The sequence below is a fragment of the Arvicanthis niloticus genome, chromosome X (genome assembly GCF_011762505.2).
Source record: "Arvicanthis niloticus isolate mArvNil1 chromosome X, mArvNil1.pat.X, whole genome shotgun sequence".
Lineage (NCBI taxonomy): Eukaryota > Metazoa > Chordata > Mammalia > Rodentia > Muridae > Arvicanthis > Arvicanthis niloticus.
Window position 1 is genome coordinate 123171732 of NC_047679.1, and position 72089 is coordinate 123243820.

Sequence of the window (72089 nt, forward strand, 5' to 3'; positions counted from 1 at the left end):
TCTGCCTCTGAATATGTCAGACTCTGGCAGACATCTAAGGAGACAGCTATATTAGGCTCTTGTCAGCATGCACTTTCTGACATCCACATCACCTTTGGTGACTACACATGGGATGGATACCCAGATGGAATGGTCTCCAGACGACCCTCCTTCAGTTTCTGTCCCACACTTTATCTCCATACTTGCTCCCTTGAGTATTTTGTTACTCCTTCTAAGTAGGACCGAGGCATCTACACTTGGTCTTCTTGCTTCATGAGCTTCATGTGGTCTGTGAGTTGAATCTTAGCTATTTAAAGCTCTTGGGCTAATATCCACTTATCACTGAGTAAATACCATGTGTGTTCTTTTGTGATTGGGTTACCTCACTCAGGATGATTTTCCCCTTTGTCTTTGGTTTTTCCTTTTTGTGCTTTTTAATGATCTTTCAATATTCAATGTATATTCCTGGCCCATGGGGACTCACAGAGACTGAACCACCAACCAAAGAACATACAGGGGCTGACTGAGCCTGCCTACACATTTGTAACAGATATGTTACTTGGTCTTCATGTGGGTCCCCTAACAATTGTAGCTGGGATGTCTCTAACTCTGTTGCCTGTCATTGGATCCCTTTCCTCTAGCTGGACTGCCTGGTTGGGCCACAGTGGGAGAGGATGTGCTTAGTCCTGCTGTTACTGGATGCCCATGGAGAGGTAATACCCAAGTGAGGCCTTCTATTCTCTGAGAGAAAGAAAGGAGGTAATGGTGGGGAGATGGATTCATAAGAGTAGGACAGAGAGGAAAGGAGGGGGCTGTAATCATGATGCAAAGTGAATAAATAAATAAATTATTGAAAAATTTATGGTCTTCTATAGCTTAAGGTCTTGAACACACCCTGCTTTTTTTTTTACTAAAATGGTAATTATTCTTCTGTATATTAAGACTCACTAGTAGCTTTATCCAGACCTCTTCTCTGAATTCTATAGGCATAAAAATTGACTATACACCTTTATTTTGCTATTTCATAAGCGTATTGGAGTCTCCTGCTGTAAAATTATTTAATATTATATTTCACAGTTTTTGTATGCATTGTCAGGCTGCCACATCAAAACAACAAAACATTCTGTTGGTCAGTTAAGATGATAATATAAATGAAATATTTCCTGACATTCAGAATTTTTACTGTGCCATTAATATGATATATATATACACACACACACACACACACACACACACACACACACACACACATATATATATATATATATATATATATATATATATATATATATATATTAAGACCTCACTGCATTACAATTGGCTAAAGTTTTGAGCATATGCTGTACATTTTGTCTGCCTGGACCAGAAAAGGCTAAGTGCAATATAGGCTATATCATGATGGTTTTTGTGAGTATCCTTGATATTAACACAACATCACCATAATGAATGGAATTACCAAGGGATGTGAAGATAAAATAATAATTACATTTTCTTGAAGTTTACTTCAAAGAAACTGGAAAATTATAAGATTTATGAAAATATAAGCCACCCAAGAAAGAGGTGGGGAAAGGACAAATTCAGTAGAATTGTAATAAAATTTGGGAAACTTATTATTTGAATTAATATGTGTAACAAGACTTAAGTAATCAAAGCACCCCTGTTTATTTGTAAAATAACCAATTTATAGTGTCACATATAAAAGTTGTTATTCTGCAAAAGTGCAGTAAAATATGCCAAATTTCCACTCCAAAATTCAATGATATATCATTGGAGATGTTTTGTGAGCTAGTCCTCATTTAATATACCCACATAACTACTAGGAATGAACCCATACTATTTTAGAATACTTGTCAGTAATGGCTAGTATTAGAATTAAGACAAGACAGTAATTTTGGGTTTTTGGATGACACATTTTTTCTACATGTGTTTCATCTATCTTCAAGCAATTCCCTGAGGCCTCTCAGGTTCCACCCACCCCGTGTATGTGTGTGTGTGTGTGTGTGTGTGTGTGTGTGTGTGTGTGTGTTCTTATGCATTTATAGCTTTAAAAACAACCAGGGATGCTCAATATTTTTTTTAAATGCTGACCCTGCAGATAAATTGCTTATCTGGTCTCTAAAGAGACTTAATCTTAGGGGATCAGAGGATACAGATTCAGATGCATTATGTTGTGATAATATCTTTGGATGTGAATTCTTTCATTTGGAATTTGTAATTGCAATGTCCCTATACTTGGGTTTATTCTCAGCATTCAACCCTTTGATAAATTTGTCTACACAAAACGGCAGCTGGTCCACAGGCAATTGAACTGCTTCTGGTGACATAATTTCAGGGTGTTTTTAGTTTCTGAAAGAGAGCAGCTGTCCAGAGCTCCATAAACATCATGCATGAGAAATTTTGTTCCCATTTTCTCTAGGGACAAATAGGCTATATGGGGTGAAAATATGTGAGCATTTTCAGGTAAATAACAATCTTATGTGCATACAGGAGTGGGACCGGTGTCTAAATCTCAAACTTTAGTAAAATTATAAAAAATATTAGTCAGTGAAAACCAGATTTAACCAAAGTAATTTTTATTTTAATCCCCAAATGAGACCATTGTGAGGAAAAATAAAAATACAAAACACACAGAGAAATCCAGGCAATGTGAAGGCAGACACTATTACTCTAAATCAAATATTTCTGTTAGCACACTCCAGGTAAGACCTTATGAAAATCTATTTCTCTTACACAGTGAGAGCACAATTTTCATCTGATTTGTTGTAGAAAAAGACCCTGCTGAGTTTATGGAAGTAAAAATGGAGTATGACTATTGAACTTTTATTCCAACCTCTGCTATTTTGAACATCTTGCAAATGATTTAGACCCCATTCATCTAACTCAAGGGTATAGCCTGTTTGCAAACTCTTGAAAAAGATCGTGTAGTATTAGAAGAAGTTAAGTATGAGATCGATGATCACACTCTTCTTAAGAAGTCTTTTGTGGGACAGAAAAAGTTATGCCCTGACCTCCCCATAAATCATTACAACAAATAACTGCAAGGAAAGAAAGACACTGGGGGAAATATATATCTGCTTTTCCAGAGATTATTTTGTTTTTTTTGGTTTTTTTGGGGGGGTTTGGCAAAGAATATGATCCTTTATATGATTAGTGACAGAGTTATTCAAACCTGCATACATGACAATGATACAGGAATAGAAGAAACCACCATATTATTGTCAATTGCCTAGTTTTAATATTGTGCTATAGTTGCTCACATAATAGTCTTTGATGAAAACTGCACGATGGGCATACAGAACATCTGTGTTCTATCATAGCAAATTCCTGTGAATGTACACATATTTAAAATAAAAATTTATATATGGAAAATAAATGCAATTAAAAGTAAAAGCATCCTTCCTACCACATTCATATGTCTGGCTCATTATGCATTTGGTTTCAAATGATGATATAAGTAGAGACACTTATACCTCTTTACCTAGAGATGTTTTCTTATATACTTCCAGAAATTTTTAAAACTTTGAACTACTAAAGTCTCATTCATAGCACATGCTTATAAGCATAGACTCATTGAGATCATTATATGTTATTCTTTATCCAACAACTGAATCTAGAAAACCTACTGCACATCAAAGTTTGTTTTAAATATTATTACTACAGGGAAAATATTACAAACTAATCAATTCAAAAGGAGACAATCCCTTCTCCCACGAATCTCACATATTAGTGTTAACAGATGAAAACAAAATAGGAAGTAGATTAGAAATTTAATCTTGGTTACTGTTAAATCAGGTACATAGTAGATATGAGGCATGGAATTAAGTCTCCACAGATACACAGAAACACAGACACACAACATGCACGAGAGAGAGAGAGAGACAGAGAGAGAGAGAGAGAGAGAGAGAGAGAGAGAGAGAGCATGCTACAGATTTATCATCTATCATAGAATGGAATGAAAATGTCTCTACTATACATATTAAGATAAGACATATAAAGCCTAGTGTCAGGAACGGGATAGCTCATTATTGGCCAATGAGATGCCACAGAACTCTAACACTTCAGTTCATTTCCAGTGTTCTAAGTTGCTGTTCAGAAATTGATGGTGAGACATTATTGCTGAAGACATCACATACTGGAGTCACAGAACATAGAAAAATAAAGTTGATACAGATCTGGAAGCTTCATTAATCCCTATTGACTATCTTCTTAGGAATGGACTGTGTTGTAACTAATGGAGGAGAAATGTAATCACAAATCTTACCCCTATGTAATTCCTAAGAACTACAATAATGACTGGCCTGACACAACATGCCTACTGATATATTCTGTGAGTAGAAGAAATGTCAAAGGAGTAACCATCCACTTTCTGATTGGATGTAAGTCTTGATCCAGAAAACAAAATCCATAACTAGTACCTTTATTGATCAAGAACCTATTGCCAGAAAGACAATAGGACCCAGGGAGAACATGCTACTGTTATATTGATAAATGGCCACAGTATTAAATAGACTCCCAATAACACTCATGGACAGTTTATTTCTCAATACTCATTAAAAAGCTGTCTATTTTCAGTAAATGGTTATTAAATCAGAAACTCAAACTTGGGACAGGTGCAAATAATAAAAAAAAAACTGAAATTCCACAAGATATGTGCAAGCACAAACTAAACCAAATTCCAGTATGGACAAAGGAGGTGGGCATGAAATCACAATGTTAATTGAGGAACAGCTAATAGCTTCTAAAAAGGAGAAAGTAAGTTTTTTCTATGAATGAAGATCTTAGTCAGCAAACCATGTAGTAAGGGAAGGCTACACATCCCAAATTATATAGGCATCACAATTTGGACTTGACAGATATTTTTAAAACCTATGAAATTTGAAAGTGTGGAAGGGGGTGTGGATCTGGGAGGAGATGAGGAATAGATAATTATGATCAAAACCTGTACAAAATTCTCAAGGAAATTTATATTGCAAAACAAACATATAGGTCTTTAAATACCAGAAGAGAAGGCATGTTTTGCAGTGACACTTTAAACTTAAGCTTTTACTGATTTTACTTTCCATAATAATAACTTTTGGTAATGGAGTACCTGATAATAAACCATACATGATTTTGATATAGCATTAATTTAATCAACAGCTGTGTTTCTTGTGAGACAAAAACTCTATATGAGCTAACAGTTTCTTTTAAAATTTCTATGAACATTGGCATTTTTCAAAAAATGCAACAAATTCTCTTCCAGGCTTCCAATTCAGCTCTAATTTTTAAAATTAAAATGCCTATAAAATCATATGAAAAAAACTGGGGAATATTTATGTTTACATTTATATTCTCATAAATGTTTCCTTTGAAATGTTGAAACAAGTATTGAAATACCACTTGATTAACAAACTGTAAAACTTTTTCTGCTGTTTATGTACAGAGATATAAGAAGCCTGTCTGGGTTCATATGATCAAGCCCCTGTAGCTGTTTGTCTTGGGAGTGCCTTGAATATCTGAATTATCTTTTCATTCTAAAAATTTACTTAAGCATATTGAGGTATAATGTTAGCTTGAATTTACTTATGTTAAAATACCACATATATCACTGGGTAGCATTTATAATAAACATAAGGTAATTATTATTTTAAAAATTATGACTGTTAGAAAGCAAAATGTTCCAGCAAGATCACACTGGGAGTAAAGGGGCCTTATGCTAAGGCTGTCAATTTGACTTTGATCCCTGGTACTGACATAGTACAAAACTGAAACCAGTTCCCATACACTGTTTTACAACCTCTACAGGAGTACTGTAGCATGTGTGTGCTCACAAAAATATACACAGCTGTGCATATACACAAAATAAAATTTAAAAATGTAACAAAGTGTTTTAATGCAAAATGAAAATTCTGATATAAACATGTGAAATCTAAATTTTTAAATTTCATTTTACATTTATGTATGGATGTTTTGCTTTCATGTATGTCTGAGTATCACATGTATGCAGAATCCATGGAGGTCTGAAGAAAGATTGAGATCCAATGATAGAAACAGAACTAAAAGTCAAAGAAAGAGAGGGCTAGCTGGAAGTGTTGTTGGTATAAATTTTTAGTAGAATTCCTGCCAACTGATCAAGGTACAGATTCAATGGCCTGCATTGACAAAATATAAAAGTAAATTAATAAGCAAAAATTAGTTTGAAAAATCAACTAAAGTAATATTTTTGGCAAACACACAAAAGCACAGAGTTGCTATGTGCCTGTGTCCTGGTGAAGCCCTTGTGCTGATTCGTGCATGTTAGGGGAAAAGAGAGCAAAAAGCATGGACAGAGAAGGGTCTTCTGTGGGACAGGACAGAAATGACATGCAAGGTAGGAAATGACATGCAAGTTTGAAGACATGTATTCTCATAGCCAACCTAGGCTATTTACTTTGGGAGAACAGATTTGAGAGGATGGTTTTCAGCTGACATTCATTCTGAAGCCAGGACATAAGCCAGCATAATCCAGATTCAGAACTAAGTCTGTTAGTTAGGAGAGATGACAGAGGTTCTGTTTAGTTAACAAAAATGATGGACTGGGTATTAGGTCTATCTTGTACCCCACTGATACAAATTGGTATAGTTATGCTCTAAATATATTTTTAGAGAAAGTTTTAAAAAAAAAAAAAAACAGGAAGAGTGATATGTAGTGAGAAATTTTCCCCACAAGGTGGGAGGAGTAAGGAGAGGAAGAGGAGGAGGAGGGAGAGAAAGAGAAGGAAGAAGAGGAGCTAGGGAAGAGAGAATGAGAGAGAGGGGAACATGAAAGTGGATGTGTGTGTGTCTCTAGCAGTCAAAGGTAGTTGATATAGCTAGGTTGAGTATTGGGTTACACTTCTAATTAATTGTGTGGTCATCTTGTTCTTTGAGCATTACCAAATATATAAAGCTATTGGATTATCTTTAAATATTAGCGTCTCACTCCTACCAGATCCTGCATGGTTGGCTGGATGGTCTGGGCTCAGCCCAGCCTTGTAGAGAGAGCATGGAAGATTGGCAGAGCCATCTCCCACGCTGGCATCTCATGGGTGCCAGGGCCGGTGTTTCTGGCTGGCAATTTCTAGCTGTGGTGCTCCTGTGGCCTCTGGCCTTTTCCAGCTGTGGAGCACTTGGTTTCTGGCAATGGAGCATAGTGGCCTGAGCTAGGCAGAGTTGCTGCAACTTAGATGGTTGGCCCACACAGCACCTTTTCTTAAATATCAACAACAACAGGGGTACATTCCTGGAAGACTACCAGATGACCACAAGGAATGAACACTGTAGAAGCCTCTCTGTCCATACACACTTTGCAATTTTGTTCTTGTAATCTTTACAACTGTTCTTCCAAAGACAAGCCTGAAATATCTTCTGTTGAAATATACTTCATATTCTTTTCCACAAATAAGTTTTCATATAATGTGGAGTCAATTTTCTTCAGAGAGTTTTTGAAGATGTTGGTTGCAGCATTTCCCTTGACTAAAATGGCGTCAATAAGCTCTCTTGCATGTAAGGGTATCTGTGTTTTCTGTTTGATAATATCATGTTCCTGTTTTGTAATTATATTGGCCTCCAAATCATCCAGGACAGGAAGGACATGTATCATCTGTTGATAGTGGGACATTTTTAAAATATAGCTTATAAAGTCTATCCTGATAATTTAAGTAACAAGTATCCTTAAACCATCTATTCTTAGGCCATAAGTCTGTGAGATGAAATAAGTTATGCAATTCCAAACTACAACATAAGAAGAAAATGCCAGATGTATACTTCCATTTTTAAAAGAATAAATGGAAAAGAAGTAATGAATGGGAAATCTGGGAAAACTGTAAATCCAATGTTGTCAATTCAGTTACAATTTAATGTTGAAGAGAAACATATCATTGCTAAATATACTTCCTGGGTTCATGGACACACAAAAAAACTACCATAGGGATTACTGGGTTCATGGACACAGAAACCCACCATAGGGATATACTGAGAAGAAAGTAAGAAAGTTTGTAGGACCAATGTCAGGCCTTTTTTGCCTTCTTGGAGTTTCCCACACTCATTCCTTTGGCTATCAGCTTTCGGAATGATTATAGGTATAGGCTTCCAGGGTTTTCCTTGGTTGACAGCCTAAGTCCATGCTCTTCTGGAATTTTATTTTTTAGAAATCTAGGCGATATTTCTAAGGCTTCATGAAATGTAGCCCATAATATATTTGAGGATTAAAGCTTGGGTATTTGTAGCCTAATTACCAGAGATGGAAAGCAGAACCATCAAGTTTTCTGCAAATTCTATTTTAATTAAGAGAAAATTTATGGTGGGAGATCAGTATGATAAGTGAAATAACCCAAACTCAGAAAGAAAGAATGTTTCATCGGTACAGGGCATTGACTCTGGGACTTCATTGCTAGGCAAGCATTTTACCACAGGTCTACATCCCTAACAACCAGAGGTCTCTTTATTCATTTATTTTTAATTCCTTTATATGATTGATTATATGTTGGGAAAATAATCCTTTTACAAAATTTATAATATATAAATTCTATTTTAATAAACATTATAAAATAAAATATAACAAACAAAATAAAAATATCAAAAGTGATTTATTGGTTGGATCTTTCCATGACTGGAGGCTAGGTATTCAACTTGGCATTGTATTAGAGAGCTTGAGAACCTGGATGCTTTCTTTTGTTAAACTCTTTCTTTCAGTTTTGAAGATTATAATATTATTAGAGAATTTCCCCTTTCCTTTTGCTCCCTCCAAACCCTCCAATAAGCCCTTCTGTGCTGTAATTCAACTTTACAGCACCTTTTTATATTAATTGTTGTTGCATGCATAAATGCTTATGTATATACATATATTCCTAAATTCACAAATGAAACCCAATAAGTCTATATGATGTTATTTGTACATATGTTCTCAGGGCTGTCCATTTGCTAAATATGAACTGAACAATAATAATAATTATAGAGATGCCAATATGGGCAGGGAATGCTCATGAAGCCTCAATCCTAAATAAAGAATTACAGTCAACTAAGGAATGCTGAGAATGGGAGAAATAGTATTTCCAAGTATAGAACACTCCAACTGATGATGCAATACCAAATTATCAGTCCCGATAGATTCCAATCCAAAAGGCTGGGGGCCTTTGGAAAACAGGAACCCATGACATATTCCATTCAAAGAAGAGAGCTTGAAAGTTCCTTTTAAGAGTACTGGTGTGAGTCTGTGTTACAGGAGTAGAAAGTATTGAATATTGTTGGGTGATATAATGTCATTGGGTGATAATAATTGCAATAAATACATTTTTGATATGATTGTTAGGTTGTACAAACTAGCTGGCTTCCACTTTTCCCCTGTTCATGTTACCTGGCACTCAGCCTATAAGAAAGTACCACAAACATTCAACCTAGCTGGGTCCTCCAAATTTGTTATCTCATATGCCAGATTTCCCAAGAATTATCTTTCCACCACACACAGAAGTATGATTTAGTGACATATCAGATGTCTCTCAATCTAATCAAGTTGACAAGATTATCAATTACCACATCCTTTACTCTGGTTATTTTAGAATCAATATATGTAACCCTCTTTTGTCCCATATACATACTAAATTGTTCACACTACATGAGATGGTTTCTGCACACTTTTCTGAGCCCAATTTAATGTCTTACTTTTCAATCATCTTTCTATATTCTAAAAAGTACTTTGATTTTCTTCATACCCCATATATATATATATATATATATATATATATATATATTTCATTAAATTTTATTCTATGCTGAAACTCCCTTTTGCTTTGTCATCCCACTAAATTGTGAACTATAGAGACAGAATTTGTATTGAATCCATAATGATCTTCAGCTTTACAAATACATTTAACCTATACTTTGGGCATTGTTTTTTTTGTTTTCCATGTTATTAACAGTTATCAAAATCCCTTAAATAAGCCATTGTCAGTGACATTTGGTATATATATATTTCTTCAGATGTTTATATACTTGGTAGATATTTTCTAGGAATTTTAAGAGTAGATAAAAAGCAATTGAAACCATGAAGCTCTGTTGGTAAACAGGACCTCTCTCCATAGATGTGCTTTAAAACAGAAAGACTTACCTCACCCAGGAACCGACTAATTCATAAACAAATCAGTGAAGTAAAAGAGCTAGCTATCAAAGCTACTTCAGATACTACATCTTTATTTTTTCCTCTTTGACACAGAGATGATATTAAAACTTTTCTTGAAGATTAAATGAAAGTATTAATAAAATTGACTATTTGGTATAGCTTTAGTACACAATAAGGGCCAATACAAGGTAACTACAGATGTTCTCAACAATCTCGTTTTAATGACATAGGAAATGAATTTATATTGAAAATTCTAATAGTTATGTAACAGATGCTTTTAAACTAAACCATAATTTACTATTAGTGGAATGACACCAAATTGCTGAAAAATATTTTCGAGGAAGTCAGTACTTAGAAAAAAAGTTCATTTTTTTGATTTAGCTGCAATGAGCATCTACAATGCTGGATTTTTTTGTTTGTTTGTTTGTTTTCATGTTTGCAGATCAAATACAACATTTTATGCACGAGAGCCTGGCACTATGACACAAATTTATATCCAGAGACCAGAGTATACTTTCACTTGCAATAGTTTGGACCCTAACTTCCCAGAAATGAAGAATGACTTTAACACTCAGTAAAGCACAGTGTCCAAAAATAGGAAATGAAATATAATATAATATAATATATGTTCAGATTTTACATGTTTATACCAAAATTTTAATTTTGATTTAAAATATTTCATTAAATTTTTATATAACATGTTATAGAGAATAAATGAGTTCTTCTGGGAATTCGTTCATTCCTTCCACAAAGTCAGCTCCAGGATTAAATTCAAGGTGTCTTGAGGGCTGGTACCTTACACCCCTTTACACTTAATAATCTTTCTGGAACATTTCATTATACTTGCTACAAATTCTTCACAGTGCAGTATAATTTTAAAAGAGCTAAGTAAAGACTCTGAAAAGATGTTTCAGATATAAAATAACACTCTGTAACAAACTACTACAGGAATCTGATCGAAGGGACTGAACAAAAACTTTTATGAGAACATAAGATTTTGTCAAAATTCTTCCCCAGTTTTTTTATTTGACTTTATATACTCTACTTTTTAAAAAATTACAATTAACTTGGGTGTCTGTGTAAGAATTGGTCACTATTAACAGTTTTGGAGGCATAAGAAGGCTCACAGAAAGTTCAAAAGAAACTGTTTGCCAATGAAGAGTCTTCATATCAACAAGAGCATGGGACATTAATGAAAATAACACTGTATCAAAATAGGGCATGCCATATCAGGCCAAAGTGTGCCTGTTTTTGACATTAAATTGTAACTGAATTGGCTTATTTGGATTTTACAATTATTCCATATCTGTCATACTTTATGGATTTCCTATTTGTTGTTTTAGGAATACAAGTAAAAATATGGTGCTTTATGCATCATTTGCGGAGAGGGTAGATTTTTCTGATATATGATACTGGCTGTGTATTTTGTAATATATATTACTATATATATATATATATATATATATATATATATATATTACAAATATATATTACTATATATATATTTTATAATATATTATATACATATTACAAAATGTATATATAATATATATATGAATTAATTTGGTTTGTCCACAATAAACATACAGCACATTGCTCAAAAAGCACTGTCTTTCTTTTTCTTTCCCCCAAAATTTCTTACAATATATTTTGATCATGTTTTCCACTACCCATATTTCTTTCAGATACTCTTCATCTCCCTACTGAGCCATTTTTGTTTCAGAAAATTGTTTCTCTCTCACACTTTCAAAACATACAACCACACATACATAAGAACAAAAAAAAGCAACCTTCACATACCCCAACATTAAAATAAACAAAAAAAGACAAATAAGACAAATATTGAGAGACAGCTATGCTAGGGTCCTGTCTGCAAGTACCATAGTGTCCAGTGTTGACTCTTTTAAATGGGATGGGTCTAAAGTTAAACCAGTCATTGGATAGCTATTCCCTAAGTCTCTGCTCCATCTTTACCCTGTATTTCTTGTCAGCAGGACAAAATTTTTGTTGAGAGCTTTGTTGCAGGTTGATGTTACTCACTCTCCCTCCAGTGAAAGTCCCACCTGGTTGCAGGAGATTGCTACTTCACTGTCCATATCCCCCCTGCTATGAGACTAGGGTAAAGTCACCCCCAAAACTCCCTGGAACTTACCCCATCCCAGGTCTCCATCTAATTTTGGAGATGCTCCTCATCAATTTTCATTTATCCAGCAGCAGATAGAAACAAATGCAGAGACCCAGAGTTTGGGGAGTCTCCTGGAAGAATGGGAGATAGAAGCGAGCTAGCCCAAGGGTTCAAGGACACAACAAGAAGATCTACAGAGTCAACTAACCTGGGCCCATGGGGGCTCACATAGACTGAGCCAACAACCAAACAACTACATAGGTTGTAATTAGGACCTCTGGACACATTTGTAGCAGATGTACAGTTTGGTTTTCATGTGGGTCCTTTAACGACTGGAGCAGACACTGTCTTGGAATCTGTTGCTTACCTTCCCCTAAATGAACTCACTGATTGGAGCTCAGTGGGAGAAGGTGTACTGTGACTGCATGTCCCAGGGCTGGGTGTACCCAAGGAGGCTTCTCTGAGAAGGAGAAGAAGTAATAGGGGACAGATTTGTACAGATGATACCTGGAGGAGAGTGAGTGACAGGGCTCTGTGATCGGGATGTAAAGTGAATAGATAAATGAAGAAAATAACAAATACACAAACACACAAATATGGGACAAATGCCAAAAACAAAGAAACAAAGCAAATTATATATTTGTGTGTGTGTGTGTGTGTGTGTGTGTGTGTGTGTGTGTTTATATTTAAGTAGAAGTAAAATAGAAAACTGTGATACTTTTTTTCTGGTTTGTATTTTGCACCTACAAATTCACCCCAAACTTTGAAATCTAGCCACATCCCAAATGATAGTTGAAAAAACTAGACCTGAGTTAGTTCACTGGTAGATGTGAGATACATGCTATAAGAAAGTAGCAATCTATGACAAACTCTCCTTTAGATTTTTATCCCATCAACCATGCTTGCTGCTAAGTTTTTAGAAAAGCTCCTCAGAATCCTCAAGATTACTGGGGTTCTTATCTTTCTAACTCCACCAGTTCCAAGAATTCTCTTCTACCTTAAGTCTTAAGAGTCTTAAGTTTTAAGAGTTAGTTTGCTGAAATTGATGAACAAAAGAGACAAGCACACTGATCTTTTCCAAATCTTTTCTCGCATTCTATTTTGGTTTCCTGTTCCAATGAGACCAATGCTAAAGCCCTAGCATGTTTACATTTATGGTGAATATAGCTGATTTGTCTGTCAAGACCTCAAATATAAAATTCAATAAATGCAAGCTTTCGGGGCTGTGCAACTGAGCTCACTGTCTTCTGCATCTATATATTCAGAAGACATCATCAGTGCATGAGTGCACTTGGCACTTAGAAGGAGCTCAGCATATCTTGGCTGAATAGATAGATTCTCTAGAAAGGAATCTTAACCTGAAATTCTACTAGTTATAAATTCTTTCTTTAACTTGGGCAGAGATATGATAGCAATGCTACATAAAAGAGTGCCTATCAATTTTAATAGTATAATTATATTTATTATACTACTTCAAGACAGAAAAATAGCGAAATCCACATCACACTCAGCTGTTTTTTGTTTCCATTGATTTCTACTAAAAATTATTAAAATTATATGCATTCTGTTCATGTTCTGGCCCCAAATGCAGGCCAGACCCACTATGAGTTGGCTTTGCCCCAAACCACACACCAAGCTTGTGCTTTTTAAAGTGACTCAACAATTCTAAATGTTAAATAATGAAGACTTTCAATCTTTACCTTTTCAGGTAGTTACAGAATTAGAACAAACTTAGAAAATTTATGTCTAGCCCTAAATAGTACTATATTGTCTTCTTTTGTTTAATTCCTAATAGGACTGTTTTTATTAAAGATCTTTTTATAGTTCTTTCTCACACTCTGCATATTGATGTTTCTGTTACAGAATCTTTTCTCTTTACAAATAGCCTCATGGTATGTATATGACAACTATTAACCCTCCTATATAGTTCTGTCTTGGGAGGGAAATATAACTTTATGGTCAAAAAGTTACTAGGAAATATTTCCTAACTAATATACTACTCAGAGTTGCCCAAATAGGCCACGCTTTAGGTTTTAATAATTTACACATGCTGTTGAGATGCCCAACTCAGAAACACTTCTATCTTCTGCCTCCCTGGTTTCCTACCTAATAATGAGCCAGCTCTGAAATTTAATGATAACACTTCTCCCTTGTTCTGAGAAACTTTAAGTATACCATGTACACCCAGAATCTCCCCAAACTTTAGTAATACATATGATGCATAGTATATTTAACATGAGTTATATTAATATTTAACAGAAAAATATAACTTGTGTTAAGTTTCTCTAATTCAAATAAAAATCTTCTTTAAAACTATTCATCAGTGAGGAGAGCAATTAAAGTATGCAATTATCTAGACCTCATTCTAATGATATGCAGACTTAAACTATCACACATGCATATATATATATATGAAATCAAGTATAGCCTATATATTATAAGCACACACCCCAAAAACACAATGTTAAATCCTCAGAACCTACACGCTGGAAGGAGAGAACCAACTACCATAATGTGTCCTCTGACCTTCACAAGAACATTATTGTATGTGTTCATACACCCTCCCCCATATAAAAATATTTTTTAAAAGAAAGCCAAATAAAGGATGTATATACTCCCAAAACCTGAAAGTCTGGAGCTCTCTGGGTGCAACACTAGTGTGTGTCTGAATTGACAGTTTGAAGAAGCTGTAATCTGATATCTACCAATGATGGTCTCAGCAATAGATGTACCAGTCCAGGAAAAATGAATCTTTCATATACTAGTTTTCTTTCTCTTTTTATTCTTTAATCACATGCAGACTAGGATCTTGAAAAGGTACTACATGTTACTGCTAAAGTGGCTTAAGGTTGTGATTCAAAATAATTATTATATTTATGAGCTACATATTACATCACAACTATTTTTTTTTTCATTTCCACAGAAATATACTCTCTTTGGAGCAAAGATTAAGTAAAGCAAAATTTGAAATCTGATTGCTTAAATTGTTCATATTTACTTTCCCTGGCAAACTTGTTTGTATATCTCACTCAGTTGGAAATATTTCAGTTTCATTTTCTAACTCTTTGCTGCTTGTACATAGAAATGAAAAAGTATATTAACTTTTGACTGTGCCATATGTTTATGATGAGCTTTTTTTCCTCTTCTAGATAGATTTAGTTCATTCTACCAGAATTTGAATGAATTATTTTTGATACTGCATTTTATCAACTTTGATAACCTTTTAGACATTTCTACTTAAGTTGGTATACTAGTTGAACTATAATTATAAATGCCCATTTTTACTTTATAATATTTTAAACTAAACATCAATTCAAGGACAGTATCACAAACTTGTCTTTCCAGTCTAGGCTATCTCACTCAGGATGCTTGTTTTTAGCTCAATCCAGCTGAATACTATCCTGTTGTGTAAATGTAGCACATTTTCATTATCCATTGATCAATAGATATACAGACTGTTTTCTTTTCCTACTTATTGTGAATAGAGCAACAGTGAACATAGAAATGCAAATATCTCTGTAGTAAGATCTAGTGTTTGGAGGGGTATATGCCCAAGTTCTATATGACTTTTATAGATAGCTCATAAGATACTTTCAGAGTTTTGAGGAACCTCCACACTGATTTAGTAACTTCACCACTTACACTCTCTCCAGTAATCAGCTAACATCACTCTTTTCCTGTATCTTGCCAACATCTCTTGCCACTTTTGTTTATATTGGCCATCCTTACTATGATAAGAAATCTAACGCGCACCCCCGAGCCTTGCATCCGTGGAAGATAAAGCACGAGACGCAGAGATCGGGTAGTTATTGCAAAACGAGGCTTTAATCTGTATCACACACGTGGAAAATGCGGAAGGGCTGAGCTGTGGAAGGGGCCTGGCTTAAATACAGTCTAGAGTGATGTATTCACTTCTGATTGGCTGTTCGCTCACCACCCAACATTCAGTGACTTTTGGCGGGCTCTCTGCCTTTGCATCTGCACAGATAATTGTTTACTTCTGGGAAAACACAAGGCTAGCGCCAACTTGGGGTGGCAGATTATATTGCGGCTCCTTACAAAGAAAGGATTTCAAGTTTGTCTTAATTGTCATTTTCCTGAATACTAGAAATGGTGAACCTTTCAAAAATATATCTTAGCCATTTGTGTTTCATATTTTGAAAACACTGTTTAGTTCTATGCCCCATGTTAAACTGAAGTGTTTATTTTCTTGATGTTTGTTTTTTGAGTTCTTCATATAGTCTAGGCATTAATTTTCTATCAGATAGTAGGTAAAGATTTTTTACCTCCATTTTTTAAACTGACTGTTCATTTGAATGATGATACCCTTTATTGTGCTTTTGAGGTTCATGTGGAACTATTTTTCAGTTGTTCTTAATGCCTATGAATTTCTATCAACAAATAAACCATACCACATGAAAAAATTTTAGTGTAGAGAAAGTTTGCAGTTGAATTTCTAAGTAATTCGTAAAAAATGATAATTTTCAAGAATCTATTATTTCCCATTTTACATTCTTTTGAGACAATACACAGATGTCCAGTCCCAGAGTAAACAAAATCCCCATTCTATTAGTAAGATCCATTTCCTGGCTAGATTAGAAAATCTTCAGTGAACATCAGGGATATGGCTGCTGCTCCCCACTGCTCTCTTTTTTCTAGCCTAGGAAAAATAAGCCCAGTCTAGGATTCTAGAGGTCCCAGATCATAGGACTAAACTCTTACTTTATCTTTTACCTCCAGCATGAAATTTGTAGAGCACATGTTCATCACTAATATAAAAGAAATTAAAAAATAATTCTCAGTGAAAGACATTGGAGGTCAAAATATTATCAGAAAGAAGAAATAGAAAACTGTAGTATAGCAGACTAAGTTTTGTTTCAAAGTACTGGCGGCTCAGCCATATTCTAATTCACATATTCTTAAACTAGATGTTTCTCTGTGTTGCAGAGCTATATTAATTTACTACATAATCTGAAATGACTTCATTTTAGTGAAAGATTTATGAAAAAAATTAAATATATATAACAATACAAAGTCCCAGTCCCAGTTGCAAAACTTAAAGCTAGGCCAAAGGGAGAAACAACATATAAGGTAAGAATTACTTATAAAAGGATAAAGATTTCCTTAATTTATAAGAATCTCTTGAAAAAGTTAACTGTTTATGTTTGACTAGATGCTCATTTTTCTCTCAGCCCTTCCTTGGAGTAGATTTTGAACTATATAAATGCGGATCAAGGAGATTTTGAATTACATATACAAGGAGTGGGGCCCTTAGAACAATTTTAGATATGTCAAGAGTCATTCTCTTCCTATGTCCCGGCTTGGGAATGACAATAGTCAAGTTCAAATGGGTTTATGAAAAAATTCTTTTGTTATCTCCCTTGGCTATTCTCTCCAAATATATCTTTCTTAAATTATTTGTAAGGATGGCTGCTTCCTTACTTAAAAGAGTCAAGATTGCAAATGAGACTAGGAAAGCACTTCTAGTTATGAGTGCAGTGGAAGGAAACACTATCAAACTTTCTGCAAACACTTGAAAGGAATGAACCTTCACTGCAATAGAGCTTTAATATAAGCATAACTTCAAATTGAATGATGGCTTCCTGACCCTCATTTGTGGTGGAACTTGTACATGATGTTGACAGCTCAGCTAACAAGAAAATTCTAGAGATGAGTTAACAACAATGCCTCCTGTCACCATAAACCTGTGTGCATTTTAGATTGCAACCAAAAGGCAATGAACTGCAAAATAGTTTGTTTCTTGACATTTTTATCTGAGGTACATGTGACCTTAAGGTAATTCATTTTCATTAAAGTTTGAAGTCTTTATATCTTCTAATGTAACATAATAGTGCCAGCAACTCATACAGAGCTCAAGATTTCTAAGACAGTGGTGCTGCTTGAACTGGTTTATGACCTCATTTTAAATGTTTCAGTGGAAAGTATTTCTAAAGAAGTTAAAAGAATTGACAACAATGCCCCTGTCACCATAAACCTGTGTGTATTTTAGATTGCAGTAAAAAGGCAGTGATCTGAAAACACAGTTTGTTTCTTGACATTTTTTTTTTATATCTGCAGTACATGTGAGCTACTGGGAATTTCCACTAGAAAATATTTTCAAAGAAATTTCCAATGAAAATTTCATAGCTTGAAAAAAAATGATTCTATAAATGTGTACATCTGAAATTAGAAGCTTCTGTGATTATCAACTGCATTTGCTGTAAACAGGTAATTATTAGACCTTCTATTTAGAGTTAGGCATAAAAATCATTATAATCCTATATGCTACAGAAGAAGATGGAAAATAATTGCTAGAGAAAAATAAAGTTAAAATTATGTTGGAAAATCAGTTGTGATTAAAATTTCAGAGATGATCAGATATTCAAGGTCCTCAGAACTGCATAGTGATTTTGAGACTAACTTTTGATACATGAGGTACTGTCTCAAATAAAAGTGCACATTTTCTTAGATAGTTCCAAAACTTGTAACTTTAAACATGTACTTTGAAATGAATGTTTAACTAACTAAATGTTTTCAACAACCACAAGTGAATAACTGTATTTTTTATGTGTACTACAAGTTGCAATTTATAAATTGAAGACTTAAGATATTTATTTAAAATTTTTAATCTCTGAGGTCTACATTATCCCTCTGTGTTCAGTGAAAATATATATAAATTACATTAACAGGTTTACGCCTAAATGTAGAAAAATATTTTAACTCCATTGTGAATGCAAAAGAAGTGAAAAATTAGCATAAAATATAAACACTATTTAAATTGGAAATTGTAATTTCCAATTTAATTCTCTTTGAAAATATAAAATCAATATTCTAAATGTTATTTTTCCTGATTCTTATTTAGTGCTATGGATAAAGGATTTATCCTGGGAACACAAATGCAAATATAGATGAGTTTGAAATTTCATGTTGATATAAAGATGAATGAAATCTAGAGGGAAAGTTTTAAAAATGTGCTAATACATTTCGATTCTAACATGCTGAGATCAAGAAGCAGTGATCTGAGTAAACTTCGCATTACATTTTTGAGCCCTTGGCAAGATGTAGCAGTTCCACTTGTTTCTCACATTCCAGTTACAATCATCTCATTACTTTCTGACCTGGTATGATGGTTTGTATATGCTTGGTCCAGAAAGCTGTATTATTAGGAGGTGTGGCCTTGTTGTCACTGTGGTCATGGGCTTTAAGACCCTCTTCCTAGATGCATGGAAGAAAGTCTTCTCCTAGAAGCCTTCAGATGAAGATGTAGAACTCTCAGTTCTGCCTGCCCCATGCCTACCTGGATGCTGCCATGCTTCCTGCCAAGGTGATAATGGACTGAGCCTCTGAACCTGTAAGCCAGCTCCATTTAAATGTTGTCCTTATAAGAGTTGCCCTGGTCATGGTGTCTGTTCACAGCAGTAAAAGCCTAAGATATGTGGGAAGACATTCCACCTAGCTCTGTGGACAGAAGCATCCTTTCAACGCTTAAAGGCTTTGTCAGATTTTTATAAATTAACCCCATTTCTCCTATTCAGTTATTTCTTCTTGGTTGCCACGAACCTCAGAAATTATTATTTGAAACATAATTTGTAACAAAAAATAATAAAAGACCAACAAGTTTCGTGCATGTGTAGTTTACATCTACATGGTAAACAACCAAGAAATAAATTGCATCCAAGGATGGGAATGTAAGTTCTAATTTATATACCATTTTCCATAGAAAACAGTACGTGCCTTTCATATGTGAGCTAAATGAAAAATTATTAATTTTAATATTATTTAAAATAACTCCCATTTGTAGGTGGGCTTTATAAACTGGGAATAAAAGTCAGCATTTACTGAAAATTATGTATGATCTTTAGAAAAACCTTGCCATGTAGGTATACTAGAAACTACTTTATGGTGTGGTAGGTGAAGAAATAAAGCTCAAAGAGGATTATGTTTGCCCCAAATTTGTGTTAATAAATACATACATAAGACTCAGTTCTATTACTTCAGTCATAATTTTCTAACAGGCCGAAAGGCTTGGGGGACAATGCAGCCCCAATTTAATAAGGCCGAATTTGCTAGTTCCCTTTAAAATAAAAGTTGATGTGAACACAAAGTCAAAAGCAAAATGATGAAAAACAGAAGAAAGATAATTTCAGGCATTAGGTCTGGAGCGACAGCTCAGCAAGTGATACTACTAAGTGCTAACAGTCTTCCAGAGGATCCAACTACAGTGTTCAACACCTCATGGTGCCTCACAACTGTAACTCCATATCCTAGAATTTTCCAGATTGGCCATGCTTTGTCTTTTAATAATTTACACATGCTACTTCAAGTGCTCTACTCAGAAACACTTCCATCTTCTGCCTCCCTGGCTTTCTACCAGATAATAAGCCCACTCTTAAATTTAACCAGATGACTCTCCTCTCTGGCTCTGAGAAACTTTAAGTATACTATATACATCCAGGATGTCCTCACACCTTAGTAATAGATATGATGCATAGTATACATAACACGAATTATACAAATGTTTTAGGAAAATGTAAGTGAGTTTTTCTGCAATTCAAATAAAATCTTTAAAACTATTTCCCTGTGAAAAGAATAATTAAAGTATGCCATTATCTGAAACTCACTTGAATGATATGCATAGTTAAACTATCTCACATATGTGTGTACATAAATATATATATGTATGTTTGTAAGTATGTATAAATCAATATTAAATAAATCATGTATAGCCTATATGTTATATAACACCCCACACACGCACCCACAAAAATGTTAAGTCTTCAAAGCCTACACTGTGGAAGGAGAGAACCAACTCCCACAAGGTATCCTCTGACCTACACAAGAACATTATTGTATGTGTTCATAACATCGCCATATAAAAATATTTTTTAAAAGAAACCAGAGAAAGAATGTATACACTCCAAAACTCTAGAAGTTTGGAGCTCTCTGGGTGCAACACAAGTGTGTGTCTGAATTGAGAGTTTGAAGAAGCTGTGATCTGATATCTATCAATGATGGCCTCAGCAATAGATGTACCAGTCCAGGAAAAAAAAAATGAATCTTTCATATAGTAGTTTTCTTTCTCTTTTTATTCTTTCATTCCATGAAGTCTCTCGGACTGTTAAAATGCTTTTATCCTCATTCAGGTAAGACATTGTCCTATATCTCTTCCAATCTTCAAGGTAAATAAATCCACATGTATGGCACACATGTAGGTTACTAATCCCTAACCAGTTCTCAGTCCAGTACTGGTAACCATGGTACTCTATCATGAAATATGGCCTTTCTGGTACAGGAGGCATTTCAAGCACAAACAGCTTATTTGTCCATCAACAACTGAGAGCATGAGAAAAGTAGGAAGCCTATATATATATATATATATATGTGTGTGTGTGTGTGTGTGTGTGTGTATGTGTGTATATATATACATATTGTGTATATATTGATAATATTAATATATTATTATATAATATATATTAATAAATTATATAATATTAATAATTATATTAATTATATATAATATATACATACATATATATGTGTATGTATACATATATATGTATATATATACAGATACAATATCCTTCGGATAATACAAAGGAATGAAATACAGCTCTTTACAACAAGTTGTATGCAATCTCATAGTATTATATTAAGGGAAATAAGCCAGACACTCACACATGTTCTTTCATATACCTGCAAACAGTTTTAGAAAAACTTGACTATAGAACAGGCTGAAGGGGTTATAAGCATTTGGGCTGAATGAAAGGGGAAACAGGGTAGATGGTTTGGTAACCGGGTAGGCCTTGTCATTGCAGATATGTGCACATATGAGTAGGGCAGATTGAGTCTCATGCATTTGTATGATAAAGGCATATGTACTTGTAGTTAAAAAAAATGAACAGGCATAATAACCTTCTTCACTGGTCAAAATCAAAATGGAAAGCACCTGGTCAGATGACTCAGTCCACTCTTTCTTCTGGGACTAACATATTTTTTCAAGTAATTTGGTAATTCCATTTATTATACAAAGAAAGTATTTAATTGACATATCTGAAGTAGACTTAAACCATTTTCAAATTTATTAAACACGGTGTTTACATGGAAGGTCTGTGTGTTACTTAATGCAAAAGTAAAAACCATAAGAAGGAAGTCAAGAGAATGATTCATGAGTTAATACATACATATGTAAACTTCTGCACAATCACTGATAATGTAAGTTGAGAAACAAAGCACTCCAGATAGTACATGACCAAAGGGCAGAAATGGAATATTGAGGAAAGAAATTATGCATATCTGTAAATAAGTCAAATTCCTTCGATCAACACTAAGGACAAGTGTCATCAAACAACTACATAAAACCATTCCATGAACATTAGCTACCTAGAAATGCCACAAAACTGCTCCCTCGCCCCCAACCCCTGCCCCAAGATCTGCATAGGACCTTTTGGTTTTTCTCTTTTCAGTTTGTGATAAGTTTTAGAAGTTAAATTTTGTTTTCTACAAGACAGATATAGGTTGCAGTAGAGAACTTTTATAACGCCATTGAGTTAATTCTACCATGTACTAAAAAAATCTATTAGTGTTAGTGATAGTGCTTCTGTATTTCTTCCCAAGGGTCTGGTAATTCAGTATTTATCCCCTTGTCATGGCTGCAACCCAGGAAACTGCTCAGAGCTCACTTGATGATTAAGAGACATAGAGTCTGATATGTACCACATGAAAGAATGACAAATGAGATGTGCCAATTTCTATTATAATTTTTGGTCATGTAGGGAATGTTTTGTGTATGTCACATGACATAGGATCATAGCTTATCTTCTTCATTATCCTCGGAGAACAGAAAATGAAGACACGATTCTATAGCTGCCAAGTCCTGTTGTTGCTGTTTTAAAAGAGAGATATTGATAATTATTATAAGCATCTCTTCAAGGAAGACATAAAAAAGAGCAAAGAGTTGCCCACTTCTCGGCGTTAGGTATATACTACCTACATTTTCTGTCACAACTTTATTCCTCAGGATTTCCATTTCATTTTCCAATCTGTTTTTCTCAACAGCATCAAGAATTTTGTGTTCATCCTCCAGGACTTGCATATTCTAAAACAAACAAAAAAACCTACTTCAGTTGAAAATCCCCCTTTCATGTCACATTTGAACCATGCAAAGTTCAAAGTTTTCAAATTTTCAGTCAGCGGATGCTTGTTAGAAATGGCAATAATGGTGATATTGAAGCAGATTTCCATGTGCAATAAATGAGTTAAGTGGGAGCTTCCCTGCCCTCAGAAGCTGGCTGCAACCTAACCCCCAAGTCCATTATCCTTCCACCTCTCCACCCACCTTGATCAGACCTGTACCCATCTTATCTGCATGCTGAGTTCTCTGGGGCAGCCCACTTCCCCTGAGCAGCCTGTTATCCCCCCTGCTCTGGAACCTCCATTGTCCCTCCAACTCTACACCCACCTTCACCACACCTGATGATCTTAAAACATACAGGTTAGATTCAATTCCTTCACCCCTTTTCCTTGCCTGCAGAGTCCTCTGGAGCATGCCCAGCTGCCCTGAGTGGACTCTTGTTCCCTGGAATTCCACTGTCTGGCTACCTCTCTACCTGCCTCTCCCTACCTCCAATCCCCTCCCCAGGTTACCCCAAGAGTATGTGCAACTGATGGTATACTCGCACTGTACTGTGAGTACCATTGTCTAGCCCAGGAATACCCACAAGAGGCTTGCCATACCAGGATCATTGAGCTTAGGCCCCCACCTAATAAATACCACAACAGGAACAGATGGTCAAATGCCCACTAAAGAACACAATCTACCATAGCCAGGACAATATGACGACTTAAGAGCACAGATATTCTACTATAGCAAGTCCTGGCTATTCTGACACAAACTTAAACACTAGAAAATGAATTAGAACCAATTTTATAAGGATGGCATAGACCTTTAAAGAGGAATTCAATGAATCCCTTAAAGAAATACAGGAAAATACAATCAAACAGGTGGAGGCTGTTAAGAGGAAATAAATGAATCATTTAGAGTAATACAAGAAAAAACAATTTAAAATGTGAAGGAAATAAAAGTGTTCAAGACCTGAAAATGCAAATAGAAGCAATAAAAACACCCACAAATTGAGGAAATAATGGTGATGGAAAACCTAGGGTAGAGAAGAGGAACAACACATGGAAGCACCACCAACAGAGTGTAAGAGATGGAAAAAATCATAGGCATAGAAGACACAATAGAAGAAATTGGCACATCAGCCAAGGAAAATGTTAATTCTAAAGAGTTCCCAACCTGAAACATCCAGGAGATTTGTGATACCATGAGAAGACCTATCCTAATAATTATAGTAATAGAAGAAAAGACTGTGAAGAGTACAGGCCCTAAAGACAGAGAATATTCTCAACACAATCATAGAAGGAAACTTTTGCAGCCTAATGAAAGAGATGCTTATAAACATACAGGAAACTTGATGAAGGCAAGGCAAAACTGAACAACAAAAAAATTCCTCCTGCCACATAATAGTCAAAATCCAAAAACAATGGGAAAATATCCAGGTAACAAACAAAGACAGACCTATCAGAATTACTCCCTACTTCTCAGTAGAGAGTCTAAAAGCTAAAGGGGCTGGAACAGATATCTTGCAACTTCTAAAAAAAAAAAAAAAAAATGTAGATGCCAACCTGGAATACGATAACCAGAGAAAGTCTCAGCCACCACAGATACAGAAAATAAGAAATTTCAAGACAAATTTAAATTCAAACAAAACTATTTAAAAATCCAGCCCTACAGAAAATACTAGAAGGAAAATGCCAAAACAAAGAAGATAGCTACAGCCAATGAAACACAGGAAATCTACATTTCCATAGCAACCAAACCAAGCAAAGTACACACATGGTCACACACACCACCACCACCACCACCACCACCACCACCACCACCACCACCACAACTGCCACCACCACTACTACCATCACCACCACCATCAACATAACAGGAATTAACAATCCCTGGTCTTTAATACCTCTAAACATTAATGGTCTCAATTCCCCAACAGAAAGACACAGGCTAAAATAATGGATACAAAATGCATGATTCAACATTCTACTGCATACAAGGTACACACTTCAGTAGTAAGGATAGCCATTACCTCCAAATAAAGTGCTGCAAAAATATTTTTTGAGCTAATAAACCAAAGAAGCAAGCTAGAGCAGCCATTTAAAATCTAATAATGTAGGCTTTCAACAAAAATTAATCAAGATAGACAGGGAAGGACACTTGGTACTGATGAAAAATATATCTACCAAGATGATATCTCAATTCTGAACATCCATGCTCCCAATGCAAGGGCACCCACAGTTGTACAAGAAATGCTAAAACTTACAGCACACATGGAACCCCATACATTAATAGTGGGTGAAATCAAAACCCCACGCTCATGAATTAACAGGACATCCAGACAAAAATTAAAAAGAAAAATAATGAAAAAGCCCCACATTATGAATCAAATGGACCTAACAAAGAGATAAAGGTTGGAAAGGAGAAAGTCAAAGTATTTCTCTTTGTGGATGATATGATGGTGTACATAAGCAACCTCAAAAATTCTACCAGAGTACAGATGATAATCACTTTCAGCAAAGTGGCTAGATTCAAAATTACCTCAAAGGCAAAAAAAAATAAAATAAAATAAAAATAAACCCACAAAACTTAGTAGCACTTATTTATACAAAGGGCTGAGAAAGATTAGGGAAATAGTACCCTTTAAATAGCTACAAATCATATAACATATCTTAATATAACTTTAACCAAGCAAGTGAAAGACCTATACGACAAGAACTTCAAGGCTCTAAAGAAAGAAACTGAGGAAGGGATCAGAAAACAGAAAGATCTCTCATGCTAAGGGTCAGTATGGTTGTTAGCATAGTGAAAATGACCATCTTACCAAAAGCAATAATAGACAGATTCGATGCAATTCCCATCATCATTCCAACACAATTCTTTACAGACCTTGAAATAGCAAATCTCGACTTCATATGGGAAAACAGAAGACCCAGGGTAGCTAAAGCGATTCTGGATACTAAAATGCTTTTGGGAGGTATCAGCATCTCTGACCTCAAGCTGTACTACAGAGCAACATAAATAAATAACAAAATAACATAAATAACATAAATAAATAAAAAAACATAAATGCTGCATCATATTGATATAGGAACAGACAGGTTGTTCAATGAAATCGAATTGAAGACTCTGAAATGAATCCACACACCTAAGGACACTTGATTTTTACAAAGAAGCCAAAAACATCACAATGGGGAAAAGAAAGCATCTTCATCAAATGGTGCTGGTCTGACTGAATATCAACATGCAGAAGAATGGAAATAGATCCATAGTTACCACCCTGGACAAAACTCAAGTCCAGGTTGATCAAATACTTAAAAGTAGAAGCTGACAAACTAAATCTAATAAAACAGAAAGTGGGGCATAGCCTTGAAGTCATCGTTAGAGGAGACAACTTCCTGAGTAGAACACTAATGGCTCAGGCTCTGAGATCAACAATCGATAAATGGGACCTCATGAAACTGCAAGGTTTCTGCAAGGCAAAGGATGCTGTCAATAGGACAAAACAGCAGCCTACAGATTAGAAAGGATCTTCTCCAACCCTACATCTGACAGGGGACTAATATCTAAAATATATAAAGAACTCAAGAAATTAGAAACCAACCATCCAAAATGACAATAAAAGACGGGGTTCAGAGATAAACAGAAAATTCTCAACAGGGGAACCTAGATTGGATGAGAAGCACTTAAAGAAATGTTCACCAACCTTAGTCATTAGGGAAATGCCAATCAAAATGATCCTGAGATTCCAACTTCTACCTGTCAGAATGGCTAAGATCAAAACTCAAGGGACAGCACATGCTGGCAAGGATGTGGCAAAAGGGGAACACTCCTCCACTGCTGGTGGGAGTATAAATTTGCACAATCACTTTGGAAATCTATTTGATGTCTCTCAGAAAACTAGGAATCCAATTATTTCGAGACCCAGGTATATTGCTCCTGGGCATATACCTAAAATGTGCCCCACTATACCACAGGGACACTTGATCAACTATGTTCATAGCAGGTTTATACATCATAGTCATAAACTGGAAGCAATTTGTCCTGGAAGTGCAGGATAGCCATGGTACAGTCCACAGACCAAAAAGTGGTTTATAAAGAGGTCCCAAGGGAGGATACATGAATCTTCCTCAAAGGGGGAACTAAATAGTCATCTGAAGTGGACTGAGAGAGGGAACAGGGTAAGAGAAGAGAGGTATGGGGTTGCAAGGCGATCAGGTATGAGGAGAAGCTGTGTGAGAGAGGCCCAGGAGTGAGAATGAAAATCAGGGGGAGGGGGTTATCTCTGGTGACTAGCTAGAGGCCTGGGACAGGAGAGGATAAGGGGAGTCTACAGGCTTGACTCTAGAGTAGATTCCTGATAGAGGGGTATATAGAGACTGAAGTGACCACCCGTTGAATCCAGACAGGATTTCCACAGGAGGAGAGAGGGACATCAATCCATCCAGGAAACCTTCAACCCCAAATTTTTCCTGACTACAAGATATATAGGGATAACTGTGAAGCAGAATCTGAGAGAACAACTAACCAATGATGGTCCCAACTTGAGACCCATTTCATGTGATAGAGCCCACCCCTGGTGATATTAAAGATACTCTGCTATGCCTGAAGGCAGGAACCTAGCAGAACTCTGTCCCGAAAGGGAAAGGTTTCATCTAGCAGCTGACTGAAACATTTGCAGAATCTCACAGCCAGACATCACACAGGGCCTGGGGAGTCTTGAGGAAGACTTGGGGAGAGAAGTGAGCAAGTCTGAGGGGGTCAAAACTCCACAAGTAGACACACAGATTCATACAACCCAGAACCATGGGGGTTCACAGAACATGGGTCACCAACCAGGGGACATGCAGGAGCTGTTCCTAGGCCCCCATTACAATTGTAGCAAATGTGCAGCTCAGTATTCGTGTGTTTCCCCCAACAAGTGGAAAGGGGGCTGTCTCAGTCTCTGATCATGCTAATGAATCCCCTTTCCCCTAGCTGATCTGCATAGCTGGCCTCATTGTGAGAGGATGAGACTAGATGCCTGCTGGGACTAGATGCCTGAGGGCACAGAGGTTCAAAAGGGGTGGGCAGGCTCCCCTTCTCTGAGGAGAAAGGGAGGGGGCAATAGGATAGTGATCAGTAAGTGTGAGACTGGAAAGAGAGGAGGGGGAGGGCTTTGAATTAAAATAAAACATAAACAAACAAACAAACAAACAATAGATAAGTAGTTATGTGGTAGACATGAGTGAAGTATAGTTACAAAGAAAGGGTAAAAGGGTGCCTATTTGTATTGGGAACATGAGATGCTGCATGAACAATGGAAATCAAAAGGAAGCAGTCAGTGAAAAAAAAATGCAGGCCTATAGCATGAACTAGAGTATCCCCTGCCTTGTCCCCAGTACTGGCTTAAGAGGAAAGATAGAAACATGCAATATGACTTCCACAGAACATGTAACATGATTTCCATTCCATAGACACAGTAGACACATTGCCTTAAGAGCATTCAAGTTACACAGAACATCACCTAATTCTTTTCTTTGTTCAGCCAGAGAACAGTGAAGTGATATACACCATGGGTCACTAACTGTGGCATGTGTATGCCAGGAACAACTGAAACGTGTCTGCATAGTTTCTGCCATATTCCTAGGATATGGATTAGCATATAAACAAGAATAATATAAAGAAGTTTAAAATCGGCTTGAAAGGAGAACTTGCTGGGTTCTCTAGATAAAGACAAGAATTAGGGAAAACCACAAGTAAGCAAAGCAGGGAAACAGAGTAGGGGTTGCTTCACAGGAAGCGACTATATTGGAGGCCTGGAAGCAATGACAGCAAAAGAAGCTTTGATTTGAAGGAGGGGGAAGATTTCGAGAAGGGCACTGGACGATCTGAGAGTTAAGAAAGGGAGGCTGATACTTTTTTGCACATTTTCAGTGCAACATGGGAGGTGGGGACTTTTAACTGAAGGGGCGACTGAAAGAGGGGACTCAGAAAAGACTTCCTAGTACTAGCAAGAAATGATAAGTTCCTGTGGTAGTCCAGCAGCTGAGAGAGTTCAATGAAGAAGAGGAAAGAGCCTCTGTACAGAGCACATGACCCACCCTATTGGTAACTTGGAGAGAGGAACGGCAAGCAGCCACTGTAGAAGGTTTGCTAATAAGCTCCCAATCTAGTGGTCACATTTAACAGGGACATTTAGAAGAAACTGTTGGGGTAACTTTTTCTTTACAGTGTGTGAAGAAGGTGTGTCTCTGTATTTTCAAACATTAATTCTGTATCTGCAAAGAACTAAGTGCTGGCAGGATTCTGGTATTGTCATTTCTATGGCCCACCATAGAAATAGGGTTTTCTATTTCCTAAATATTCATCCTTCCTCACTTGCCTGGAGGCAATCTAGAATTGCATCAGTGGTTGTCTAGCTGCTGATTGGTTATAATAAAGGGTTGATGACCAATATCTGGGCAGGAAGTAGGAGATGGGTCTGCTGGGCAGAGGGAGGGATGCTGAGGGAAGAAAGCAGAAGTGGGAGATTCTTGGAGTGGACATGGAGGGAACAGACAGGGACCACAGAGAAACAGAGAAGGGTATAGAGCTAGCCACGCCACACGGCTGGTTGTAGGTTAGATAGTCGGGTTAAGTTAGATGAGCTAGCTGGGTAAGTGCCTAAGTGCAAACTCTTTAGAAGACTTCATGTCAGTATTTATTATGCTGGTGGTTCTGAGAAAGTCCAGCTACAGGAAAGCCCTTCTATTCAGATCTTCAAGAAAACAGTTCTCCCTGGCTCAGTAGAGCTACATTCCTGCCAACTTTAAACTCTCCCTAAATACCTGGAGTAGGTATGGGAACACTGAAGCTCTTAAAAGAATTTGGTAACTGCCACTTTATTAAAGCAGCATCACTTAGTTTAGAAGGAGACACTTCAGATACGTTTGAATAACAGGTTAGAGAGGGAGTGGATCTGGGAGAGAGGGAAGGTAGTGGGGATAGAGCTAGGAGGAGCAGAGAGAGGGAAAAATGTGGTTGGGATGTATTGGATAGGAGAAGATTCTATTTTCAATGGAAAAAGAAAATTAAAACGATATTAAAACATGAAATACCAAAGAACATTCTAAAATATTGTGTGTGTACATATATGTGTGTGTATGTATATTTGCATATATATATATATACATATATATATATACATATATATAATCTGCAAAATGTAAAACAGTATTTAAAAGAGTGTCCTCCAAAGAACCCCTTAAACCCCTGAATACTGTAGCTTGACATGAGCTTCACTAAAGATAGTCCAAGTGCATAATTCTCTTTTCACTAAAGATCTATTCTCTGCCTTCTTTGTTCATTCTATTAGGTATTTCAGCCATCTCTAATGGCTGCAAATTGGAACATAAAGCCACCATTGGACATGAATCAATTCTGATAGTAAAATCCCATAGCAATCTCACATACTTCACTACAAAATAAAAGTGGTCTTAATATGCCAGGTGTGGTGGCACACACCAGCAATCCCAGCACTCTGGAGGCAGGGGCACACAGACTGCTATGCATTCAAGGCCAGCCAGGCCTAAGTAGTTGGATCCTGTTTCAAATAAACAAGAGACAAACAGAACAGAAAAACTCATTTGTTGTTTACCCTTGCCTATATTCCACTCAAGAAAACTGCCCATACTAAACAAGAAAAAGAAAACAATAGATTATTTATAAAAATGCCTGATTTCCGCTCTTTATGTATCAACTTCAACATAAAGACATCCCAGAGCAAATTAAACGTCAAAGTTCTCCAGTGTGTTTATCTCTAGGTGAAGTCCAAATTTTACATTTCCTGATGTAAATGACTCATAAAACTAGATATGTTTTCAAATTAAATATGCCCTTTGCAATCATAGTTAACACTGGAAATCATTCAAAATAGAAAATGATCAAACTTTAAAAGAAGAATTTAATAGCTTCCCCCTGTCCCCATAGATTCAGGAAGAACCAGCCTGTCTCTCCTGTTTTTACCTATATACTGTGTCATAAGGATATTATTTCTTAGCAGCTACAACAAACAGACCTTTAGAAACTGATCAGAAATAGCTTTTGCTTCATCGATGGCTGCTCTCTGCACCACTGTAGTCTTAAACAAAGTCTCTGCATATTCACGGGATGAATTCTAAAATGTAAAAGAAAGAGGTGACAAAATGCAAGAAAATTGAATATTCACAATCCCAAATGCTGGCATGTGCTGCTTCAAATAGTATGTTCAATTTTTTTTTTTTTTTTTTTTTTTTTTTTTTTTTTTTTTTTTTTTTTTTTTTTTTTTTTTTTCCGAGACAGGGTTTCTCTGTGTAGCCCTGGCTGTCCTGGAACTCACTCTGTAGACCAGGCTGGCCTCGAACTCAGAAATCCGCCTGCCTCTGCCTCCCAAGTGCTGGGATTAAAGGCGTGCACCACCACCGCCAGGCCTTATGTTCAATTTTAAATGATGTTAATGATTTAAGATAAATATTTTTCAACAGTTTTTGGCTGTTAGTCTTTTTGTCACTAAGGTTTAAACTGCAAGGATTCTTGATGTTGAAGTCAACAGAGGATCCTTCCAATCTGTGAATTCCTACATCACAGTCATATAAATAGGATATACTCCTTGTTGTCTAGCATTCGGTGAGTATTAAATGTTGCACATTACAACATGTACGTAGATGAAATTTCCATATGCAGCCCTTTCTGCTCCTTGACCTTGTTTCCAGCTGTAATCTGAGTGTAAGCCCTGCTGGCCCTCAAAGTCATCCCCTAGATATCTTTGTCCACATATATTAAATATGAAAAAGATGATAGGCAGATGACAGCCAGTTATCGGGCACTGTTTTGGGACACTTTAGTAAATATATGAAGGCAGAACTTGTTTAATATTTAACCAAGTCTATAAGGTGGAAACTTTGCTATCCCTGCTTTCACTCCTTGGGGAAGTGAGTCACAGAGATAACCAGTTAAAGTATCGGTAGATTCCAAGCAGAGTGCCAGAGCCCAGCTTCCTGACCATAACCATGGACTGTTTCCCCATCTTCTCAGCACCGAGGCTCTTTCCCGGCTTTGAGGATCATTCTCTTTAGTACTGCAGCTCAGTCCCCTGTCAAGATACACGAGGACCTAAAAAGAACATTTTCCGTTGTCTAACACCCAACTTCCCTGTCCTGTTCTCAGTTTCAGAGTAAATATCATTATCAGTTATCAAAACTGTTCTTGCATCCAAGCATCTTTCCTTTCCCCTCCTCGTCTGGGCTTGTCAGAATACTAACTACTCAAAGATAATCCCTCACCTGCTCTGCCACAGCAGCTACATGGTCTACTCCCAGAGCTGTTTAGCATTGTGTCATTAAATTATGCTGGGCACTCCTACTGCTGGTCTGATGTACCTCATTCGCCTCTCTCAGAAGAGAGAGAAGAATAGTTGCGAGTCTCCAATTAGAACACACTGTGTTGGTCAGCCTGACTCTTATCCCACCATTTTCACCACATGCCACCACAGAAAAAGAAGCAAGCCAGAAAGCATGGTCTTGTAGGCCCTTCATCTCATACCTCACCCATCTTATTCCTCCAAGATCTTATACTCGACTATCCTTCTTGAGTAGTTGTATTTATTCCTACCACTTTAGACTTTGTCACAATACATTGGCTACAAGGTTACACCTGATACTCACAGCAAAACTGTCTTCTTCTTGCCCAACTTTTATCGCATCCTGTTCCCACTGTTGAAACAAAGGCTCAAACATCTTAGAATATCTGGCATAAAACAGCTTCCTGTGAAACATAAATGATAAGCATGGTCTTATGGTATGAGGAGGATAAGACAAATTACACATTGTCAAATAAAAATTATCTGGCATAATTCATACAAACAAAAGACAAGAGTAAAATAATTAAAATACTCCAATGAGACAGAGAAAAGTGAAGTCACGTGGCCCCATTATAAAACTATGTACTCCTAAGTACACTACAAGAGAGAATGTATCACATGCCTTCCCTCTTGAACGGCGAGGATTCCTTGTTATATAATTCATCTATAATTATTTAATTGACCTCTATCTAATACACTATGTTTTTCTCTTGCTAGATAACGTAGATTCTGATAGAGCAAGTTGATGTATTGCAAGTAACATGTGCCTTCCTCCTCAAGGACTGCCCTAAGTGAATTCTTCACTGAATTTGTCTTCTCCCAGTCTCACAATGACTTTCCCCAAAGAATGGCAATTGCAGTTTGAGACTCATTCAGGTTATTTGTAAGACTGTCACTACAATTTAAGACTTACAGTTGCGATACGTTAAGAGTACCTACATAGGCTGACTATTATCTGCTGTCCTATGCATAATGCTTTGGTGCTGACCCTGCATGCATGCAGGCAGCCAATTACAAAACATAAGCATTAATGAATTTTACAGTAATAAGAGTTATATTGTTACCTAAAGCGCAAGAAGCTGACTCTATTCACTGTACTCTGCATTATATATCTCAATTCTGCAAAACTGAGGTTCTAAAGCTAATAAATTTTCTGTTCAAAGGAAAAAAATCAAGGTAATTGAAGTTTTTTCGGGGGAGATTCAAAATCCATGCATAGTGATCATGAATCTGTGTTTATTTGCACTAATGAAGAGTAAGAAATTGCACAAGTTTTGTAATTCAAAGAAGCCAACAACTTTACCTTTCCCTTTGTTGCGTTTCAACAGTATGCACAAATTTTTCACACAGGGTATCGATAGATGTTTTCAAATCTTGGTGAAACTGTTTTCTCTTTGCAAGGTAAGACTTTGTAAAGTCACCTATACATGAAATAAAATTTTATTAGAAGATAAAACTGGAAGTTACTTTGTTCCCATACATTCAAATTGACATGGGATATGTTCTTTGAGCAATATCGCAAAAATATTAAAAATTGATACAATAGACATCATTCCAAAATACAAAATACAAACTTTTCTGACATTTTTGTAAACACTTCCACTTTCCTTCATCCTTTCTATTCAACCAAATTGCATATATATATATATATATATATATATATATATATATATATTCCACTACTTAATGTAGAGAAGAGATAGGTCCAAGTCACTATGGTAATTAGTTTATATCATGTATATACAGATGTTCAAAGACAACTTTGATTTTTCTCCTCAGAATCACTTAATACAAAAGAATATAAACACTTAGTAAATATTCTTCTTTTCAAAGGATAATCTTACAGGATGAGTTCTTGTGAGAACACATTTGATAAAACACAAGTATATTTTATTTTGAACACTGCTGAAAACATACAAGTAGACATACAATATGAAAGTTGGTTTTAAGCACTCTGACCTATGATGTCTAGACACTGTATTTTACTAAAAAAGACAGTATCTTGAGAAAAAGCAGATTAAATACAGAACATTTAAATTCTTTTTCTTAGACTTCAGAACACATGCTTACCCATAAGCGCTGGAATTCATAATATTTCATGAACTAGGAGTTCTCTACTCATCATATGAACTTATATCAAGGAAATGCAGGACATAGCTATTTTTAGAAATTACAAATCAAATAATACCTGCAATGATACAGGTATTATTTAGTCACTTTGTAAAGATGTCGTTCCATTCATAAAGCAGAGCTAATAGTTAATAGTCAAGTGTAAAATTTATGAGGTTAAGGATCCAACCTCATACAGTTCACTGGGGAAAAGAAAAAGAACAACAACAACAAAAACCAAAGAACTTTTATAGTTTGCTACTAAATAGCTCACTCAGAGTTAGTAAGGGCTGTATGAAAAGGCTCCTGTAAGCACTGTTATTCTAGGAAAAACAACATCAAAACTCCAGAAAAACTAAAGTAATTCAGAGCATGAAAAGAGCATGTTGAAACTAATAAATATAATAGACAGTAGTTAAAAAATGGAGATGACCTCATCCAATCCATCCAGGAACACATACCCTACTCAATTTCTACTGTGCAAAACACCCAGACCTCGTCATTGTTAAAACTATTTCCGTTTCCACATTACCACTTTAAAAAGCAAAGAAATGTATACACACACACACACACACACACACACACACACACACACACACAAAAGAGACCCTATACATAAAGAAAGCAGTCTAATATATGTGAAGGAAACATCAAACAGAGTCCTATAGGTCAGTGTCTCACTTATGACCTAGTAAAACTTGAATGATTGGAAAACAGTGCTTCTGAATGGCACATGTCTTCTAAGAAAACATACCTTGAAAGTCTTGTATCATGTTCACAACAGGTTCCCTATGAAAAACATAAAATTTTAAAATGAGTATATGAGAATTCAGCTCATCTGGAAATAAGTATTATGCTATGTGATGTTTTACAAAAAATCGTTGAATTTTCTGATAAAAAAAAAAAAAAAAACCTTAATGACAGACAAACAAGACTTCACATAGATTACCTCATCTGCTGCTCATCTTGATCTGATGAAGCACTGTCCTCATCACTGATAACAATCACGGGTGTTTCTAGTACATTGAAACAAACAAACAAACAAACAAACAAACAGCGGGAAAGTACAAGAACTAAAGTATTTTTAAATCCCACTTGAGATGAAAACTAGGCATGTGTCTGGGAATCTCCGTCTCTGTCTCTGTCTCTGTCTGTCTCTCTCTCTCTCTCTCTCTCTCTCTCTCTCTCTCTCCTTCCCTCCCTTCCTCCCTCCCTTCCTCCTTTCCCCCCTCCTTCTCTCTTGCATTTGTACAAGCCTTTCAGGGTTAAAGTAACTTTCAAATCATGTCCTTGCCAGGAGATAGGTTGGAAGTGAGTGTGGCTTAGGTTAGGAGTCCTGGTATGAGAATATCAAGGAGGAATCTAAAGTCAACAAACAGATTGAGAAACTTGAAATACAAGTATTGAGCATTTGCAACTGAAATCTGAAATTTGAATCTTGAAATCTAAAATTTGAATCCTGAAATCTGAAGCATTGATCCTGACTGGGCCCGGGGTGCCCTTATACACCATTTGCCAAGAGATAGGCCTGATTGTCCCCTGGAGTAGGCACAGCTTTGCAGAACCGCCCCCCCCCCTCGATTTTACCTGGTTTGTGGGGAACATTGTTCGGGGTGTCATCAGCAGATTGGGAATCAGAAGAATCCCTTGGGCGCTTTACAGTTTTGCTTGTAGCCTTCTTCCCTTTCGGTGGCATGACTACTGTGCAAAGGTGTGAATCCTAAACCTTGTGATTGCAATTGCATAGAAAAGGAATTAAATGAGAGTCTTAGGAACAAGTACCAGAGCAGGGAAGTTAATGGCATGGCAGATGACAATGGTGTGGTGCCCTGTCCTGTCAGGTATGCAGTAAGGAGTGTGGAGCTGGGTCTCTCCTGCACATCTTCATCTATACTCCTCCCGCCGTGTTTTTGCCTTTCCCGGGGGGTGGGGGGTGGGGGTGGGGGGTGGGGTGGGTGGCAACAGCAGGTGGGTGGGAGGCGCCTTTATGAGGATGACACAAAGCTGTGCCCTGTGTTACATAGAATTCCTCAGAGGACTGAGCAGTTTAGGGCTAACTCAGTCCCTGGCAATGTGTCACAGGAAATGAACCTGTGCCACACACTCAGGAGACAACTTTGTTAATTTGTTACTTTGAGGACAGCGGAGCCCCTCTGTCAAAAGGAACCTAAACAGATAGAAAGGTAAATGCCCTCTTCCTCACCCACGGTTTCCCTGAGCCCCTCTTACCACTAGGGGGCAGTTAGTCCCTCGGACTAGCTGTGCTCCGGGGCTTCCTACCATCTGAGGCCTAGAGGAGACTCCCTGACATCTCCTCAGGAGTCGACTGGGGCCTAGTTGCCTGTCTACCAATTCTCACCTAGGCCGTCAGAGCCAGTGTCCTTACCACTGGAGCTCATTAGAGGGCACCAAGGTCACTCACATAGAGAACATACCTTCTACCACATTCTTTTGTGGCCCTCTCTCTTCAAGCGGCCTCTGGCACTTCTCCACAGCTTTGTTTCCAGAGGGCCTGTTCCGTTGGGGGGGGGGTGAGGGGGAGGGAATAGTCAAAGAAGTGTAGATGCGCATGCGTGTACAGAGTGGCGCTGGCCACGCCCCCAACGGCAGTTTTCTGCTTTTAGAACCTGCCATATCTTTATACTGAGTTTTCTGAAATCATGTAAGAATATTAGTATGGATGTGAGAAAAGGGCAGACACTCTACATTTACCTTTTGTTCACTCTTCTGACCATCGGTTGAGGAAGGTGTGAGCCTCAAAGAGACAGGCAACTAGGCCCCAGCCGACTCCTGAGCCGAGGGACTAACTGCCCCCTAGTGGTAAGAGGGGCTCAGGGAAACCGTGGGTGAGGAAGAGGGCATTTACCTTTCTATCTGTTTAGGTTCCTTTTGACAGAGGGGCTCCGCTGTCCTCAAAGTAACAAATTAACAAAGTTGTCTCCTGAGTGTGTGGCACAGGTTCATTTCCTGTGACACATTGCCAGGGACTGAGTTAGCCCTAAACTGCTCAGTCCTCTGAGGAATTCTATGTAACACAGGGCACAGCTTTGTGTCATCCTCATAAAGGCGCCTCCCACCCACCTGCTGTTGCCACCCACCCCACCCCCCACCCCCACCCCCCACCCCCCGGGAAAGGCAAAAACACGGCGGGAGGAGTATAGATGAAGATGTGCAGGAGAGACCCAGCTCCACACTCCTTACTGCATACCTGACAGGACAGGGCACCACACCATTGTCATCTGCCATGCCATTAACTTCCCTGCTCTGGTACTTGTTCCTAAGACTCTCATTTAATTCCTTTTCTATGCAATTGCAATCACAAGGTTTAGGATTCATACCTTTGCACAGTAGTCATGCCACCGAAAGGGAAGAAGGCTACAAGCAAAACTGTAAAGCGCCCAAGGGATTCTTCTGATTCCCAATCTGCTGATGACACCCCGAACAATGTTCCCCACAAACCAGGTAAAATCGAGGGGGGGGGGCGGTTCTGCAAAGCTGTGCCTACTCCAGGGGACAATCAGGCCTATCTCTTGGCAAATGGTGTATAAGGGCACCCCGGGCCCAGTCAGGATCAATGCTTCAGATTTCAGGATTCAAATTTTAGATTTCAAGATTCAAATTTCAGATTTCAGTTGCAAATGCTCAATACTTGTATTTCAAGTTTCTCAATCTGTTTGTTGACTTTAGATTCCTCCTTGATATTCTCATACCAGGACTCCTAACCTAAGCCACACTCACTTCCAACCTATCTCCTGGCAAGGACATGATTTGAAAGTTACTTTAACCCTGAAAGGCTTGTACAAATGCAAGAGAGAAGGAGGGGGGAAAGGAGGAAGGGAGGGAGGAAGGGAGGGAAGGAGAGAGAGAGAGAGAGAGAGAGAGAGAGAGAGAGAGAGACAGACAGAGACAGAGACAGAGACAGAGACGGAGATTCCCAGACACATGCCTAGTTTTCATCTCAAGTGGGATTTAAAAATACTTTAGTTCTTGTACTTTCCCGCTGTTTGTTTGTTTGTTTGTTTGTTTGTTTCAATGTACTAGAAACACCCGTGATTGTTATCAGTGATGAGGACAGTGCTTCATCAGATCAAGATGAGCAGCAGATGAGGTAATCTATGTGAAGTCTTGTTTGTCTGTCATTAAGGTTTTTTTTTTTTTTTTTTATCAGAAAATTCAACGATTTTTTGTAAAACATCACATAGCATAATACTTATTTCCAGATGAGCTGAATTCTCATATACTCATTTTAAAATTTTATGTTTTTCATAGGGAACCTGTTGTGAACATGATACAAGACTTTCAAGGTATGTTTTCTTAGAAGACATGTGCCATTCAGAAGCACTGTTTTCCAATCATTCAAGTTTTACTAGGTCATAAGTGAGACACTGACCTATAGGACTCTGTTTGATGTTTCCTTCACATATATTAGACTGCTTTCTTTATGTATAGGGTCTCTTTTGTGTGTGTGTGTGTGTGTGTGTGTGTGTGTGTGTATACATTTCTTTGCTTTTTAAAGTGGTAATGTGGAAACGGAAATAGTTTTAACAATGACGAGGTCTGGGTGTTTTGCACAGTAGAAATTGAGTAGGGTATGTGTTCCTGGATGGATTGGATGAGGTCATCTCCATTTTTTAACTACTGTCTATTATATTTATTAGTTTCAACATGCTCTTTTCATGCTCTGAATTACTTTAGTTTTTCTGGAGTTTTGATGTTGTTTTTCCTAGAATAACAGTGCTTACAGGAGCCTTTTCATACAGCCCTTACTAACTCTGAGTGAGCTATTTAGTAGCAAACTATAAAAGTTCTTTGGTTTTTGTTGTTGTTGTTCTTTTTCTTTTCCCCAGTGAACTGTATGAGGTTGGATCCTTAACCTCATAAATTTTACACTTGACTATTAACTATTAGCTCTGCTTTATGAATGGAACGACATCTTTACAAAGTGACTAAATAATACCTGTATCATTGCAGGTATTATTTGATTTGTAATTTCTAAAAATAGCTATGTCCTGCATTTCCTTGATATAAGTTCATATGATGAGTAGAGAACTCCTAGTTCATGAAATATTATGAATTCCAGCGCTTATGGGTAAGCATGTGTTCTGAAGTCTAAGAAAAAGAATTTAAATGTTCTGTATTTAATCTGCTTTTTCTCAAGATACTGTCTTTTTTAGTAAAATACAGTGTCTAGACATCATAGGTCAGAGTGCTTAAAACCAACTTTCATATTGTATGTCTACTTGTATGTTTTCAGCAGTGTTCAAAATAAAATATACTTGTGTTTTATCAAATGTGTTCTCACAAGAACTCATCCTGTAAGATTATCCTTTGAAAAGAAGAATATTTACTAAGTGTTTATATTCTTTTGTATTAAGTGATTCTGAGGAGAAAAATCAAAGTTGTCTTTGAACATCTGTATATACATGATATAAACTAATTACCATAGTGACTTGGACCTATCTCTTCTCTACATTAAGTAGTGGAATATATATATATATATATATATATATATATATATATATATATATGCAATTTGGTTGAATAGAAAGGATGAAGGAAAGTGGAAGTGTTTACAAAAATGTCAGAAAAGTTTGTATTTTGTATTTTGGAATGATGTCTATTGTATCAATTTTTAATATTTTTGCGATATTGCTCAAAGAACATATCCCATGTCAATTTGAATGTATGGGAACAAAGTAACTTCCAGTTTTATCTTCTAATAAAATTTTATTTCATGTATAGGTGACTTTACAAAGTCTTACCTTGCAAAGAGAAAACAGTTTCACCAAGATTTGAAAACATCTATCGATACCCTGTGTGAAAAATTTGTGCATACTGTTGAAACGCAACAAAGGGAAAGGTAAAGTTGTTGGCTTCTTTGAATTACAAAACTTGTGCAATTTCTTACTCTTCATTAGTGCAAATAAACACAGATTCATGATCACTATGCATGGATTTTGAATCTCCCCCGAAAAAACTTCAATTACCTTGATTTTTTTCCTTTGAACAGAAAATTTATTAGCTTTAGAACCTCAGTTTTGCAGAATTGAGATATATAATGCAGAGTACAGTGAATAGAGTCAGCTTCTTGCGCTTTAGGTAACAATATAACTCTTATTACTGTAAAATTCATTAATGCTTATGTTTTGTAATTGGCTGCCTGCATGCATGCAGGGTCAGCACCAAAGCATTATGCATAGGACAGCAGATAATAGTCAGCCTATGTAGGTACTCTTAACGTATCGCAACTGTAAGTCTTAAATTGTAGTGACAGTCTTACAAATAACCTGAATGAGTCTCAAACTGCAATTGCCATTCTTTGGGGAAAGTCATTGTGAGACTGGGAGAAGACAAATTCAGTGAAGAATTCACTTAGGGCAGTCCTTGAGGAGGAAGGCACATGTTACTTGCAATACATCAACTTGCTCTATCAGAATCTACGTTATCTAGCAAGAGAAAAACATAGTGTATTAGATAGAGGTCAATTAAATAATTATAGATGAATTATATAACAAGGAATCCTCGCCGTTCAAGAGGGAAGGCATGTGATACATTCTCTCTTGTAGTGTACTTAGGAGTACATAGTTTTATAATGGGGCCACGTGACTTCACTTTTCTCTGTCTCATTGGAGTATTTTAATTATTTTACTCTTGTCTTTTGTTTGTATGAATTATGCCAGATAATTTTTATTTGACAATGTGTAATTTGTCTTATCCTCCTCATACCATAAGACCATGCTTATCATTTATGTTTCACAGGAAGCTGTTTTATGCCAGATATTCTAAGATGTTTGAGCCTTTGTTTCAACAGTGGGAACAGGATGCGATAAAAGTTGGGCAAGAAGAAGACAGTTTTGCTGTGAGTATCAGGTGTAACCTTGTAGCCAATGTATTGTGACAAAGTCTAAAGTGGTAGGAATAAATACAACTACTCAAGAAGGATAGTCGAGTATAAGATCTTGGAGGAATAAGATGGGTGAGGTATGAGATGAAGGGCCTACAAGACCATGCTTTCTGGCTTGCTTCTTTTTCTGTGGTGGCATGTGGTGAAAATGGTGGGATAAGAGTCAGGCTGACCAACACAGTGTGTTCTAATTGGAGACTCGCAACTATTCTTCTCTCTCTTCTGAGAGAGGCGAATGAGGTACATCAGACCAGCAGTAGGAGTGCCCAGCATAATTTAATGACACAATGCTAAACAGCTCTGGGAGTAGACCATGTAGCTGCTGTGGCAGAGCAGGTGAGGGATTATCTTTGAGTAGTTAGTATTCTGACAAGCCCAGACGAGGAGGGGAAAGGAAAGATGCTTGGATGCAAGAACAGTTTTGATAACTGATAATGATATTTACTCTGAAACTGAGAACAGGACAGGGAAGTTGGGTGTTAGACAACGGAAAATGTTCTTTTTAGGTCCTCGTGTATCTTGACAGGGGACTGAGCTGCAGTACTAAAGAGAATGATCCTCAAAGCCGGGAAAGAGCCTCGGTGCTGAGAAGATGGGGAAACAGTCCATGGTTATGGTCAGGAAGCTGGGCTCTGGCACTCTGCTTGGAATCTACCGATACTTTAACTGGTTATCTCTGTGACTCACTTCCCCAAGGAGTGAAAGCAGGGATAGCAAAGTTTCCACCTTATAGACTTGGTTAAATATTAAACAAGTTCTGCCTTCATATATTTACTAAAGTGTCCCAAAACAGTGCCCGATAACTGGCTGTCATCTGCCTATCATCTTTTTCATATTTAATATATGTGGACAAAGATATCTAGGGGATGACTTTGAGGGCCAGCAGGGCTTACACTCAGATTACAGCTGGAAACAAGGTCAAGGAGCAGAAAGGGCTGCATATGGAAATTTCATCTACGTACATGTTGTAATGTGCAACATTTAATACTCACCGAATGCTAGACAACAAGGAGTATATCCTATTTATATGACTGTGATGTAGGAATTCACAGATTGGAAGGATCCTCTGTTGACTTCAACATCAAGAATCCTTGCAGTTTAAACCTTAGTGACAAAAAGACTAACAGCCAAAAACTGTTGAAAAATATTTATCTTAAATCATTAACATCATTTAAAATTGAACATAAGGCCTGGCGGTGGTGGTGCACGCCTTTAATCCCAGCACTTGGGAGGCAGAGGCAGGCGGATTTCTGAGTTCGAGGCCAGCCTGGTCTACAGAGTGAGTTCCAGGACAGCCAGGGCTACACAGAGAAACCCTGTCTCGGAAAAAAAAAAAAAAAAAAAAAAAAAAAAAAAAAAAAAAAAAAAAATTGAACATACTATTTGAAGCAGCACATGCCAGCATTTGGGATTGTGAATATTCAATTTTCTTGCATTTTGTCACCTCTTTCTTTTACATTTTAGAATTCATCCCGTGAATATGCAGAGACTTTGTTTAAGACTACAGTGGTGCAGAGAGCAGCCATCGATGAAGCAAAAGCTATTTCTGATCAGTTTCTAAAGGTCTGTTTGTTGTAGCTGCTAAGAAATAATATCCTTATGACACAGTATATAGGTAAAAACAGGAGAGACAGGCTGGTTCTTCCTGAATCTATGGGGACAGGGGGAAGCTATTAAATTCTTCTTTTAAAGTTTGATCATTTTCTATTTTGAATGATTTCCAGTGTTAACTATGATTGCAAAGGGCATATTTAATTTGAAAACATATCTAGTTTTATGAGTCATTTACATCAGGAAATGTAAAATTTGGACTTCACCTAGAGATAAACACACTGGAGAACTTTGACGTTTAATTTGCTCTGGGATGTCTTTATGTTGAAGTTGATACATAAAGAGCGGAAATCAGGCATTTTTATAAATAATCTATTGTTTTCTTTTCTTGTTTAGTATGGGCAGTTTTCTTGAGTGGAATATAGGCAAGGGTAAACAACAAATGAGTTTTTCTGTTCTGTTTGTCTCTTGTTTATTTGAAACAGGATCCAACTACTTAGGCCTGGCTGGCCTTGAATGCATAGCAGTCTGTGTGCCCCTGCCTCCAGAGTGCTGGGATTGCTGGTGTGTGCCACCACACCTGGCATATTAAGACCACTTTTATTTTGTAGTGAAGTATGTGAGATTGCTATGGGATTTTACTATCAGAATTGATTCATGTCCAATGGTGGCTTTATGTTCCAATTTGCAGCCATTAGAGATGGCTGAAATACCTAATAGAATGAACAAAGAAGGCAGAGAATAGATCTTTAGTGAAAAGAGAATTATGCACTTGGACTATCTTTAGTGAAGCTCATGTCAAGCTACAGTATTCAGGGGTTTAAGGGGTTCTTTGGAGGACACTCTTTTAAATACTGTTTTACATTTTGCAGATTATATATATGTATATATATATATGTATATATATATATATGCAAATATACATACACACACATATATGTACACACACAATATTTTAGAATGTTCTTTGGTATTTCATGTTTTAATATCGTTTTAATTTTCTTTTTCCATTGAAAATAGAATCTTCTCCTATCCAATACATCCCAACCACATTTTTCCCTCTCTCTGCTCCTCCTAGCTCTATCCCCACTACCTTCCCTCTCTCCCAGATCCACTCCCTCTCTAACCTGTTATTCAAACGTATCTGAAGTGTCTCCTTCTAAACTAAGTGATGCTGCTTTAATAAAGTGGCAGTTACCAAATTCTTTTAAGAGCTTCAGTGTTCCCATACCTACTCCAGGTATTTAGGGAGAGTTTAAAGTTGGCAGGAATGTAGCTCTACTGAGCCAGGGAGAACTGTTTTCTTGAAGATCTGAATAGAAGGGCTTTCCTGTAGCTGGACTTTCTCAGAACCACCAGCATAATAAATACTGACATGAAGTCTTCTAAAGAGTTTGCACTTAGGCACTTACCCAGCTAGCTCATCTAACTTAACCCGACTATCTAACCTACAACCAGCCGTGTGGCGTGGCTAGCTCTATACCCTTCTCTGTTTCTCTGTGGTCCCTGTCTGTTCCCTCCATGTCCACTCCAAGAATCTCCCACTTCTGCTTTCTTCCCTCAGCATCCCTCCCTCTGCCCAGCAGACCCATCTCCTACTTCCTGCCCAGATATTGGTCATCAACCCTTTATTATAACCAATCAGCAGCTAGACAACCACTGATGCAATTCTAGATTGCCTCCAGGCAAGTGAGGAAGGATGAATATTTAGGAAATAGAAAACCCTATTTCTATGGTGGGCCATAGAAATGACAATACCAGAATCCTGCCAGCACTTAGTTCTTTGCAGATACAGAATTAATGTTTGAAAATACAGAGACACACCTTCTTCACACACTGTAAAGAAAAAGTTACCCCAACAGTTTCTTCTAAATGTCCCTGTTAAATGTGACCACTAGATTGGGAGCTTATTAGCAAACCTTCTACAGTGGCTGCTTGCCGTTCCTCTCTCCAAGTTACCAATAGGGTGGGTCATGTGCTCTGTACAGAGGCTCTTTCCTCTTCTTCATTGAACTCTCTCAGCTGCTGGACTACCACAGGAACTTATCATTTCTTGCTAGTACTAGGAAGTCTTTTCTGAGTCCCCTCTTTCAGTCGCCCCTTCAGTTAAAAGTCCCCACCTCCCATGTTGCACTGAAAATGTGCAAAAAAGTATCAGCCTCCCTTTCTTAACTCTCAGATCGTCCAGTGCCCTTCTCGAAATCTTCCCCCTCCTTCAAATCAAAGCTTCTTTTGCTGTCATTGCTTCCAGGCCTCCAATATAGTCGCTTCCTGTGAAGCAACCCCTACTCTGTTTCCCTGCTTTGCTTACTTGTGGTTTTCCCTAATTCTTGTCTTTATCTAGAGAACCCAGCAAGTTCTCCTTTCAAGCCGATTTTAAACTTCTTTATATTATTCTTGTTTATATGCTAATCCATATCCTAGGAATATGGCAGAAACTATGCAGACACGTTTCAGTTGTTCCTGGCATACACATGCCACAGTTAGTGACCCATGGTGTATATCACTTCACTGTTCTCTGGCTGAACAAAGAAAAGAATTAGGTGATGTTCTGTGTAACTTGAATGCTCTTAAGGCAATGTGTCTACTGTGTCTATGGAATGGAAATCATGTTACATGTTCTGTGGAAGTCATATTGCATGTTTCTATCTTTCCTCTTAAGCCAGTACTGGGGACAAGGCAGGGGATACTCTAGTTCATGCTATAGGCCTGCATTTTTTTTTCACTGACTGCTTCCTTTTGATTTCCATTGTTCATGCAGCATCTCATGTTCCCAATACAAATAGGCACCCTTTTACCCTTTCTTTGTAACTATACTTCACTCATGTCTACCACATAACTACTTATCTATTGTTTGTTTGTTTGTTTGTTTATGTTTTATTTTAATTCAAAGCCCTCCCCCTCCTCTCTTTCCAGTCTCACACTTACTGATCACTATCCTATTGCCCCCTCCCTTTCTCCTCAGAGAAGGGGAGCCTGCCCACCCCTTTTGAACCTCTGTGCCCTCAGGCATCTAGTCCCAGCAGGCATCTAGTCTCATCCTCTCACAATGAGGCCAGCTATGCAGATCAGCTAGGGGAAAGGGGATTCATTAGCATGATCAGAGACTGAGACAGCCCCCTTTCCACTTGTTGGGGGAAACACACGAATACTGAGCTGCACATTTGCTACAATTGTAATGGGGGCCTAGGAACAGCTCCTGCATGTCCCCTGGTTGGTGACCCATGTTCTGTGAACCCCCATGGTTCTGGGTTGTATGAATCTGTGTGTCTACTTGTGGAGTTTTGACCCCCTCAGACTTGCTCACTTCTCTCCCCAAGTCTTCCTCAAGACTCCCCAGGCCCTGTGTGATGTCTGGCTGTGAGATTCTGCAAATGTTTCAGTCAGCTGCTAGATGAAACCTTTCCCTTTCGGGACAGAGTTCTGCTAGGTTCCTGCCTTCAGGCATAGCAGAGTATCTTTAATATCACCAGGGGTGGGCTCTATCACATGAAATGGGTCTCAAGTTGGGACCATCATTGGTTAGTTGTTCTCTCAGATTCTGCTTCACAGTTATCCCTATATATCTTGTAGTCAGGAAAAATTTGGGGTTGAAGGTTTCCTGGATGGATTGATGTCCCTCTCTCCTCCTGTGGAAATCCTGTCTGGATTCAACGGGTGGTCACTTCAGTCTCTATATACCCCTCTATCAGGAATCTACTCTAGAGTCAAGCCTGTAGACTCCCCTTATCCTCTCCTGTCCCAGGCCTCTAGCTAGTCACCAGAGATAACCCCCTCCCCCTGATTTTCATTCTCACTCCTGGGCCTCTCTCACACAGCTTCTCCTCATACCTGATCGCCTTGCAACCCCATACCTCTCTTCTCTTACCCTGTTCCCTCTCTCAGTCCACTTCAGATGACTATTTAGTTCCCCCTTTGAGGAAGATTCATGTATCCTCCCTTGGGACCTCTTTATAAACCACTTTTTGGTCTGTGGACTGTACCATGGCTATCCTGCACTTCCAGGACAAATTGCTTCCAGTTTATGACTATGATGTATAAACCTGCTATGAACATAGTTGATCAAGTGTCCCTGTGGTATAGTGGGGCACATTTTAGGTATATGCCCAGGAGCAATATACCTGGGTCTCGAAATAATTGGATTCCTAGTTTTCTGAGAGACATCAAATAGATTTCCAAAGTGATTGTGCAAATTTATACTCCCACCAGCAGTGGAGGAGTGTTCCCCTTTTGCCACATCCTTGCCAGCATGTGCTGTCCCTTGAGTTTTGATCTTAGCCATTCTGACAGGTAGAAGTTGGAATCTCAGGATCATTTTGATTGGCATTTCCCTAATGACTAAGGTTGGTGAACATTTCTTTAAGTGCTTCTCATCCAATCTAGGTTCCCCTGTTGAGAATTTTCTGTTTATCTCTGAACCCCGTCTTTTATTGTCATTTTGGATGGTTGGTTTCTAATTTCTTGAGTTCTTTATATATTTTAGATATTAGTCCCCTGTCAGATGTAGGGTTGGAGAAGATCCTTTCTAATCTGTAGGCTGCTGTTTTGTCCTATTGACAGCATCCTTTGCCTTGCAGAAACCTTGCAGTTTCATGAGGTCCCATTTATCGATTGTTGATCTCAGAGCCTGAGCCATTAGTGTTCTACTCAGGAAGTTGTCTCCTCTAACGATGACTTCAAGGCTATGCCCCACTTTCTGTTTTATTAGATTTAGTTTGTCAGCTTCTACTTTTAAGTATTTGATCAACCTGGACTTGAGTTTTGTCCAGGGTGGTAACTATGGATCTATTTCCATTCTTCTGCATGTTGATATTCAGTCAGACCAGCACCATTTGATGAAGATGCTTTCTTTTCCCCATTGTGATGTTTTTGGCTTCTTTGTAAAAATCAAGTGTCCTTAGGTGTGTGGATTCATTTCAGAGTCTTCAATTCGATTTCATTGAACAACCTGTCTGTTCCTATATCAATATGATGCAGCATTTATGTTTTTTTATTTATTTATGTTATTTATGTTATTTTGTTATTTATTTATGTTGCTCTGTAGTACAGCTTGAGGTCAGAGATGCTGATACCTCCCAAAAGCATTTTAGTATCCAGAATCGCTTTAGCTACCCTGGGTCTTCTGTTTTCCCATATGAAGTCGAGATTTGCTATTTCAAGGTCTGTAAAGAATTGTGTTGGAATGATGATGGGAATTGCATCGAATCTGTCTATTATTGCTTTTGGTAAGATGGTCATTTTCACTATGCTAACAACCATACTGACCCTTAGCATGAGAGATCTTTCTGTTTTCTGATCCCTTCCTCAGTTTCTTTCTTTAGAGCCTTGAAGTTCTTGTCGTATAGGTCTTTCACTTGCTTGGTTAAAGTTATATTAAGATATGTTATATGATTTGTAGCTATTTAAAGGGTACTATTTCCCTAATCTTTCTCAGCCCTTTGTATAAATAAGTGCTACTAAGTTTTGTGGGTTTATTTTTATTTTATTTTATTTTTTTTTGCCTTTGAGGTAATTTTGAATCTAGCCACTTTGCTGAAAGTGATTATCATCTGTACTCTGGTAGAATTTTTGAGGTTGCTTATGTACACCATCATATCATCCACAAAGAGAAATACTTTGACTTTCTCCTTTCCAACCTTTATCTCTTTGTTAGGTCCATTTGATTCATAATGTGGGGCTTTTTCATTATTTTTCTTTTTAATTTTTGTCTGGATGTCCTGTTAATTCATGAGCGTGGGGTTTTGATTTCACCCACTATTAATGTATGGGGTTCCATGTGTGCTGTAAGTTTTAGCATTTCTTGTACAACTGTGGGTGCCCTTGCATTGGGAGCATGGATGTTCAGAATTGAGATATCATCTTGGTAGATATATTTTTCATCAGTACCAAGTGTCCTTCCCTGTCTATCTTGATTAATTTTTGTTGAAAGCCTACATTATTAGATTTTAAATGGCTGCTCTAGCTTGCTTCTTTGGTTTATTAGCTCAAAAAATATTTTTGCAGCACTTTATTTGGAGGTAATGGCTATCCTTACTACTGAAGTGTGTACCTTGTATGCAGTAGAATGTTGAATCATGCATTTTGTATCCATTATTTTAGCCTGTGTCTTTCTGTTGGGGAATTGAGACCATTAATGTTTAGAGGTATTAAAGACCAGGGATTGTTAATTCCTGTTATGTTGATGGTGGTGGTGATGGTAGTAGTGGTGGTGGCAGTTGTGGTGGTGGTGGTGGTGGTGGTGGTGGTGGTGGTGGTGGTGGTGTGTGTGACCATGTGTGTACTTTGCTTGGTTTGGTTGCTATGGAAATGTAGATTTCCTGTGTTTCATTGGCTGTAGCTATCTTCTTTGTTTTGGCATTTTCCTTCTAGTATTTTCTGTAGGGCTGGATTTTTAAATAGTTTTGTTTGAATTTAAATTTGTCTTGAAATTTCTTATTTTCTGTATCTGTGGTGGCTGAGACTTTCTCTGGTTATCGTATTCCAGGTTGGCATCTACATTTTTTTTTTTTTTTTTTTAGAAGTTGCAAGATATCTGTTCCAGCCCCTTTAGCTTTTAGACTCTCTACTGAGAAGTAGGGAGTAATTCTGATAGGTCTGTCTTTGTTTGTTACCTGGATATTTTCCCATTGTTTTTGGATTTTGACTATTATGTGGCAGGAGGAATTTTTTTGTTGTTCAGTTTTGCCTTGCCTTCATCAAGTTTCCTGTATGTTTATAAGCATCTCTTTCATTAGGCTGCAAAAGTTTCCTTCTATGATTGTGTTGAGAATATTCTCTGTCTTTAGGGCCTGTACTCTTCACAGTCTTTTCTTCTATTACTATAATTATTAGGATAGGTCTTCTCATGGTATCACAAATCTCCTGGATGTTTCAGGTTGGGAACTCTTTAGAATTAACATTTTCCTTGGCTGATGTGCCAATTTCTTCTATTGTGTCTTCTATGCCTATGATTTTTTCCATCTCTTACACTCTGTTGGTGGTGCTTCCATGTGTTGTTCCTCTTCTCTACCCTAGGTTTTCCATCACCATTATTTCCTCAATTTGTGGGTGTTTTTATTGCTTCTATTTGCATTTTCAGGTCTTGAACACTTTTATTTCCTTCACATTTTAAATTGTTTTTTCTTGTATTACTCTAAATGATTCATTTATTTCCTCTTAACAGCCTCCACCTGTTTGATTGTATTTTCCTGTATTTCTTTAAGGGATTCATTGAATTCCTCTTTAAAGGTCTATGCCATCCTTATAAAATTGGTTCTAATTCATTTTCTAGTGTTTAAGTTTGTGTCAGAATAGCCAGGACTTGCTATAGTAGAATATCTGTGCTCTTAAGTCGTCATATTGTCCTGGCTATGGTAGATTGTGTTCTTTAGTGGGCATTTGACCATCTGTTCCTGTTGTGGTATTTATTAGGTGGGGGCCTAAGCTCAATGATCCTGGTATGGCAAGCCTCTTGTGGGTATTCCTGGGCTAGACAATGGTACTCACAGTACAGTGCGAGTATACCATCAGTTGCACATACTCTTGGGGTAACCTGGGGAGGGGATTGGAGGTAGGGAGAGGCAGGTAGAGAGGTAGCCAGACAGTGGAATTCCAGGGAACAAGAGTCCACTCAGGGCAGCTGGGCATGCTCCAGAGGACTCTGCAGGCAAGGAAAAGGGGTGAAGGAATTGAATCTAACCTGTATGTTTTAAGATCATCAGGTGTGGTGAAGGTGGGTGTAGAGTTGGAGGGACAATGGAGGTTCCAGAGCAGGGGGGATAACAGGCTGCTCAGGGGAAGTGGGCTGCCCCAGAGAACTCAGCATGCAGATAAGATGGGTACAGGTCTGATCAAGGTGGGTGGAGAGGTGGAAGGATAATGGACTTGGGGGTTAGGTTGCAGCCAGCTTCTGAGGGCAGGGAAGCTCCCACTTAACTCATTTATTGCACATGGAAATCTGCTTCAATATCACCATTATTGCCATTTCTAACAAGCATCCGCTGACTGAAAATTTGAAAACTTTGAACTTTGCATGGTTCAAATGTGACATGAAAGGGGGATTTTCAACTGAAGTAGGTTTTTTTGTTTGTTTTAGAATATGCAAGTCCTGGAGGATGAACACAAAATTCTTGATGCTGTTGAGAAAAACAGATTGGAAAATGAAATGGAAATCCTGAGGAATAAAGTTGTGACAGAAAATGTAGGTAGTATATACCTAACGCCGAGAAGTGGGCAACTCTTTGCTCTTTTTTATGTCTTCCTTGAAGAGATGCTTATAATAATTATCAATATCTCTCTTTTAAAACAGCAACAACAGGACTTGGCAGCTATAGAATCGTGTCTTCATTTTCTGTTCTCCGAGGATAATGAAGAAGATAAGCTATGATCCTATGTCATGTGACATACACAAAACATTCCCTACATGACCAAAAATTATAATAGAAATTGGCACATCTCATTTGTCATTCTTTCATGTGGTACATATCAGACTCTATGTCTCTTAATCATCAAGTGAGCTCTGAGCAGTTTCCTGGGTTGCAGCCATGACAAGGGGATAAATACTGAATTACCAGACCCTTGGGAAGAAATACAGAAGCACTATCACTAACACTAATAGATTTTTTTAGTACATGGTAGAATTAACTCAATGGCGTTATAAAAGTTCTCTACTGCAACCTATATCTGTCTTGTAGAAAACAAAATTTAACTTCTAAAACTTATCACAAACTGAAAAGAGAAAAACCAAAAGGTCCTATGCAGATCTTGGGGCAGGGGTTGGGGGCGAGGGAGCAGTTTTGTGGCATTTCTAGGTAGCTAATGTTCATGGAATGGTTTTATGTAGTTGTTTGATGACACTTGTCCTTAGTGTTGATCGAAGGAATTTGACTTATTTACAGATATGCATAATTTCTTTCCTCAATATTCCATTTCTGCCCTTTGGTCATGTACTATCTGGAGTGCTTTGTTTCTCAACTTACATTATCAGTGATTGTGCAGAAGTTTACATATGTATGTATTAACTCATGAATCATTCTCTTGACTTCCTTCTTATGGTTTTTACTTTTGCATTAAGTAACACACAGACCTTCCATGTAAACACCGTGTTTAATAAATTTGAAAATGGTTTAAGTCTACTTCAGATATGTCAATTAAATACTTTCTTTGTATAATAAATGGAATTACCAAATTACTTGAAAAAATATGTTAGTCCCAGAAGAAAGAGTGGACTGAGTCATCTGACCAGGTGCTTTCCATTTTGATTTTGACCAGTGAAGAAGGTTATTATGCCTGTTCATTTTTTTTAACTACAAGTACATATGCCTTTATCATACAAATGCATGAGACTCAATCTGCCCTACTCATATGTGCACATATCTGCAATGACAAGGCCTACCCGGTTACCAAACCATCTACCCTGTTTCCCCTTTCATTCAGCCCAAATGCTTATAACCCCTTCAGCCTGTTCTATAGTCAAGTTTTTCTAAAACTGTTTGCAGGTATATGAAAGAACATGTGTGAGTGTCTGGCTTATTTCCCTTAATATAATACTATGAGATTGCATACAACTTGTTGTAAAGAGCTGTATTTCATTCCTTTGTATTATCCGAAGGATATTGTATCTGTATATATATACATATATATGTATACATACACATATATATGTATGTATATATTATATATAATTAATATAATTATTAATATTATATAATTTATTAATATATATTATATAATAATATATTAATATTATCAATATATACACAATATGTATATATATACACACATACACACACACACACACACACACACATATATATATATATATATATATGCTTCCTACTTTTCTCATGCTCTCAGTTGTTGATGGACAAATAAGCTGTTTGTGCTTGAAATGCCTCCTGTACCAGAAAGGCCATATTTCATGATAGAGTACCATGGTTACCAGTACTGGACTGAGAACTGGTTAGGGATTAGTAACCTACATGTGTGCCATACATGTGGATTTATTTACCTTGAAGATTGGAAGAGATATAGGACAATGTCTTACCTGAATGAGGATAAAAGCATTTTAACAGTCCGAGAGACTTCATGGAATGAAAGAATAAAAAGAGAAAGAAAACTACTATATGAAAGATTCATTTTTTTTTTCCTGGACTGGTACATCTATTGCTGAGGCCATCATTGATAGATATCAGATCACAGCTTCTTCAAACTCTCAATTCAGACACACACTTGTGTTGCACCCAGAGAGCTCCAAACTTCTAGAGTTTTGGAGTGTATACATTCTTTCTCTGGTTTCTTTTAAAAAATATTTTTATATGGCGATGTTATGAACACATACAATAATGTTCTTGTGTAGGTCAGAGGATACCTTGTGGGAGTTGGTTCTCTCCTTCCACAGTGTAGGCTTTGAAGACTTAACATTTTTGTGGGTGCGTGTGTGGGGTGTTATATAACATATAGGCTATACATGATTTATTTAATATTGATTTATACATACTTACAAACATACATATATATATTTATGTACACACATATGTGAGATAGTTTAACTATGCATATCATTCAAGTGAGTTTCAGATAATGGCATACTTTAATTATTCTTTTCACAGGGAAATAGTTTTAAAGATTTTATTTGAATTGCAGAAAAACTCACTTACATTTTCCTAAAACATTTGTATAATTCGTGTTATGTATACTATGCATCATATCTATTACTAAGGTGTGAGGACATCCTGGATGTATATAGTATACTTAAAGTTTCTCAGAGCCAGAGAGGAGAGTCATCTGGTTAAATTTAAGAGTGGGCTTATTATCTGGTAGAAAGCCAGGGAGGCAGAAGATGGAAGTGTTTCTGAGTAGAGCACTTGAAGTAGCATGTGTAAATTATTAAAAGACAAAGCATGGCCAATCTGGAAAATTCTAGGATATGGAGTTACAGTTGTGAGGCACCATGAGGTGTTGAACACTGTAGTTGGATCCTCTGGAAGACTGTTAGCACTTAGTAGTATCACTTGCTGAGCTGTCGCTCCAGACCTAATGCCTGAAATTATCTTTCTTCTGTTTTTCATCATTTTGCTTTTGACTTTGTGTTCACATCAACTTTTATTTTAAAGGGAACTAGCAAATTCGGCCTTATTAAATTGGGGCTGCATTGTCCCCCAAGCCTTTCGGCCTGTTAGAAAATTATGACTGAAGTAATAGAACTGAGTCTTATGTATGTATTTATTAACACAAATTTGGGGCAAACATAATCCTCTTTGAGCTTTATTTCTTCACCTACCACACCATAAAGTAGTTTCTAGTATACCTACATGGCAAGGTTTTTCTAAAGATCATACATAATTTTCAGTAAATGCTGACTTTTATTCCCAGTTTATAAAGCCCACCTACAAATGGGAGTTATTTTAAATAATATTAAAATTAATAATTTTTCATTTAGCTCACATATGAAAGGCACGTACTGTTTTCTATGGAAAATGGTATATAAATTAGAACTTACATTCCCATCCTTGGATGCAATTTATTTCTTGGTTGTTTACCATGTAGATGTAAACTACACATGCACGAAACTTGTTGGTCTTTTATTATTTTTTGTTACAAATTATGTTTCAAATAATAATTTCTGAGGTTCGTGGCAACCAAGAAGAAATAACTGAATAGGAGAAATGGGGTTAATTTATAAAAATCTGACAAAGCCTTTAAGCGTTGAAAGGATGCTTCTGTCCACAGAGCTAGGTGGAATGTCTTCCCACATATCTTAGGCTTTTACTGCTGTGAACAGACACCATGACCAGGGCAACTCTTATAAGGACAACATTTAAATGGAGCTGGCTTACAGGTTCAGAGGCTCAGTCCATTATCACCTTGGCAGGAAGCATGGCAGCATCCAGGTAGGCATGGGGCAGGCAGAACTGAGAGTTCTACATCTTCATCTGAAGGCTTCTAGGAGAAGACTTTCTTCCATGCATCTAGGAAGAGGGTCTTAAAGCCCATGACCACAGTGACAACAAGGCCACACCTCCTAATAATACAGCTTTCTGGACCAAGCATATACAAACCATCATACCAGGTCAGAAAGTAATGAGATGATTGTAACTGGAATGTGAGAAACAAGTGGAACTGCTACATCTTGCCAAGGGCTCAAAAATGTAATGCGAAGTTTACTCAGATCACTGCTTCTTGATCTCAGCATGTTAGAATCGAAATGTATTAGCACATTTTTAAAACTTTCCCTCTAGATTTCATTCATCTTTATATCAACATGAAATTTCAAACTCATCTATATTTGCATTTGTGTTCCCAGGATAAATCCTTTATCCATAGCACTAAATAAGAATCAGGAAAAATAACATTTAGAATATTGATTTTATATTTTCAAAGAGAATTAAATTGGAAATTACAATTTCCAATTTAAATAGTGTTTATATTTTATGCTAATTTTTCACTTCTTTTGCATTCACAATGGAGTTAAAATATTTTTCTACATTTAGGCGTAAACCTGTTAATGTAATTTATATATATTTTCACTGAACACAGAGGGATAATGTAGACCTCAGAGATTAAAAATTTTAAATAAATATCTTAAGTCTTCAATTTATAAATTGCAACTTGTAGTACACATAAAAAATACAGTTATTCACTTGTGGTTGTTGAAAACATTTAGTTAGTTAAACATTCATTTCAAAGTACATGTTTAAAGTTACAAGTTTTGGAACTATCTAAGAAAATGTGCACTTTTATTTGAGACAGTACCTCATGTATCAAAAGTTAGTCTCAAAATCACTATGCAGTTCTGAGGACCTTGAATATCTGATCATCTCTGAAATTTTAATCACAACTGATTTTCCAACATAATTTTAACTTTATTTTTCTCTAGCAATTATTTTCCATCTTCTTCTGTAGCATATAGGATTATAATGATTTTTATGCCTAACTCTAAATAGAAGGTCTAATAATTACCTGTTTACAGCAAATGCAGTTGATAATCACAGAAGCTTCTAATTTCAGATGTACACATTTATAGAATCATTTTTTTTCAAGCTATGAAATTTTCATTGGAAATTTCTTTGAAAATATTTTCTAGTGGAAATTCCCAGTAGCTCACATGTACTGCAGATATAAAAAAAAAATGTCAAGAAACAAACTGTGTTTTCAGATCACTGCCTTTTTACTGCAATCTAAAATACACACAGGTTTATGGTGACAGGGGCATTGTTGTCAATTCTTTTAACTTCTTTAGAAATACTTTCCACTGAAACATTTAAAATGAGGTCATAAACCAGTTCAAGCAGCACCACTGTCTTAGAAATCTTGAGCTCTGTATGAGTTGCTGGCACTATTATGTTACATTAGAAGATATAAAGACTTCAAACTTTAATGAAAATGAATTACCTTAAGGTCACATGTACCTCAGATAAAAATGTCAAGAAACAAACTATTTTGCAGTTCATTGCCTTTTGGTTGCAATCTAAAATGCACACAGGTTTATGGTGACAGGAGGCATTGTTGTTAACTCATCTCTAGAATTTTCTTGTTAGCTGAGCTGTCAACATCATGTACAAGTTCCACCACAAATGAGGGTCAGGAAGCCATCATTCAATTTGAAGTTATGCTTATATTAAAGCTCTATTGCAGTGAAGGTTCATTCCTTTCAAGTGTTTGCAGAAAGTTTGATAGTGTTTCCTTCCACTGCACTCATAACTAGAAGTGCTTTCCTAGTCTCATTTGCAATCTTGACTCTTTTAAGTAAGGAAGCAGCCATCCTTACAAATAATTTAAGAAAGATATATTTGGAGAGAATAGCCAAGGGAGATAACAAAAGAATTTTTTCATAAACCCATTTGAACTTGACTATTGTCATTCCCAAGCCGGGACATAGGAAGAGAATGACTCTTGACATATCTAAAATTGTTCTAAGGGCCCCACTCCTTGTATATGTAATTCAAAATCTCCTTGATCCGCATTTATATAGTTCAAAATCTACTCCAAGGAAGGGCTGAGAGAAAAATGAGCATCTAGTCAAACATAAACAGTTAACTTTTTCAAGAGATTCTTATAAATTAAGGAAATCTTTATCCTTTTATAAGTAATTCTTACCTTATATGTTGTTTCTCCCTTTGGCCTAGCTTTAAGTTTTGCAACTGGGACTGGGACTTTGTATTGTTATATATATTTAATTTTTTTCATAAATCTTTCACTAAAATGAAGTCATTTCAGATTATGTAGTAAATTAATATAGCTCTGCAACACAGAGAAACATCTAGTTTAAGAATATGTGAATTAGAATATGGCTGAGCCGCCAGTACTTTGAAACAAAACTTAGTCTGCTATACTACAGTTTTCTATTTCTTCTTTCTGATAATATTTTGACCTCCAATGTCTTTCACTGAGAATTATTTTTTAATTTCTTTTATATTAGTGATGAACATGTGCTCTACAAATTTCATGCTGGAGGTAAAAGATAAAGTAAGAGTTTAGTCCTATGATCTGGGACCTCTAGAATCCTAGACTGGGCTTATTTTTCCTAGGCTAGAAAAAAGAGAGCAGTGGGGAGCAGCAGCCATATCCCTGATGTTCACTGAAGATTTTCTAATCTAGCCAGGAAATGGATCTTACTAATAGAATGGGGATTTTGTTTACTCTGGGACTGGACATCTGTGTATTGTCTCAAAAGAATGTAAAATGGGAAATAATAGATTCTTGAAAATTATCATTTTTTACGAATTACTTAGAAATTCAACTGCAAACTTTCTCTACACTAAAATTTTTTCATGTGGTATGGTTTATTTGTTGATAGAAATTCATAGGCATTAAGAACAACTGAAAAATAGTTCCACATGAACCTCAAAAGCACAATAAAGGGTATCATCATTCAAATGAACAGTCAGTTTAAAAAATGGAGGTAAAAAATCTTTACCTACTATCTGATAGAAAATTAATGCCTAGACTATATGAAGAACTCAAAAAACAAACATCAAGAAAATAAACACTTCAGTTTAACATGGGGCATAGAACTAAACAGTGTTTTCAAAATATGAAACACAAATGGCTAAGATATATTTTTGAAAGGTTCACCATTTCTAGTATTCAGGAAAATGACAATTAAGACAAACTTGAAATTCTTTCTTATCATAGTAAGGATGGCCAATATAAACAAAAGTGGCAAGAGATGTTGGCAAGATACAGGAAAAGAGTGATGTTAGCTGATTACTGGAGAGAGTGTAAGTGGTGAAGTTACTAAATCAGTGTGGAGGTTCCTCAAAACTCTGAAAGTATCTTATGAGCTATCTATAAAAGTCATATAGAACTTGGGCATATACCCCTCCAAACACTAGATCTTACTACAGAGATATTTGCATTTCTATGTTCACTGTTGCTCTATTCACAATAAGTAGGAAAAGAAAACAGTCTGTATATCTATTGATCAATGGATAATGAAAATGTGCTACATTTACACAACAGGATAGTATTCAGCTGGATTGAGCTAAAAACAAGCATCCTGAGTGAGATAGCCTAGACTGGAAAGACAAGTTTGTGATACTGTCCTTGAATTGATGTTTAGTTTAAAATATTATAAAGTAAAAATGGGCATTTATAATTATAGTTCAACTAGTATACCAACTTAAGTAGAAATGTCTAAAAGGTTATCAAAGTTGATAAAATGCAGTATCAAAAATAATTCATTCAAATTCTGGTAGAATGAACTAAATCTATCTAGAAGAGGAAAAAAAGCTCATCATAAACATATGGCACAGTCAAAAGTTAATATACTTTTTCATTTCTATGTACAAGCAGCAAAGAGTTAGAAAATGAAACTGAAATATTTCCAACTGAGTGAGATATACAAACAAGTTTGCCAGGGAAAGTAAATATGAACAATTTAAGCAATCAGATTTCAAATTTTGCTTTACTTAATCTTTGCTCCAAAGAGAGTATATTTCTGTGGAAATGAAAAAAAATAGTTGTGATGTAACATGTAGCTCATAATTATAATAATTATTTTGAATCACAACCTTAAGCCACTTTAGCAGTAACATGTAGTATCTTTTCAATATCCTTGTCTTGGAAAAAAATAAACTTGTGATTACAAACTGCATGCCCACATGAAAAAAAATGTGCCAGACAGACAATTCATACACAAAAAGTTAGAGATTTATTGTGATTTAGTTGTATGTTAAATTCCAAGGTTTAACTCATCAAGATAGGTGTACATGTATGAGAGTTCAGCCTAGGTATTTACCCGTTCAGGACTCAGGACCTTAAAAGTACAGAAAGAACCAAAATTCATTTTTAGCCTCAGGAGACCTGTGTGAAGATTGCATGCTGGACTTACAATAATTTTTTTTGTTTGCTTGTTTATTGGTGTGTCTGCTTATTTGTTTGAGACAGATTCTTACTTTGTACAGCTGGCTGGCTAAGGACTTTCTATTGAGATCAAACTGCATAAATTGTGACATTCTTCCCAGCTCTACTGCTAAAGTTTTGGATTAGTGGTGTACGCCACCATTTTTGGCCTGACAAGATATTTGAGAAGGATTCTGAAAATGTGAAAACTCTTTACTTCAGGATTTTTTAAAAGCTATTTTAAGAATTCTCTGCCTCCTATATGTATATAAAACATTAAACATAATGAAAATTAAAAAAATAAAAAAACAATGAAAATAATTAATAGATCTTTATAAAAACTGAAAGTAGTTTTTCAGTAAAGGTTATGATTAAGAAAATTAATAAATTTTAAAAAAGTTCTCAGCCACAACCATTCCATTCCAGTTCAAAAGCTAGAAGCTTGTGCACCTATAGTATAGCTCTAGCAGTAACAGAAATTAAATCACTGAAATGAAATCAATTCTGCTCTGATATCCTGTCTGAAAAAAACTTCAATGGTATAGAAAATATTCAATCTATACTCCTTCATGATCATTTTTTAAAAGGGGTTCATTGTAAATATCTGCTGCCTCTTTGGTAAGTATGTGTATCTCCTAAAATTTAAGAGTGTCTGTCTTTCTCACAGATCTGAAATGCAATCAAGAAGAAAGTTGCTTCTGTCTTCTAATATGCTTCTAATAACTAGAAGCATAAATTCCAGGTAGTATGCAAATCATAATCACATTTAAGGTGACCATTCATTGCTAATTTACAAATTTCTTTGCTTTGTACTCTCAAGTATCTTTTCCTTGCACCTTCCTCATCCCCATAGGACGTCTAGTCTAATCACTTACAAACAAAGTGTATAGAGGGTAGGATTTTTCCTTTAATATGAATATTAAATTTAAAAAAAAACTGTCTGTATATCTTTAATGTCTACCTTCATTTTGACAGGAATGTTAGAGAATATTTTCAGTACAGAATGTTTTATAATCTGCAACATAAAAAAAAAATTACTGCCAACCCTCTTTATTTATTGTGGTGGTTTGAATATGCTTGGTCCACAGGAAGTGGCACTATTAGGAGGTGTGGCCATGTTGAAAGAGTTGTGGCCTTGTTAGAGGAAGTGTGTGCCTGTTTAAATGGAATTTGAGGAGTTCTATGCTCAAACTCTGCCCAGTGTAGGGGAGCTTTATCCTGGCTGTCTGCTGATGACAGTCTCCTTTTGTATGTGGATCAAGATGTAGAACTCTCACCTTTCTCCAGCACCATGTCTGCCAGTCTGCTGCCATGCTTCCCTCCATGATAATAATGGACTGAACCTCTAAAACTGTAAGCAAGCCCCAATTAAATGTTTGCTTTTATAAGAGTTGCTTTGGTTACGGTGTCTCTTCACAGCAATTAAAACACTAAAACATGTATTTAATCCAAATCTGCAAATTGAACTAGTTTTGTTAGAAGTAGTTTCTAACAAAAGTGCTTTTGTTAGAAAACAAAAGCCAGTTATGACTTCGTGTACTTTTTCTTCTTATATTTTTTATGCAATACAGTATAAAACTGTATTGTTTTGTGCGTGTATGTGTCTGTAATTATGCATCCAGTAATATCCTGATGGTGTACTCCAGTTTTCTATACATCAGCAATGCAAACTAAGTTTCTAGTGAGATAAAATTTCATGTTCAATATATTGTTTATTATGTAAATACTTACTGCACTGAGTATTGGTAACTATGAGCATTGGCAGTAGAAGTAAAAAAATGGTGCAAACACTGAAAATATTTATACACATTTTATAAACGCAACTACACATTTACTTTATGACCCACCAATTTTATTCTTAGGTATTTATTAGAAAGACATAAAAGCAGGTGTCTATAGAATATCTAATGTGAACATATTTATTCATAGAGACTTAAAATAAAAAGTTTCAAATCATTGGTAATTACCAACAGGCATGATTACTCAGATTGTGGTATATTTGTACAATGAAAAACATTGCTATAGCTTATGCGAGGTTATTAAAAAATTCAAAAAGGTTAAAGGATTAGACATATAAATTGAAAATAGTAATGTATTTGAGGAATTACTCATTGAAAGACCGATAGTTTCATAAAGATAGTGGCATTTATTCTGCCTCTAATTGATGAATTTCTTAAGGCATGGGGGATGAAACATCTTAGTTCATTGCAAGCAAGCAAACTTTATGGTGTTGGACCGAGGAATACAAAAATTGTGAATCAGGTACCTCCACTTCAACCCAAGTTGCACCATTCATCAATTTCCTATATAGGATCCTGTATAAATTGTCCCATAAAATAAGTTTTTTAAGAGAAATCTGTGTGTGTGTGTGTGTGTGTGTGTGTGTGTGTGTGTGCATATATATATATGTGTGTGTTTGTGTGTGTACATGCACATGTGCATGCAAATTAATATCTCTCTAAATATAGTAAGCAGTCAGGACTTTCTATCATCTGGTCTCCAACTTTCTTTCTTCTTATCAAATCACATCATACCCTTTAAATAAGTTTGTATCATATATATGGCATAAGAGACACTGCAGCTCAGATAATATATTTATAACAATAGCAGTAAAATGGATGGAAAAACCAGGTCATAAGTATTATGGATTAGTGTGACTTGATTAGATAAAAGAAACAGCAAGAGATCGAGGCCAGCCTGGTCTACAGAGTGAGTTCCAGGACAGCCAGGGCTACACAGAAAAACCCTGTCTTGAACCCCCCTCCCCCCAAAAAATGGAACAGCGAGAAGAATGTATAAAGTCTTTGGTCATTTATGGGATATAATACTCTTTCCAGAGAATATTTGTGTCAGTACCATGCAAAGCTTAATAGTTGAAAATCACAGGTATGCTGAAATAATTCATACAGGGGTATATTGACTGAAAGGTGTGAATGTGAGTCTACGGATATAATTCAGAAAAATATTTGAGTATTTTATAGGATGGATCACCAGTACTCCATAACCCAAGCATCATGATTTCTGAATCTTGTTAGGTGGAAGCAGGAAGATCAGGAAATTATTCTTGGTTACATACTGAGTATGAAGTCATCTTGACTAACAGTATACTCTGTGTGAAACTAAAATTTAGCAGAAATGCAGAGAAGTATGTACAGCTGATGTACAAAACTCACTCTCTGAGGTTAATAAAGAGTCTAGTGACACAAATCAGAAAACTAGAAGATAGCTGTGTAACAGACTAAAACAATACCAGGAAGTGAGCAAGGGATTTGAAACCAGGCACATTTGTATTAATGAAAAAATTAATTTATTTTTCACAGGGATATAATTGCTGTGGGGCTAGAACTGAAGGGAACAAAATGTCTTTTCTAATCCTTTGGCAGAATTTAGGAGTTGAAAGCAGGAGGCGAAAATAATTTTGGATAGGAGGATTGCACAGTTTCCTACCCAGTTGGCAACACCCAACTTCTCCTATAATCCTAAAACAGAAATATATTATATATTTTTTCTTTTCCTGATTTTAAATTTAGCTTCACAACTCTTCTGAATTCAACAAACATATTATCAACTCTTGTTAATACAGGAGAAATTTATTTGCCATCTTTGGTCTGGAAACATGAATATTGGCCACTTGACAGCAAATATTTAAAAACAGAAGTTTTTGTTTCAGCAAACTGCAATGTAAAAAATTACATACTTTTTAATTCTCTGTGCAGAAATGGTAAGTGGTGAGCTTCTAATAATAATAAAATCATCGAGATAATTTGTGTGTCTCAAGTACATAAGGGTGGCCTTTATTTTTTGGATTAAGAGGTTGCAAATTCTACTTTTTAATAATGTTCCTAAGCCTGAAAGAATACTTGGCCTAAAGATATGTTTACTTGTTACTGAAATACTATATTTGTTTCTGAACATAATCATCTAAATCGAAATACCTAAGGTAGTTATTCTTAAACTATAGGTACAGTATCAATATTCCCTGAGGATCTTCTAGAAATGTAAATTATTAGGCTCTAATCAACACATTAAAATAAAACTTGAATGTTGTTATCAGGAGCCTGTAGCTTAAAATTTTTCCTAGTGCTTTGGATACATATTTAAGGCTGAAAATACATGCCTTAACTAACATAGATGGGCTTATTCTATATTTTTGGTCTGCCTTATCTCGTTAGAATTATAATTATGTCTTGTGTGTCTAAAGTTACCTAACTACCTAATCATTAATCTCTGAAATTTAATCATTGTCATGATTTTCAAACTTCTTTAAATATTTACATGTACTAGATACATGAATGTTTATCCTGCAGCTCGAATCTGGTTAATAGTAATGTTTAATTGATGGTTTATTTTAGAAAATGTTCTGGAGAAAGTTGTAGGCTCTGTTTGTTAAATCCACTATGGGTACTATTTGAGGTAATACCAAGTACTCTTTCATCCCTTACAGAGACTTCATTTGATATACTAATTTTCTGTGGGGATTGGAGCCCAGACATCTCAATGTAATTTTCATGAATAAATATGAATATCATTAACCTTTCACTTTGACTGTAATATTTTTTCTAGGTATTGATCAGAATTAATTTTTATACAGATATTAATTGGTCAGAAATACTTACAGAAAGTAAAAATAAGAGTATAAATTTATAAGCCATAAGACTTATTTAAGAGTATATATTAAACTGTAGAAGAATGTTGTAAAACAATATTTTTATCTTCTACCTGAAGACATTTTAGCATTTATAACTATGGTGAAACTTTCTTAGTTCTTGCCTTATATCAGCAAATTACCATTAGACCATATTTTACTATATTATACATTCTAGAGAAGCTCTGCAACTGTGGGGAAATTTCAAACAGATTTAGAAATAATATATGACATTCATTCATCTAATTTAAACAAATATTTAATGAGCACTAAGTATTCTGTTAGGGCTTATAAATTACAAATGGATCATACATACATACGGACAGACAGACAGAGAGACAGACATGCATGCGTAAATATGCCCTGATTCTAGTTAGCAACTCTGTAAAAAATAAGAAGTCAGTATAGCAATGATTTACTTGCTAAGCCCTCTAATAAGAATAAACTCTGTTATAAATGAGTTACGCATAGTACTTTAGATATGCAGTTATAATGGAAAGAACAGAACCATATGGCTTTCAAGAAAATAAAAGCGAATTTCTAAGGAACAAGATTTTATAGAGATAAAAGGAGAAGGATAGAAAGAAGAGGAATTCAGAGAAACCACCATATGTAAAAAGGTAAAGGAAGGCAAAACCAAAATAATGTACTTATTAATTACTTGCAATGAAAGTGAAAATAATGAACAGAGGTGAAAAAAGCCACTGTCACATCACTAAGGTCCTAAGTAGGGCTAACAATTAGCTGAGGTCAAGAGAAAGTTCATTTGAGGATTAGCCACTTTTAGTTAATTTGGGTTTTTGATTTGCCATCATTTTTCTGAGCAAATGTTGAAAGTAATACTGGAACACGTCAGCTCACATCACTCCATTTGGAAACAAGTTTTATAAATATCGATGGAGAGAAATTATGTTGTCTTGTGAAATTTTGTCCTTTAGGATGAAGTCTTTCTGACATGTCTATAGAGCCATTTCTTTCTCGGAAGTCTTGTGTATATCTCTGGCTTTTGTTGATTTTCTACTAATGTTCCATGGGAGATTTTCCTGTCTCACTTAATTCTGATTGGTATTATTTGATGTTTTTTAGTGGAAATGAAGGGACCACAATTTTCCTGATATTTTCAAGTGAATAGGAAGCTTCAATATGCAACTCTACCTTACTCAAGTATTCCCTTCTGAGTACTGCTGATATACTTGGGGTTTATATTCAGTCACAGATTAAAAAAAAAAAAAAGACATCAAAACAAAACAGTGTAATTCTGCTTTTCTGTATGCCACTCTGAAGGTAACATTTCAGAACAACTGATGGAGCTCTAAAAAGATATTAATAGCTTGATCACTCTTCCTTTCTGCCCCCTGTAATCAGTGTCTTCCACCCTCATGCTCAACAGGAATACTCTCTTAGGATTTCCTTTTACTCTAGACAATTCTTCTCTACATAAAAAGTAAGAAGAAATGAGATATGGAGGAAAAAAGCCCCGAGTGTCATCAGAATAAAACACCTTTGACAGTTTTGTTTAGGATCACTACTAATGACTTTCCCACATTATTTTCATTAGTTTTTAATGAGTTTCTTACAATGTGCATCCCTTTTACCCCCAACTTTTGTCATATTTACCCTACTTTCCTACCCACCCAAAATAATACTAACCTTTTTGTTGTTTTTGTTATCTTTTTATTTGTTTGTTGTAACCCATCAAGACCAATTTATACTGTGTGTGTATTCTTGGATATGTTATCTCTCACTGGACCATGTTCGACTCACCAGAGACTACACTTAGAAAGAAACTGTACCTCCTTCTCCCAGTAGGCAGAAACTACTTATAGCTCCAAGGGTCAAAATTTTGTGCCCTTCTCCCATCTTCTTATCTTTAAGCTAGTATTTGCAGATACAAAGTCACAATTGCATGGTGGTGGTTTATGTCTTTAATCCTAGAGCTTTGGAGGCAGAGGTATATAAATCTCTGTGAAATTGAGTCCAGATTGGTCTGCAGAGCAAGTTCTAGGACAGCCAGGGCTACACAGAGAAACCCTGTCTAAAAATAAATTTCACAGTAGCTGCAATAGCATGCACAAAACTTTGGCACACTAAGACAGAACAGATCCTACTATCAATGATTTTTAAAATACTTTATTAAATATAAGTACAGCATGAGAACCTCTTCTGCAAAGGAAAATAAAAATATGCATTTTATTGACCCTGTTATTATACAAATTAAATAGAGGTATTTTAATTTAACTTGTTGTTATCCAAAATAAAATAGCATTTTATGTGAAATAAGAAGGGACTATGTCAACTGTACTTGGCATAAGAAGATGAAATAAGACTAGCCACCAGCCCTTATATCAAGGCTAGGTAAGGCAACCAAGTAGGAGGAAAAGGGTCCCACAAGTTGCCAAAAGAATCAGAGACAGCCCTCCATTCCCACTGTTAGGAGTTCCACAAAAACACTAAGCTAACAAGCATAGCATGTATGCACAGAAGAATCCATGTAGGCTCTTTGATTATTGCTGCTTAAGTCTCTGTGAGCTCCTATGAGCCTTACTTAATATTTATGGATGTTTTTTCCTGTTGTCTTTGAGTTTTCTGGCTCCTTGATTTCTTCTGCCTGCTCTTCTGTGGGGTTCCCCATGCTCCAAGGGGAGGGATCCAAGACCTGTTCTTTTCTGAAGGGAAGGGAAGAGTGGATATGAGGGAGTGGGGAGAGGTAGGCAGGGTAAGGACTGGAAAGAATGGAAGGAAGGGAAAAGTTCATAGAGATGCACTGAAAACAAAACAAAACAAAAAAGCACTATCAAACAGACAACAAAATAACAAAAACAACAACAAAATCTCAAGAAAAGAATATCTATTAGATAACCTATTATAGATTTTTGCCTAACCTTAGCTTTGGCCTGAAGGGAGCCTGAAGGAAAACTCTATCTTTGATCCTTGTTGTAATCTTTGCTGGTCTTTCTGTTTCCTACGATATAAATATTCCACCAGGATCTCCAAATTCTTCAGCTCCTCCCTTGTACTGTGATATTATCAGCACTGCATTTCTAAGTCATTTTCTCTTTATCACAATTTTTTATAAGTATTGTTTTACATTATTGATGTTAATGTATATTCTAATATGTCACACAATTACACATGCATGAATGTATGTGTTTTTGAATGCTCTGGGTACACAATAATTTGATATATAAGCACATTATGTTTATACCTCACATTTTAAAATTATGTGAGGTAACAAAGTATTTTTTGTTGTCCTCTTTTTAAAATTTTAAGTTTATGTGTATGAGTATTTTACCTGTATATGTGTTGGTACAACATATGTGTGCCTGATGCCCATGGGGATTAAAAAAAGGAACCAGATCCCTTGAAATTAATGTTACAGACAATTGTGAGCCACCACATGAATGCTGGAATTGAATCCCCATCATCTTTAATAGGAACAAACATTCTTAATCAGTGAGTCATCTCTCCAGCCACACAGTCAATGGTTTCTGTTTGTGTTTTACAACCTTCATTCATGAAAGAGTTTAATTGCTTTCGATCTTCCTTTTGTCTTTGTAAATTGATACCTAAAAAATAGTGTATTGTCCCATTTGTCATTAAATTAAATAAAGAGGAATAGAATTAAAAGAAACTTGTATCTTTCATTAGAATTTGAGCTTACATCCATAGTCTGGAAAGTAAGAATTTAAGAAGAAATCTTGAGGGCTAATTAGAGAAAAGTTGACTACGTGAGTTTGTTAGCAATAATAAGTTAAGAAAATATATAAAGATGACTTCAAAGTATAATTAGAAATTTAGTTAAGAAACTGAAAGAAAATTGAATACCATAAGCAATTGACATAGCATACAGATTTTTGAAATATAACCTAAATTGACCCTTGATTGTTTTTTTGTTTTGATCAGTTGGAGAAAAATGAAGATAGAAATGAAATGAAATAATATGACAAAATTTCTCATGTAAAAGAAATCATTTTGCAGAGTCTACATACTTCATACTGACTTTGAAGGAGGTACCAAATTTAATATTTTCAGCAGCTGCTTAGCTGTTTTCTCTGAAGAGCCAAAAGTAAATAGATCTATGAGATATTTCTTTGTGAATAACAGAAAACATTTGCAAACAGAGAGATGATTATAAGTGCCAATTGCTTTTGATCATATCCTATCTTGTTCACTCAGAGTTTTTTTCCTCTGCCCCATTTCTTGGCTTGCATCTTCTTTTTGCCTCAATAGCCATCCACTTTAAGAATTATAATACAAACTCTGCATGCATTGTTCCTTTGTATTCTTTTAAAATGCTTACTTCTTTTAAAAATTAGCTTCATATTACATGTAATAGATTATAAACTGACCTTACTTTAAGCATTCATTGAGAAAACTAGGCTTGGAAGTACATACTTATAATTCTGTCACTTGGGAAGCTAAGGTAAGGAGATTGTGGTCAGCTTGAGACTATCGTGAATCATATGATAAAATCCTATCTCAAAAACTACCAAATTATTAAATACTACCATTCTCTGACTTTCCATTAAGAGAATTTTGGATGCTCTAAAACAACACCAAAAAGCAAGGAATTTCTAATACTACATATAAGGTGAACTTGTCTACTATGTTCTTAGCACACAACAACATTAGCCACAATACTTATGCATCTGTACAGATTTGTACAAATGTAAGTACAGATGACCAAAACTATAGTAGTTTAAGTTTATTTTTAATTTTTATTATGTTTTATCAAAACAATAATGATGCCAGGGTAATTCCAGAAATAGATGTGTACACATTCATGTACAGATAAAGCACATAGGGCTTGTCTATGCAACTGCTACAGTGACTATGTGTCTATAAATTCTGATGAATGATGGCTTTTTATGTTTCATGGGAAGATGACTGTACTGACTGGTTTTGTGTGTCAATTTGACACAAGCTGCGGTTATCACAGAGAAAGGAGCCTCCCTTGAGGAAATTCCTCCATGAGATCCAGCTGTAAGGCATTTTCATAATTAGTTATCAAGGGTGTAGGGCCCATCTCATTGTGGGTGGTGTGATCTCTGGGCTGGTAGTATTGGGTTCTATAAGAAAGCAAGCTGAGCAAGCCAGGGGAAGCAAGCCAGTAAGTAACATCCCTCCATGGCCTCTGCATCAGCTCCTGCTTCCTGACCTGCTTGAGCTCCTGTCCTAACAACTCATTCAGCAAAACATAAAAACTTTTATTATGTTCTAATCATGCTAGTAGACACAAAAAATAAAGAGTTGAGTAATAACACAGCTTTTGACTCCAAGGGTATTTCCATATAATAAAAATAGACCCATGGTACAAGTTTGTTCATAATGTTTCACTGTCTTGGGTGATAGAGAAAATTTTGCACTGAAATGATTCGTGAGCAGTTTCTTAAAAGATGGAATAATTGGTTATCCAACAAAAGATCAGGGTTAGAAACATATGCTTGCAGAAAACATTGAATGAACTTAAAGGGTTGTATTTATTTATTTATATGTATTTATCCATTTATATGCATATATTATGACCACAATAACAACAACAATTACTACTACTACTACCACCTCTACTGCTGCTGCTGCTGCTGCTGATACTACTACTACTACTACTACTAGTAATAATAATAATAATAATAATAATAATAATAATAATAATAATAATAATAATGGTTAAAGAAAAGAATACTGAGATTAGGGGAGGGTTATAGGGGAGGAGTAGAAAAAAATGGAAGCAGATTATATTTTAAATAAATAAAAATGTAATAATGGACAGGATGGCACTACCTGAATATACCCACAGAACTCTTTCTACCACTCAACTCCATACCAAGACTCCTGACTTCCTCCTCCAGGCTCTAACCTAGTATGTACCTACAACTATCAGGTACTTGATTTTCTGAAATTCAGCAGATCCAGCACAGATCCCAAATTCTGTGCCCTGGCCTAGTTCCATCACCAGCTACTGCACTTCATTGGAACTTAAGACTTCTTTACCATGACCCAATCTACCTGAACCCATCTGCAGTACCCTTGTGCTGCTTCCACCACTCTACTCTTTACCCAGACTCTTGTCATCCTCCTCTAGTGTCTAATCTGGTAAGTAAAACATCACAGGATATTTGTTTTATGCAACCTCCCAATTCTAGTCTTGGTTTTACAGCCAGTGTGCAGGGCTAATATGGTCACCTGTATCTTGTAGCAATCAACCTCCAGGTTTTCCACTGGTTTCTGTATCCAATGCCCAGGCCTAGTCACACTACCTCTTTCTACTGTTCAGGAAATGTCTGGACTTTCACCAGGTTGTGCCCTTCTTGCATCTACCCACAGTGTGTTTAGCACTGGCTCCACCAAATTACTTCATACCAAGACTTTCAACATCCTCCTCCAAAGTCTAGCTTGGTGAGTAACCCCACCACCAAAAGTTTGTTTTTCTGAAACCTGCCAGATCTACCACTGAAACAACAACAATTGTTCTGCTTAGTCTGGTCCCTAGAGCCTTGATACATCCAACCTCTAGGCTTTGGCAGGTGACTACATCTTTTGCCCCTATGTAGCCCAACCACTCCTCTTGTATGGCTTCCACTAATACCTGTGCCAACGGGTATATGCACACAAGATACTTTGCACAGCCTCCACCTCCCATACATACCAAGACTTCCCGTATTCACCAAGCTCTAGCTTATTAAGTATTTTTACCACAGGATATTTACTTGTTTTTCTGCAACCTACCAGATCTAGGTCGGGTCCTACAGCCAGTGTTGTGGCTTATTCTGGTCACATTCACTTTGCAGTAGCAGGTCTCTAGGTTTCTAAAGATTCTGAAACCCAGTGCCCTGTACTGCACCCAACACTTCTTGCACATCTGTCAACCTCTATGGTACCAGTATCCACCAAATCTGCTTCTATAAACAGGGTCCTTTGTGCTGATTCCTCTTTATACACAGACCACCTTACCCTTCCAGCGTCTAGTCTGTTGAGTACTCCCTCCCACTCCTAGTACTTATTTTTCCCAACACCATCAGTAGTTTGTATCCTACAGCCTGTCTCCTGGCCTAGTGAGGACATGAACATTTTGAAACAGCCATCTCTGGGCTTTTGCCAAGTCCCACAGCCTATACCTAGGCCTTGTTCCACCATCTCCCTTTGCACCTCAACCATTGTCTATGCTTCCACAAGTACCAAGCATACTTGAATCTACCCATAGGACTCTTTGAACCACATAGATCTTTCCTCTCCTTACACAGACTTCCTATATTCTCCCCTAAGATCTTCACTGTTTAGTACCTTCAAAACCAGTACTTGTTTTCCTCCAAACTACCAAATGCAGCCAGATCTCACAGCCAGTAGCTTGGACTAGTCTGACCATATTTGCCTTGTAGCAGCTAACTTCTAGACTTCTATGTGGCCCTACATTTGGTGCACAAGCTAGTCCCATAAGCTCCTGGAGCTCATTCAACCTATCTGCATCTGCCAGAACCATCTCAAACTTTATCCATGCACAGGACTTTTTGCACAACCACCACTACTCTAATCCAGACCCAGACTTTCCACATTCTTCTTCAGGGTCTACTCTGATAAGTATCATGCCTTACTTTTTTTTCATTCTGTAAGACTACAAGCTATCAAACCAGGCTTGGGCTCATGAACCCAGCCTCATTTTGCCACTCACAACTGACAATCTCTAGGCTTCAGCAGAGTCTCACAGTATATTCATCAGCATAGTTCTACCACCATATTCTTGCACCTTATCCAACTGCTTAACTTTCACCAGGACTCAGTCTATGAACCTCCACATACAAGATGCTTTTTCTATATCCATACACAGACTTCCTTTGTTCTCTTTTATGGCATAGCCTGCTGAGCAC

The 72089-nt window shown here is 36.5% G+C and overlaps 2 protein-coding genes across 2 annotated transcripts; one reads left to right on the forward strand and one right to left on the reverse strand.

The window, feature by feature from the left end:
• Positions 1-22274: 22274 nt before the first annotated feature.
• Positions 22275-37336, reverse strand: LOC117694777 (synaptonemal complex protein 3-like). The gene is made up of 9 exons (XM_034485754.2): positions 37240-37336; positions 36392-36530; positions 35754-35820; positions 35559-35593; positions 33999-34116; positions 33000-33099; positions 31376-31474; positions 23209-23313; positions 22275-23100 (listed from the first exon to the last, which is right to left on the reverse strand). The coding sequence occupies exons 2-9, from the start codon at positions 36498-36500 to the stop codon at positions 23023-23025; spliced, it is 711 nt and encodes a 236-aa protein (XP_034341645.1). The 5' UTR covers positions 36501-36530; positions 37240-37336; the 3' UTR covers positions 22275-23022.
• Positions 37337-37472: 136 nt separating this feature from the next.
• LOC117695173 (synaptonemal complex protein 3-like) lies at positions 37473-52372 on the forward strand. The gene is made up of 9 exons (XM_034486024.2): positions 37473-37624; positions 38128-38266; positions 38846-38912; positions 39074-39108; positions 40547-40664; positions 41564-41663; positions 43173-43271; positions 51334-51438; positions 51547-52372. Exons 2-9 carry the CDS (start codon positions 38158-38160, stop codon positions 51622-51624), a joined length of 711 nt encoding a protein of 236 aa, XP_034341915.1. The 5' UTR covers positions 37473-37624; positions 38128-38157; the 3' UTR covers positions 51625-52372.
• Positions 52373-72089: the final 19717 nt, after the last annotated feature.

Coding starts and splice junctions, on each gene's coding strand:
- LOC117694777 (XM_034485754.2), bottom strand. CDS start 36,500: ATGCCACCGAAAGGGAAGAAGGCTACAAGCAAAACTGTAAAGCGCCCA. Junction 35,594..35,753: donor CAAGATGAGCAGCAGATGAG/GTAATCTATGTG, acceptor TGTTTTTCATAG/GGAACCTGTTGTGAACATGA. Junction 31,475..32,999: donor AAGAAGAAGACAGTTTTGCT/GTGAGTATCAGG, acceptor TTTACATTTTAG/AATTCATCCCGTGAATATGC.
- LOC117695173 (XM_034486024.2), top strand. CDS start 38,158: ATGCCACCGAAAGGGAAGAAGGCTACAAGCAAAACTGTAAAGCGCCCA. Junction 38,913..39,073: donor CAAGATGAGCAGCAGATGAG/GTAATCTATGTG, acceptor TGTTTTTCATAG/GGAACCTGTTGTGAACATGA. Junction 43,272..51,333: donor TTTCTGATCAGTTTCTAAAG/GTCTGTTTGTTG, acceptor TGTTTGTTTTAG/AATATGCAAGTCCTGGAGGA.